Source organism: Corvus kubaryi, unplaced genomic scaffold, assembly GCF_017639235.1.
Source record: "Corvus kubaryi isolate FWS band 111438036 unplaced genomic scaffold, C.kubaryi_AGA036_p1.0 37398, whole genome shotgun sequence".
NCBI lineage: Eukaryota > Metazoa > Chordata > Aves > Passeriformes > Corvidae > Corvus > Corvus kubaryi.
Genome location: NW_024581137.1, coordinates 32,734,643 through 32,806,731, shown reverse-complemented (window position 1 = coordinate 32,806,731; position 72,089 = coordinate 32,734,643).

Here is a 72,089-nt window from a genome sequence, read left to right as displayed (position 1 = left end):
ACTCATATTAGTTTCCTAAATGCACGTACTATTTTGTCATTCCATTGTTGTATAACAGTGTTGCTGACCTGACATAATTTTATACCCTTTTTATGGAATCTTTGATTTCACGTTGCAGTTATTTCAGAAATCTAGTACTGTCAAAACTTTGTGTCCATGCTTGAGTATAGCAAGCATCTTGAATTTTCTTTCACCTGATTATGAAATTGTTTCTTTAAACTTATTCCTATCAGCCATCTCATGACATCCTTATGAAAAACACTCCAAAAACCAAAAAAAACACCCAAACTAAATTATATTTAATATCAATGCAATATTCTCCTTTTACGCCTCACTTCCTCTGCTCATTCCTCATAATTCATATGCCTAAATTTCTTTCTGGTTTAATATACTTTATAAGCTATATTTCAGATTTTTTTTTAGTAATTCTACACCCCATGGGCTTCATGAAACAGCTTTCTTTGCTAATGGTATATTTTCTGTTCATAAGGGACATGAAAATTCTCAAGGAATTTAAGTATATACAAGCTCTTTGGGGTTTAAAATAAGTATCAAGAGTTATAATGCAATAACTTTGATTAGAATAAATTTGGGAACCATAATCTGATTAGCATATAACCTTTCAAAACAGAGAAAAGAGCTTTATATATTTGCTACTAAAATTAAGAGCCAGTGTTCAAGATTTATATAACTGGAGTTTTATCCTATTTGTACATACTACTAGGGGATTTCCTAACATTATGTAGTTTTCTTAGCTCAAAACATATTGTAATGAGTATTGAAATGAATATGACAATTCTATTCCAAAGCAAAACTAAAGGCACCAAAATATGTTTTATTTTTCATGAGAACAAAGCCAGATATTTGAAGGAGAGAGAAAACAGAATTATCTTAAAGCAAAACCACGCTGAAAACGTATTGGAAGAGGTCCTGAGCAAGAATATGCAACACGCAGAACAAGTTTGTGCACTGTCTCCCGTTACAATTTTTCATGCCAGGTTTCTCCATATAAGACAAGAGAAGCTTGAATCTAAGTTTTCTTTAGTCCAGGCAAAGGTATGTACACAACAGTTTTAGCAGACTTGTTATGAGGTATGCGAATGCCCCTTTTTCTTTTAACTGGGTATATCCCAGTTTACTCTGGGACATATAAAACTTCAATGTGAGGAGTCTACACTTTGCAGAGCCTATTACTTTTAGAGAAATGTAGTTGGGACCCTTTAGGTCATTACAGCAATGAAAAATATTAAAATTATAGGTTGGATATACTGAAAATTTAATTCTTAATTCCATTTTCAGATGTAAATTAACTTTTTCCTCAAAACAAAGCTTTATAGAAAGTTTAAATTTTGAGAAAATTACATTTTCTCTAAGAAAATTATTGTGTGGTGTTTTCCTCATGAGCCTTAAAATAGCTACTAAAGTATTTTTTTCATTGAGATCAATAAGAAAATTATTGACAACAGAATTGTTATAATTTCTCAAGTTATTTTTTTCCATTGCTTCATCTGCTGAACTTTGAACACATATGTATTTTTTGTCACCTAATATTATTAGTTTGTAATATAGTGGTGTCTACGTGTTTCAAAGTAAAACGGTTTGCATTGTGTTGGACATTTTACTGCTGTACAAAAACATACTGGGTTTTGAAAGTTACTATTTATATGGCAACAGCAAAAGATGGCCAGGAAAGTAGACAGAGAAGACTTGCTAATCACCTGCAGAATCTCTGGCACCAAAGGGTAGAGAAACCAGGTCAGGAAATGCGTAGTATTCAATAGACTACACTTAAAGCTATTTCTTGGCCCAGAGAATGTGAACTACCACTCCTCCTAGCTGCTCATTCTTTACTTTTCTAGTGCTGAATTGCCCAGTTTTTGTTGAATTCATTCTTTCCAACCTCGTTTCTCTCACAGGAAGTTTTTGCCTTTTTTTTTTTTTTTTAAAGAACTTCAATTAGAAGGAAAGGCAAACAATAAATATAAAAAAAATCCATTCCACCAGAGTCAGAGGTAAGGGTCATATTGGCATGAATAGACACAGTTAGATCAACACTCAGTGCTTTTTAAAAATCTCACTTTTCCAATGGTGTGTGAACAAAGGAGAATTTTGTTTCCAAACCTTTAAGTAGTGAATCACAAAAAAAAAATGAAGGAAAAGAAGACAAAAGAAATCTAATAAAAATAAAAGGCATTTCATAAACAAAACTGAGTGGATCTGTTTAAAACAAAGTTTATAATTTCAGTAATTGTGCTCTGGAACATGCTTTTGTTTCTGTTGATATGTGCGTTCAGCTATATGTAGCTGAGTGTCACTGTGCTGACTTATGCTGAGAGGATGGTAAGGCAGCACCTGATACAAAGCACGTTAGGTTTTTGTTATCCATCCTTCCTATAAAACTCCCAACAGGAGAACCCCTGAAGTTTTCAAATGCAGTAACTAAATTGGAAACAGAGCCCTGTAAAAATGTGTTCTAGTGGCCTGTCTGTTCTTGGTAGTCTGTAAAAAATTTAATATAAATAGAGTTTACCAAGACCCCTGAGCAGGAAAAATCTCCGGAACTTGCATCCTGTACCCTCTAGCCTCTTCTTCTCTCTTTGCACTTGCTAGAGTAGTTCTTCTTGGTAAATGTGGTTAGCTTCCACATATTTACTTTTTTGCATTCTCCTCTTATCACTCTGTAAGCAAAGGATATAGAGTCATAGATTCATCGAATGGTTCAGGTTGGAAGGGGCCTTGTCACTAGACCAGGTTGCTCAAAGGTTGCATCCAACCTGGCCTTGAACACTTCCAAGGAGGGGGTGTCCACAGCTTCTCTGGGCAACCTGTTCCAGTGTCTCATCACCCTCAGAGCAAAGAATTTCTGCCCTAATATTTAATCTAAATGCACCCTCTTTCAGTTTAAAGCCATCAGATACATGTCCTTGCAAAAAGTCCCTCTCCTGCTTTCTACAGGCCCCTTTCAGGCACTGGAAGACTGCCATGAGGTCTCCCCAGAGCCTTTATTATTCCAGTCTGACCCACCCCAGCTCTCTCAGCCTTTTCTCTCAGGAGAGGTGCTCCAGCCCTCCAGTTATCTTTGTGGCCTGCTCTGGACTTGCTTGCAACTTGCACTTGAGTGATGCCCTTATGTTGCAGGCCCCAGAGCTGGGCACATTATGCCAGGTGCAGTCTCACCAGAGCAGGGTATGGGGGTAGAATCACCTTCCTTGACCTTTTGATACAGCTGGCTTTCTGGGCTGCAGGTGTGCAGTGCCAGATCACATCCAGCTTGTCATCTACCAACCCCTCTAGATCTTCTCCACATGGCTGCTTTCAATCTATTCTCTGACAAGCCTGTATTTATGTTTGGGATTATTCCAGTGCAGGACCTTGCATTCGACCTTGTTGAACTTCATGAGTTTTACACAGGTCCACCTCTCAGGCCTGCCAAGGTCACTGGATGGCACCCCTTCTCTCCATATAGAGGTCTACTGTCTGTGTGTTTGGTTGTGACCTACTGTGCTACACACATTGATATGTAAGAAAAGCAAGTCTTGCAACGCTATTTTTTATGAGTGGTTTGCGTCTCCATATACGACGGTGCAGTCTGCAACATGGCTTTTTCAAAACCTAGAATTTATATGGTTAGGTCAACTACTATAGCCTGAGCATGATGAGCTTTGCTGAGCTCTTTGTAAGTCTAACCTGCATCCTTGAAACAGGTTCTTTGATTGAGAACTGTCTCAGTGTTGACTTACTACTTACTCTTGCTCCCACTTTGTATAAGACCAGGTACTGAGGGTGGTACCTGAACCTCCATAACAGTATTGTGTTACAGGGCATGATTAACTGGGAACTGCACTATCTTCTACCATCTTTTCACCTGATATAGCAGAAAAGATATGCACACAAATGTCTCCAATCTATTATCATGAAAAGAGAAAGATAAAAGAGAACAAGATAAGTAATTGAACATTTATGGTTTGATTTTTTTTAAAACTAATTTATGGAACTTGACAATCTTAACTTTAGAAACATATTTTTTTATGTGTAAACAAAGGTTTGCAAAGAGAAATGAAGTGATGGAATTATACTGGGTCATTCAGTTAATCAAGCCATGAACACTGCTAGTTCAGGTAGAAATAAGTGTTCTCTGATCTTTAGATTTTTTGATTCTCACAAATGTATTTTTGTCTTTTTTTTCTGCAGATGAGACAATAATTTTTAATTAAATATAACTATGGTTATTTCCATAATTATTCATAAGCATTTCACAAAACATTAACATATATGATCAGATATATGGCCTGTATGTAGAAATTCTTTAAAAATTTATTTTGTATCTTTTCAAATTAAGGACAAATATATAAAATAGCCAGTTCACAATGAGTCCAAACAAATGGAATTTTGTTTGTAAATTCCTGGCATAAAATAAGCAGGTGGAATTGTAGCATGAAATCATCAACTTACGTTTCAGTTCAAAGAGGCCGAGTTATTCGTTCAAACATTTAATATAATTTGCATAAATAAAATAGAACTGCACAGTCAAATTTCCATAAGATCCTATACAGTTCCTGAAATATTCAAGATCTCTGCCAAATTTGGCTAAATTCTATAGTATGTTTGAAAAACATTAGCTAGGGATAAACCCTCTTGTTCCCAAAGAAAAGCAACTTAATAGGTGCTATCTGATCTTAAGCCTGTTCAGGATTTTATGTTTCTGTTTAGAGTCCCTACTTCAGTGAAGCAAGAAGACAATTAAAAGCAAGTCCAGTAGCAGGAACTGAAAAATTTAAAAGTTAGGATTTTTAAGTATGCAGCCTACAGTTTTTGGTGTAAAGTTCTGATCTATTAAGGGTAAATTCTTCTGTTCACAGTTGAAACTAGGGACTTACATTTATGACATCAAACTGTTCAAATCTTTGTTCTCATTATAGTAGGCTTTTAAAAATATACAATTTTACATGCCCTCTGTATTAAATTAAAGAAATAATGCAACACTAGGATTTTTTATTTTTCTTTTTAATTCTTAAAAGTGGTGTGTTTGCATTTATGTTTCCTACATAATAGGCAAAATGTGTGTCTTTTTCTTTTGCAAACAGAGTCAAGTATGGCACAGTAGGGAACAGCAGATGTTTTTAATGCTAAAAGATTTTTCAAGTAATTTGACTTGATATTTAGACTTGGTATATAAATACAGACTTCTTGCACATGGGTGGAATTTCATTCATTTAACAATAATGAGAATTTCTTCTGACCTTGTAATTTAAAACAACATATCCGTGGAAGAGAAAGACGCAAATTTCATTTAAGGGCTCAAATGAATTTCTTTAGTGGCAGACACAAAGCACCTTTGCATGGGACTACAAGAATCCTTTATGAATAACAGAATGTTGGTTGTTTCAGTTTTTTTTATTGTGCTGGTAGTGCATGAGATGTGTCAACTGATTAAAGAGGTTATTCTTTTCTTCTTATTTTCTTATAATTTTTTCTTTCTTGTTCTTTTATAGGAAGCATAGAAAACTGTATTCTGAAAGTTAAAACGATCAGCTAATATCAAAATTAGGTATAGAAAGATTAGCAAGTGCTGGAACTGTAGCTCCTTGTGCAATCTAAATATATTAGCCGTGTGCACGTGTGCTAAGACAGTCATTACTTTTTCATGAGACTTTCATAGATAAATTTTGGAAAGAGATATTTTGGAGTCAAAACTTGTCTTTTGAAAATGTCAAAACAAAAACTTTTAGCTACATACATTGAGAAATATTTTTCAAACAAAAAGCAAAAAAAAAAAAGTTGAGTTGTTCAAAGCAGAATACACAATATCTCTCCCAGCTCTTAGAAAGATCTCTGCACCATGACTCAGATAATGAAAGCCTGCTTTGTCTCCAAGACAGTGAGTTTTCAGTCCTTCCTCAAATATCAGGTTTTGTAATGGTTTATACCTTAACTCTGAAAACAAGTGTTTGACTTAAATCAAAAGGGTTTTTTCTGTTGTTTTTTTTTTTTTAATGAAACAATATATATATATATGTGTAATAAATATGGAAAGTAAGTTGAATGCTGAACACTACCATAATTTGGCTGTATTATGAGACTGTATGCATTAGAACTTAATTTAATATGTTCTATACTTCTATTTGTCAAGGATTGTCTCTTTAGGAGAGATTGCAGTCTTTGTATATTTCACATGGTGATTGAAGTAAAAAAAAAGTACTTATCCAATCAGGTTCAGATTGTTCCTGGTACACTTTCCAAATAAATTTGTTTGCTATTTTATGAGCTGATAAATTATTTTGGCAAATTCTGTTCCCCTCGCAGAGTAACTATTTTACATTTTTCACACAGTACTTTTTACTGACTTAAGGGAGGTAGCCTAAATACCTTTAATGGTTGTTGCCAGATGTTGTGAACCATCTTAAAAAAAATACCAAGGTTTCTTTGTTAGAGGTTATTAACAGGAATACAGGGAAATGTACAGAGGCTTGACCACAGGGGGATTCAAAGATACTAAATTCATTCTTTATTTGTATTCAGAAACACAATGAATTGGGAATAAATTTTGAATTCTGGGAAAGGTTTCAGATCTTTCAGGTGAAATGACTTCTGTTCTATATTTCACTTTCTGCTACTTCTGGTTTGCAGAAACTAGTGGCACCTTGTGAGCTGTGAGTCACTGAGGGAGAATAACATATATGGAGTAAAGGGAAAAATTACCCTTCAAAGCTACTGGAAAGGGTATTGCTGAGACACTTCAAAAGGAGGCCCAAAGGGTTAAGCTTTTCACTTCATTAATTTTAAGCTGTTCCCTGCCTGAAACCTTGCAAATTTCTGATAAGAGTTGTAAAAACCAGGTGTTTGTTCTAAAACTACCCTACCATAGCAGTGAATATTTCCCAGATAAAAATTAATGAAGGGAAAACTCATAAATGTGTCAGAAGAAGATAATTATTATTTCAGATACAAGCCAGATGCTCTCCACTGCAAATCAAGTAGGAGTAGAAGTCTCAGTTTACAAAAGGCTTCTCCAATCATGAAAAGGAAGAATCTTCACTGGTGGACTCTAGGTAGCATAACTCTAACCAAGAAAGATCGCACTCAGTTCTAGGATGTTACACTGGGAAATGAAGGAACCTATTGGTATTGTATTGATGGTCTTGGTATTGATGTTGTCATCTTGGCATATGGATTCTTGAGTGGCTCTGCACTTAGAGATATATTAGCTAGTTTAGAGCACTCCAACAGCTCATAAATCTAGTCATTCTGGATAAATTTTATCTCCACCAGAAAAACCTGCAAAGTTAAGTTCTGTTCAGACAGTTTCGATCTAATTGCAATGTATATTTGATTATTTACACAGATTTGTACTTGCATAGCCAGAATTTTTGGAAACAAAAGATTATGCAGCGGACTGTAACCACCAAGTGCACAATTTACTTAGTTGTAGGGCACTGAAGGCCAGCTTAACTTTAAATCTCTTCGCTGTCCCATCCAGTCCACCTACACGATACTTTTAAGCCTGAAGTACATGTCAGTGCAAACACCGAAAGAAAGCAAAAGAAAACAGTCTTTTGGCAGAATCCCTTTGTGCCTTTGTCTTATTGTCTGTACATACAAGTTTTTCTGAAGTTAGCATTTGTTCTGGGTTTTCCATCTTCAGACAGCTTTGCATGTGCCTTGCAGCACCATGCAAAGGACCAAGTCTGCCCCATGAAAACTGCATGTTCATCCTGTTGGGCTGCAGCAGGATGCAGAGATCTCTAACTCCAGCTCACTGGATTGGGCTCTTTCCAAGTTTGCAAAAGAGGGATCTGGTTGGCCTCATAAAAGAGGTCTGCAGTCCTGTTCCAGCTTGTCTGTGCCCTGTCCCCTATCCCATTCATCACCCATCCACTCTTTTGAAGTTCCCACACTTCAGATATGCCATGTCTTATTCTGCAACCTGGTAAAGTGGGGGCAACTTTCCCTCTACTTTTGTTTAATGACTTGCTATTTGTATTTAAACTTTAATTATCCATTCCTTTTGCTTTTATTAAACCTGCTTTAGCCATTTTGTGCCTAAGATTTTATGGTTATATCTAGTTAATTTCTATAGTTCCATAAATTTATATATATAGCACATATATTTATATATGTATATATTATGTAAATAGTGTATCTATGTGTAATTAAATACAATATGATTTATACATATACTTTTTAAAAATTTATTATTTTACACAGAAGTACACATATTTATATTTGAACACTTCCTGGTCCAAAGGAAGTGGGAAGTCAATCTCAGAGAACATGTGGGTATGATGATGCCAAGAAATGGTAATTAGCCAAGAAATGGTAATCAGCCAGTCATAGAGCAGGATGACATTTAACAAAGGAACAGCTACCTATCCTAAAATGGAGACAAGACACCTTGACCTAAAATGGTGGCTGAAACATATGACAGTCTGCTGTGTAGAGAAGGGAAGGGACTTTGGTGCTGGTGTTCTTCCTGGTAAACTGGTAGAGAGTGTCTCATCCTGGGAATGACTTCCAGGGAAAATGGCCCCTGAGGCTGCTGGGAAGGGGACAGGTCTGTGAAAACTAGAGATGGGGCATCTGACACTTATATATTTGTGGTACCTACACTAATCACAGCCCTCCGACTGTGCGCCAAACAGGCAGAGCAGAAGTGGGTCCTTATCACATTCATTGGCAGTGAGTGATGTCTCCTTTGCCTGTAAATGAAATTACAGTACTCATCTGCTTCCTAGTGCTGTTCACATTGTCAGAGTTACCTTCTGCCTTCTAAGGAGATGTGGTCTACCCAGATTTCACATCAAACTGACAAAGAAAGTAGCACTGGCACTGACAGTGTTGATGTTCTTTCTGCCTTGGAGACGTGAATTTCAACATAGCAGAGTTTCTGCCACTTTCCCTATGAACATTAGAGCCTATTAAGCATGGTAAAAAGGTATGTCAGGCAATAGAAACATAGCAGGAGTGGTATAACTACGGATTCTGGACTTTTGATTGGCTCTCAGGAAGATTTTCCAGAGTATATTAGCTCAAAATAATATTTTTAAATTGTTCATGATAGGATTTATTCTTTATTCATTATAATTCACTCTATTCATTATACTTTATTCGCTGTATGCCCATTGATGCTAAAGGGAATTTGTATAGGTATAAGGGAATAAAAGAAGGTCTTGTATTCTGCTCTCCTTTTCAGTACAAAGTTTCCACTCGAAGGAACAAAGATACTGGTTTTCATATTTAAGAAGAAATATTTATTTTCAGGATAAAGCAATGTGTTTCACTTTAAATTTCCATTTTTTATATTCTTTAGCAGTGTACTGTATGTATTAATGTGACAAAAGTGCTTCTAGAAGATTTTTGCCCTTAAAATAATTCCTTTTTAAGTATAAGCTTGCTGATGTTATGGTGCTATGAATTAAGTTAAAGCATGACCACACCTGACAAAAAATCACATTTAGATCCCAGTGGAAAACATTATTCTACAACTTTTGAAGGATGATACAGCTTGTACAGAACCAAAGCACTCAGGCCATTGTTTAAAAAGCCACAAAAATAAAGCTTGGACATAAATTTATCTTCTTAAATAATAAATATTGCTTTTAGAGAGATTTTTAACATGCCTGTCTTTGACTTAGAGGTAATTAATACATTATGTTCCTGTCTGACCTCCCCTCTTTCTGCTGACAACAACTACTTTATCAACACAGTTGTACTTTGTCACTGTGTGCAAAATTAAGTACTTCCAGAGCATTGTCAATGTCCATTATAGGTCTCGTTGTCACAGCCATTAATCAATACTTTTTCTATGCACTTCCATCCATTACATAATCCTACAAACACATTAAATTAAAGATTTATGGCATATTGTCTAGATGAAGTTAGCCCAAGTTCTGACTCAGGTTTTATCCAAACTCAGTAAGCAAAAGAGGACAGAAGGACTACACTTACTTACCAAGTTAATCAATGCTTTCCTTGATGCTTGATTAGTTTATTCTTATTTAACTTGATTTACAACCTGGCCACAAGCTGTCAGAGCACAGTAGACTAAACACGCAAGGATATCAGACTTCCTACTCACGTACTACCTCGCTGATCTGAAATGAGCAATAAGTCTAACATACTGGAGCTAGGTAAGTCCTCTGTGCAAGTTCTTCAAGTCTGATGAGTCAGAAATCCTCCTTGACAGCAAAATAATTATCACTTTCCAAACTTTTAAAAATCAGCCAAACCTAACTTCATGTAGGCAACAACATATGTGGGATTTTTTTCATTAAGAAATGGATGTGCCTTGGGGCAACGAGATTAATTTTACTTTCCTCTGACTGTCTTTTTCACCTCTTTGTTGTAAGGGTTGTTTTAATTTGTATTTAGTCTCCTCTTTAATATTATTTTAAATGTCCCAAAGAAAGTAATCTTGTGTTGAGTCCAGATCTCACAGATAGAATAATAAGGAATTTTCTTCCCATATTGGTGCATCAGGTAGAGGTGGCAAGGGATTTGGGGCAGGGGTGTCTGGCTTAAGGGGTGGCCTTGTGGTTAAGAGGCCAGGGGCTGTCCTGTGTGGGACACCAGCTGATTCCAACAGAAAACTATTGTGCTCACAACTTACAGTCCATCAGCCAAACTAGTGGCCACTCTGGGAAAACATGTGCCAGTATTTTAAAGAAGTATTGAAAAATGTGGGTAAAAGAGGAGCCCCGATATTCTGGATCTATTCAGTCAGCAATATTATGCAGAAAATATAACAGCCTAAAAATGTGATTAGTCTGGAACTTAGATTAACAGCTAAAGGCAAAATCTGCACCAAAATTTACTGTACTGATATTGAGAGCTTAAGAGAGATTTTGCTGATTCATCTTCTAAGGCAGAAAGGAAAATGGGTACATGAAAACTCCCAAAAGTTGTGTGAAAGCTACATTAAGTAATACTGTATAAAGTTGTGGTTGGCATACTGTATTAGCTGGGCAATATTACCAGCTTGGTTTTACTGTCTTTTTATTCATCTGCTCTCAAATATACTGACACAAGTTATTGCTGCTTTCTATTTCTCTCAAGGTCTGTCACTAATTTCTTTTCCCCTTTTTCTTGGATGAGTATAGCAATAAAAAATGCCTTTCCTTGAAGCGGTCAATTGATAGGTGTAGAAAATGAGAACAGAAAAGGACCATTTTGAAAAATGCCACAAGTAATTCACAAGGACAATATTTTAAGCAGCTCACAGAATTTCCTGCCAAATGGCTGTATGAGACATTGATAGTCTTGCTTTGTTTTATGACCTCTTCATACATGTTTAAGAACAAATAAAGGATTTTAGCCTTCTCCATTCTGCTAATATTTTACTTATTTTGGCTTGATTAACTGCCTTTAACAAACTTTGTACAGAAAAGAATGATATTGCAATGTAAACTATCTGTTTGATGGTGGGTTTTCGTGACATGATGGAGCTGTAATTTAAACTATGTTAATGAAATCCCTTTCTTTTCTGTCAGCTGAAAGAAGCAATCATAAATACATACCCAGAGAATAATCAGAAGGGATTAATGTGAATACTTACTGCTGCTTTGCCACAGAGAGTTGTACCACATAGTGAAGTATTACAGAAAATTAGTACATGAAATAAGTCTAAGAGACCTGGATTTCTTGGAGGGTGGCAGACATGCTCAGAATATTACCAATGAACAGAGAGACTGATGGATGTATAAAGATTGTCCTATAAGACACTGTCAGACTTTTTATTGTCACATAAGGTCTGTCTTACTGAGGCTAAAATAGTCAGTGATAGAAAACTAGGAGGTGGTCTGATAAAAGAAGGTAAGAATTTTAAAGGAACTTGATTTTTTTTCTGGTCTGTGAGTGTTTGGCTGTAATACAGTGAACTCAGATTTATGTCAGGATTAGAGCTTAATGGTAGTCTGTGTCATGCTACTGTCTCAGCATCGACCATACAGGACTGTCAGATATGAGATGTGTGAGAGGGTTTTCCATGTCAGATGAAGTATCTATAGGCTGTTCCTTTCCAAAAGAAAGCCACAACACTCTTTACATACAGCAGCTCAGACTTTGGTTTTGCGTGAATTGTTGTGGCCAAAGAACTCAGCTTTACTGACTACATCAAAAGCCTCTGTTTTCAGCTTTTGTTATTAAAAGTAAATTTAGGAGTTAAAAAGGACAAATTAAAATGGATAAATAATTGTGCACATGGTTCTTATTTCAGTGATTTGGTTACTCTACTGAATTAGATCATATTAACAGCTACTTTTTATGCTAAAAATGAGGTTTTGTGACCCTGGTACATACCTGCACTGCTCAAGGATCAGGCATGACAGAAAATTTCCACCCTGTTTTACTGCCTTCTAATTTGCCATCCTAATAAGAAAAGAGTATATTTTTCTGTTCTTCTGTTTTTACATAAATACAGCTGGAATATGTCCTGAAAATTTCCTTTCTTCTCTTCTGGAGAGAGCTGGAATTACTCCCCGACAAGTAGACAAGAGGAAGCAGTGAGATGAATTAATTTTGCAGGTTTAAATACAGGCTATGACAGGGCAACATTTTATGTGGTGTCCCTGTTTTCTTCAATGAGGAAGCCATGGAGCACAAACTTACAATGAACATACTTCTCAGAACACATCTTTGAATATGAACACGAATTTTAAGCCCTTGATCTTTACTGTAGGATATTTTTTCTTCCTGTACTGGTGCCATTCCTAAAATGGCTTTGGGAGAAAATTTTCTTTTCAGGAAAAAACAGGTGTGCTGACTATTGATAAGGTAAAAAAAAAAAATTGATGCCATATCACAATTTACTAAGAAGGACAAATTGAAAGCAAAACACCTTACTCTGCTAATTAATTGTGCATCAAGTCTTCCTTTGTGTTTATATTCCCATTTTATATGAGCATTAGAGGAATATGAAGTATTACACAGCACTGACTGAACTGCATGCAGGGAATCAAACTGAGTGCTACATGTGTTTTGCAGAAATGGTTCAAAATTAACAACCAATAATTTATTTATTTATTAATGTCTGAACTATCTGGAATTTATATAACTCACAAAAAATGTAGTGGCCCTATGAGATGGATTTTACATCCCTATAACTGTTCAGTTTTAAATGTCATGAGGTAAATCCGAAAGTAGAAAACAAAAATAAATGATGAAGAAAGTGCCTACAAATACAACCAGCTATTTTGTTGGCTCAGTGAGGGAAAAGAAGTACTAAAGTAGCAATAAGGGGGCCAAAACTCAGAACACAGTCTACCAGTCTTGCTACATGGGATTCTATGACTGATTTCAGTGCAATAATCCTTGGGCTTAATTTTCTTTTTATTTTACACAAGCAAATATTTCACCCTCTTTTAACTGTACATCTTGTTTTGTATGTGGAAAGTTGGAGCCTTCAGGAAAGTAAAAAACTGGTTTAGTTTCATACATTTCTGACTTATGGTTAGGCTCTTTTTGTGAAAGCTCTTGTGATCTGATCAATTAAAAAAAAACGGACAAAACAGTGAATTTTTAGCAAGTTGCATGAAATGTCTTATTGTAAAGCTCAAACCAGAAACACAATTCTAATAATTATCCACAACAAATTCAAAGTACCTGTCATTGAAAATACTGGTCCCAAGAGAATAAACTACATTTCTACCACAGGAATACGTGCTGTGAATTCATGGAGCTACATTCCAAATTTTCTGGAAGATGCTGTATTCATCTTCCACTGAAATTCAATAATAGCCAAACTATTTACTTGAGGCGTATTTTTTCTGGATAAAGTATATCTTGTCTGGCCAAAATTCAGTATTTTTGATAATTCTTTTAAGATGTGAGTCTTCTGGCATGTCTTGCATGATGCTTCTTCAATATTTCTTCTAGAGTATGAAACAATAAAATTCTTGATTAAAATAAAACTTTCATCCTGCTATGTAGAAAACTGATATACACATGTATAAAACAGGGTTAATCTAATGATGCCAGTGTGGTCTTTGTCACCCTCACCAGTGTCTAAACATAGTGATTTTAATTTATTTCCTTCATAGCATGTCAAGAGAGAAAGTATTCCTCTTGAAAAGAAATTACATAAAGTTTCTAAGGAAATAATGAAAAGGAAACCAACGTATTTCTTTAAACTTCTGGAAAAAATATTTTAAAAGATAGAGTATCAGGTTGAGCAAAACTTTTTATCTAATACAAAATACAATGAAATACAATGTTCACTTAAACATAATTTGCATTTTAAACCATCAAAATAATGTAACATATTCTTTACCAGGAAGCAGAATGCAATTTTTACAAGCAATATATATTAAGAAGCAAAATAGAAAATCAAAAGATGTGGCTTGAATATATCAAAGGTATTTTTAATTCCTTAGAAATGCTATATGTCACTGAAAAACTTTACAAAATCTACATAATTTTTTTGAATGTTGCTCTAAGCCTTGGTTTATTTGGTTGTGGTGGAACTTGGTAAGTTTTTTGTGTATTTGGTTGGTTTTTCTTAAGAAAAAAAAGGCCAATGTTTTCCTGAGCTGTAATGTTCCTTGTAATTTATTTCTTATCAGCTTAGCAAAAGAATTTATTTTGTATTCTCTAAAGATGAAATGACATGTCATGTCTAGGCATTGCTATCTGACTCATGAATATCACATAAGGGATTGGATTTGGTATTTCAAAATAGCAGCAGGTAGAAAAGGAGGTTTACAGACCTATGGGTTTGAAAATGCTTGTCCTCATCATGGAGGATACATAGAATTATAGAAACACCTGTTAGAAGGGATGTTTGTAAATCCTCTAGTCTTATTTTCCACTGTAAGATGGACTGACACTATACCAGTTCAGGTATGCTCATGGCTGTGTCTAGCTCAGTTTGAAAACTTCCAGAAACTTCCACTTTCACACAGCTATGCAACCTGCTTCACTGCTCTACTACTCACCTACAGAAGAAGCTTTTCCTCTTGCTCTCTTTGAATCCCCCATGCCATAGTATTTCCCTGTTGCCCACTTGATGTACTGTCTGCCATGATAGAATATTCATCAGAAATGGATTCCTTGCTGATAGCCTTTTACTGATACTTCCAAAAATCTTTCTTTCAGAAATGTTTCTTTCCGTCTGTGTTATCCTTCCAGAACATGGGCCTAGACCTGTGAATGTGAGATTGCTTGCTTTCCTGGAGATGGCTGTTCACCTGCCTGCTAATGGGAAGTGGTGAATTAATTCCTTGTTTTGCTTTGCTTGTGCATGTGGCAGTTGCTTTACCTATTAAACTGTCCTTATAGGAACACACAAGTGTTCAGTTTTGTCCTTCCAGTTCTCTTCCCCATTCCACGAGGGAAGAGTGAGGGAGTGGCTCTATGGGGCTGACCAGCCCACCAGCATTAAACTAGAACACCCAGGCAGAGCTCCACACATTCCAGCTGCCCTCTAACAACACCCTCTCCTTGCCTTCTCACTCTATCTTTCCCAAAGAGCACATATCCATCCACTGCACCACTTCAGTCCTGTGACATATTCCAACACTAACTTTTCATCCTCATGAGGTCATATTCCTCTGTCTTCACAGAGTCCCAAGTCCTCCTGTCTGTTCCTCACGTTACATATATCAGTGTATGGCATTTGTATTACTCTCCTTTCAATCCTTCTTCTCCTACTTTCTCTAATCTTTTTCTAGTCCTTTTTTTTGTATTTCATAGTTTCCCTTTTCATCATCTTTTTTTTTAAAATTTCATTTGTTGCTATTGTTATTTAATCCTTCCGCTTCAGAGTCACTGAAACCTGTGCTCATTTAAAGTCTATGTTCTTATTTCTCATAAGACAAAAAATCTGAGGATTAAATTTTACATGTTAAAAGGTGTATTATGTTAATATATTCATGCATGTTTCATTGTTATTAAAAAAAACCTCTGCATGTATTAGAAATGATATGCTTATGGCCAGAACTTTTTACCACTTTTAAAATTCCCTGTTGATGCTGACTGTTGTACAATAGAGCATGACCAAAATATGATACACTACTTTTACCACTGATATTTTGTGTGTTTAGTTCTTATGGAAATTGAATGCCTTTTATCACTTTTCAAATTTTACTCCACAATTAATGAAGTTTTATTTAACTCTTAGTTTGACAAAGTTGTCACAGTAAAACTGGCTAACTACACTAATTTGTTTACATGAAGGCAGTTTATTTTTTATAAATTTCTTAACAGAATAAATCTGAAACTCATTACTAACATTGCTGCATAACTTTCATAAAAACTTATGTTACAGATATTGCAATTATGTCAAGACCGTACAAATATTGTGGTTATTATTCTGACATTTACTGATAGAATGAAAAATAAAATCTGGTTTCACACAGAACCAGATTAATGCTGTGTAGAACAACAACATTTGTTCAGAAATGCATTACTTTAAACGTTAAGTGTTTTTTAATTGTTTTTACCTAAAGATTGATGAGATGTCAGTTGTACTAAAATTTAGCTCCTAGTAGAGTCACCAGATGAGTTCAGACTGTCACTGCTCTTAAAGAGAACATGGATACAAAGGTTTCTGCTCATGTCAGCTTTGTCAGCCAAAGGACTGAAAGGTTTATTTGCAGTTTCATATCTGCTGTCTTTTATTTAAGTTCTTATTGTATTTTTCAGTCAGAACTTCCTCTTGTACATTTCTTGCTCATTAAAAGATTTTAAGGATCAGAGAATGAAGGTGTTTTGGGAAGTTGTCAATCTTTTCTCTGAAAGTGCATCAATGACCTTTTATTTTGGTATAAATGAACAGCTATGGTTTTGATTAAGAGCCACACATTGCTGGAGATGTAAGTTCCTTATCGATCCACAGGTCAAAGCTTCATAGCTTTGTTCTTTTTAACCCTTAGAAATAATTCAATTTGTATGATGTATGAGTCCTGAGTGTTAACAGAGACTGTTTTTATCACCGGGTAATGATCCACTATGTGCATGAATGCTTCGACATGCATTCTTTCTAATGGAGAGATGATAGCGAATCCTTCAAGCTTATTACAGTTAGAGTTAAGAAATGAATGATTTTCAAAGGGAAGACCTCTATGGTGCAATCACAATGATGTGCCTAGGGGATGTTACACCCCAGAAAGACATCTGTGGTAGTTGTAGGTCTGCCGTAACTTTTCTGTGAAGAAGACACTGGTTGTGATAAGGGTTAGGTTGAAACATTAAGAGGCCATTACGAAAACAGTGGCTGGAGCTGTTATCCTGTGCTGGTTTTGCATGAGAGAGAGTTAATTTTCTTCAGAGTAGCTAATATGGAGCTATGTTTTGTATTTGTGCTGGAAACAGTGCTGAAAATTCAGGGATATTTTAGCTATTGTTGGGCAGAGTAAAAGGTCTTTTCTGCTTTTCATACTGTTCCACCAGTGAGCAGGAATGGGGGGGGGGGGGGTAGGACACAAGAAGCTGAGAGGAGGCACATCATTCTGGACAGGTGATCCCAAATGACCGTAGGGATATCCCACAGCATATGACATCATGTTCAGTGTATAAAGCTGGGGGAAGAAGGAAACTGGAACATTCAGAGTCATGGCATTTGTCTGCCCAAATAAAGGTTACATGTGATGGACTCCTACTCTCCTGGGGATGGCTGAACATCCGGGGATGGCTGAACATCTGCCTGCCCATGGGAAGTGGTGAATGAATTTAAATGAGGAAAAGAAAAAAAAGCAGTAGAGAATAATAGAAAGTTTCAGTTTCTACATTATTTTTTCAGTGTTGCTATTAAGTGCATCACGTGGCTAGGATGGCTAGTTGCTTTCTATTCTACTCACAGTTCAGGACTGTCAGGTCTTCCTGTGGTGTGACTTGCTTCCTCTCTAATAGCTTCTCATTCTTCTGACTGCTCCTTGCTCTGCTCTGGAGCTGTCACTCACTTCTCTCTATGGATCCTTATTCTTCAAGCTACTCTTTGTTATATACCTCATTTCATTAGATGCTCCTGCTAGTCATTACCATCAGATACCTTTTCCACTGCTTGAGCCACAGCCTCTCTCAGGAGGCACTCTGGCCAACCACTGCATTAACTGGCATTTTCCCTTATTTTGGCTCCAAGGCCTGGATATCACTGAAGATCAATAAATTGTGGCAGTGCACCACATTCTTACACAGGTTACTTTCTGGTTTCACTTTACAGCTAACAGGAGACTTTTAAACTCTTATTTTCTACTCTTATTTTTACTTTCTAGGCTGGAATTTTTTCATGTCAATACTATGAGTTATGTGCTATGCTTTTAAGCATAATTACCTGCCCTAGACTTCTATGCACTAATAAAATCAGAAAGCTTTCTCCATTTGATGATGTCTTATCTTTGTTTAAATCAAAAAAGGCCCACTGACACAGTAAATCATCTATGAATATACGTAAAATCATGAAAATATTCATAATCTAGTCTTGCACACCCATCCTTCTAGTTTTTCTCCCCTTCTCTACCTTATGTCAACAAATTATTTCTCTGTCTTTGTTCCCTTACTCTCCCGGAAATCTGTGAGGACAGACACTTTTTGCTTTAGACTTCAGCCTGCAATGTAGTGGGTACAATGTACTTCTGTACTGTGTCTGCACCAGAAGATGGGGTTTTGGTATGCTACTTAATAAAACTAAACTACAGCTTCTAAATCCTGTGATTTCATTAGTGTTTCTTTCAAAGTCACAGTGACTTGTCTTTGGCTGGAGGTCTAAAGAAGAATCCCTGGTCACCTTTGGATAGTTAACAAAGGCTTTGTCCACAGAATACTGTGGAAGCACAAGTTGAAAAGACTCTGAAAGCATTTATGAGAGAAAAATCTATTGGAGACTGCTTAGTACCAGACATGGTCCTTGATTCAGGAAGACCCTAATTCAAAAAACTTTGGAAACTAGGAGATCTTAGAACCAAGAGATATTTATGGTGTTCACATAATCTTGCCTCACCTTCTGTTGCTGGAAACAAGGTAAGAATGGACCTTGACTTGATCCCAAAATTCAGTTCTTTATTTCTCATGTTTTGTCATGAATAATGAAGAAAAGCTGTGCATGCATAGGTTTATATAAATTTTAATTAACTTACAGTTCTTATTATATTTACATTTTCTACCTGGAATGCAAAATCATATGAGCTGATTCCTGCTATTGAGCCGATACCTATGAGCTGACTATATAAGAAACAGATGCCATGCACAGAAGAAAGGACCAAGGTTTGATTTGTTGTGATGACTTACAGTTCAGAACTATACTCAGGATATCTTTACCAGCAAAGAATTTGCCTGGCTAAAGTTGCCTGTCCGAGGCACACACACCATGCATGTGTGCACAGAGCACTGGTTGTGTGAGGATCTTGTGTCCTCCCTGCAGGAAGGGTGCTCATAGGATGCCCTGGTTTATACCATATCTATTCCATCATGAAAGAAAAACAAACTTCAGGCATGTCAGCATTACACTCAAATCTGTGCTGTATCACTTCAAGTATAGAGACTCTGTAAACACTAGAAGTACCTCTGTAGCACAGAGTTGCCCCTGTGGAAGTATTCTACGTCACTTGTGACAGGTTCATGGCAAGGAAAAAGGAAAGTCAAATAGGACAGGAAATTCAAATCAGTATTAATCACCATAATACCATCAAATGGTATTATAGACAATAAGGAAGCAATGTGTGAAGTGATGAATGCATTTTGACAACAAAGTGTCTTCCAAGCTCCACTCAGGGGAAGTGGTTATTCACAGCAGTGAACAGGGTAAAGTAGAGTAGCTGGGAAGAGAATTTCTCAATGTGTGACGCAATATAAAAAGAAGGAAAGTTAGATTTATGTAAGGAGAGATTTATGTGTCTAATGAGGAAAAAGTAAGTAAGTAAGTACTGGGCGACAACTACACAGAAGAATTGGTAGGTTTGATAGGATGAACTATATGGGTAGGACCTATATAGGCAGTTTTCAGAATGAATAGCAGTGAGAAGAGATGTGAGACTATATATGCCTATAAATTAAATGTGTCTAGGATTAAGCTTTTGCAATGAGACCAACAAACCGTGTCATACGAATAAGTGTTGATTTTTGTTTTGTGGATTAGGATCTTCCTGAGTCAAATACTTTCTACAAGAGGGTAGTCTTATCCAAATTAACCAGTGGATTTAATATTATGTTCATGGATCATTTTAACTTAATTTCAGTGCCCTGAAATTTCCTAATACAGTCCTATTTGGGCTGGATGGAATCTGGGCAAGAATTATTATAAAAATGTAAGTATAAACAAAAGAGAGTCTCAGTGCTCAAGAATGTCCCTATGCCTAGGTCTGTCTCCCAGTACCCTTTAATCTACTAGCAAAGATAAAGCTGGAGGGTAGGAAGACAGACTAATGGGTAATGGTTGTGATGTGACCAACAAAAAGACTACAGTTCTAGTGAAAGAAATTATTAAAAGTGGAAATGCAGAACATATCTTTAGAACATAAATACCTGAGGAAAAAGAAATAAGAAGGCTAAATATTAGCCTTAATAATATATTATTATTATTAATTATTACTATAAAAGGTATATGAGTCTGAAATATTTTATTTCTATTTTTAATAACTCTGATGATGAAAAAGTGAAATGGATGTACCTTAAACATTTGAGACTTAGGTATACGGACAGACATCTAGCAGGATATGGAAGAAGAGGCTGATAGAAATATGGAAGAAAATATTTAAATTAAAAACTGTTTAGGACACAGAAATGTGATGCAAGTGAATTACATATTATAGAAAATCAGAAAAATCAGGGATGTGGAACTCTGGTTTTTCCAAAACATGGCTGGATGATCTGTCAAATTAGAGTTGGAATAAAAGAGTGACTTGCCTGGCATGTGTAAGGCCATGAAGTGTACAGGAGACAACAGACATGTGAGAAGTAAAAAAGGAGGAGACTTGAGATGACTGGATGGTAGGAAGTATCTTGCTTGAAATGTAGCCTTTATACAGAGGGCATCAGGGTCACTGCATTTTTCACTTCTCAGCCTCTCACACTGAAAGGACTTTTCCTCAAATAGGCAACTATGTGTACTTGAAATCAAGGGTTACTTGTACATCTGGGGATATGGTCAAATGCTGAACTGTGCTTTATCTTTTAATAAGCATGGAGGTGAAATTATCACTTGAAAATTCATATATTTGCACTATTCTTCCTGTAACTCCTCACTGTTTCTTCCACAGTTGAGAAAACAAAATACAAAACAATATCCTTGCCATATCTAGACACATTGTTGGCCATACACAGACAAATGCAAACACAGTAACAGGAGAGTGCTCGCTCAAAACCTGGTACAGCTGTAATTCATGTCTGCAACAGAGTCACATCAAACTCTTCAATCTTCCTTTGAAATAATAATTCAAATAATTTTGAAAAGCAGTACACTGAAGGATTGTGCTTTTAGAATGCTTTTGGAAAACAAATGTAATGACCTTTTGCTAATTTTTTATCTTTTTATTTCAATTAGAAACTTTTTTTGTATATTTTTTTAAATTGATGAATTCATAATATTTATGGTTATCAGTTCAAACTCAGGAGGAGGCTATAGTGCTCCAAGTGTTGTGGTGATTCAAGGAGACTGTGTCTCTGAATATTGGCTCTGAACTCTTCTCAGCCAGACTGTAGCTTTCATCCAAGACATTTAGAAAGTACAAATCTGCACAGTCATTCATTTCAATAGCTTTCTTTTACAGTTTTATTGTACTGCTGCTATGCCTATATCAATAAATATTTTGAAATGACTTGACAATTTGCAGCTTTTTAAAGAGGTTAGTCAAAAGAAGCTGAATTCCAAGTTCAGTTAACATGCTATGAACCTGGAAAAGAGCACACAAAGGAATAAGGGTAAGAATTTTAAAATTATTTGCTTTACAGTTATCCCCTCTGGATAGTCTAAATTAAGCACAGCAGCCACCAGGCAAAGTACCCCAGGATTTTCTGTAATGACTTGATTCACCTGCTGTTTCACCAAAAGTTGGAGCTTTCCCAACCACCCTGTACAGGCAGCTCATTACTCTGTGGACAGCCTTAGGATCTTAGGATTCACATGCACAGATATAATTTGACCCTAAAGAAAAAAAAAAAAAAAAAAAAAAAAAAAAAAAAAAAAAAAAAAAAAAAAAAAAAAAAAAAAAAAAAAAAAAAAAAAAAAAAAAAAAAAAAAAAAAAAAGTAGATGCTTAGAAATTAAATATTGGAATTTAAATGCCACCATTCTCATTTAGTGGCCAAAGAACAATTTGCAGGATTAGAGAAAAAGAGCTTTTAATCTTCCTTCAGGTTGCTTTATATATTTCACAAATGTAGTGTTTATTCTGAGAAACAAACTACTATATTACTGGTGAAATAATACAATAATTAATATCATCCAGTGACGACCCAGAGAGTTGGAAAGAAATCCTAGGAGGATATATAGATTCAAAAAAAGGGTATATCCCTGACTTTCTGGATTGCTTATAAAGCCTGTTTTTCAACAGCCTTTTTTCTCGTTCTCTGACTATATAATTGTAGTGAGGGACTGTTGACAACATAGAAGTACTATACCCCATTTCCATTCAAACACTGACATTTAAAATGCTAACGGAAAAGATGCATGAAATAAAAAGAATTACTTTCTATGTTTCCTCCTAAAGCTCATACTTTTGAGTCTATAAAAACACTCACTACTGTGGGGATCTGTTAATCCATTGGTTTTTGTTATTTCACATGTTCCCCTGGTTCCCTCTCTAGCCTTGGCCACTCCCTTGGTTTCTCCCTATTGGTTCCTGTACCCCAACCCCGCCCAGGGACCGCCCCTGGGCCCCTGACAAAACCAGCCCGCACTCAGACCACGCGGTCTCTCCACCTCTGAACATCGCAGGGACAAACTGTGATTAAAGCCATCTCAAACCCTCATGAGAGACCCTTCTCTACCTTCTTTACCATCCACTGTGTTGTAACGCTCTGGCTGCTGGAGCCAGATCGTGGGGCTGTCCGAAATGGACTCCGGGATGCGATTAATCGCATGGCCCTAGGAAACCCTCACTGAGCTTTCAGGCCGCAGCAGCCTGCTAGGCAGAGTCCAGCGGTTACAATACACTACTACTTTTAAATTATTTTACAGAGTTGATTCCCAACAGTTTCTCACTTTCAGAGCATATAGAAACAGGATATTCAAGAGATGTTTGCAAGACCAACTGAAAGGTGAAGTCAGTGATACAAAGCTGTAACAAGTATCTGAATCAAACCATTGGAGTTTAAAGTAACTTCCAGACTAGAGGCTGATATCATTACCTGGAAGTCATTTTTAAAAGTAGTTGCTGGCATCAACAAGAAGTATGTGAAATATACTGATTAGCCCAAAGAAGGAACAACAGTATTAAAGCATGTGACAAATTTCAAGATCTATATACCACGTCACACATATTTACTGACATAAACTGATGATTGATAGAACAAATTATATTCTTCTTGCAATTTCAGCTGCCCTTTGGCACTTTGTCCACATTAATCTTCATTAGGGTGTGGTATAGCATCAAATCTTTAAGCAAGTGCCAAAATCTTGCTATATTTTCTTAAAAAAATCACCTTGCTACCTGGAATGCTAAGAATTAAAAAACCAAAGATATAAAGGCTTCAGGGAAAAAACAAATATCTCCCTTGACAGAAGAATTTTTAGGATTTTTCAGTGTTTTGTTGGGGGGTTTCTGATTTTCTCTTATTAATTCTCATAATCTCTTGAACCCAGTCATGAAATTTACTTTTCCTTTAACTCTGTGCACCCTTATTTCTTCTGAATTTTGATGGAAAGATATGAACCTCCACTCAAATACCTCAAAATTCCCCAGAAGAACGTGTGACATGGAAACAAAAGATGGGAAATTGTTTCATGTTTATTTATAGCAGATACAGCTGAACAAGTACCAGTGTCTGCCTTACCAGTGTTTTTGATCTCTCCGAAGAGTTATATGGATTAAGAGTCTGCTCTTAATTAATTTTGCTCACAGCTCTTTCCTCATTTTTTACATACAAATAATAAAAGCAAAGATGAGGGAAATATAAACTCCCCAAATCATAAAAAAAGCCAGGCACTGATCTAAAAATTAAATTATTAATTTCATTATTTCGGAAATACATAATGGAAAACTGGATAAGGATAACAATTAACACTAGTCAGAAAAGTGAGGACTAGAGTGAGGCTTAGGGTTCAGGGAGCCACAAAGCCTACAGCTCCAGGGACCCTGGGGATGCAAAAGGTGTGCCAAGGGGAGCGCGGCACTGCAACAACACTGCAACTCCACATCTTTCCCATCTGGGCTATCCCTGATGCTATGCCAGTCAGCCTCACCCCTGCCTTAATGATTATTATTTTGAGGCTACTAAGAGAATTGTTGAATAGATACATATTATATTTATATCAAGTAGAGTATGTGATTCTTTTTTACATTGCTGATTTTTTGCTTGCTCTGAACAAAAATCATTGTATCTTTCGTTCAGAGGAAATCCTCTCTTTTTTTTCCCAGTAATTGTTATCATTCAGTGTGGGCTGGCACCTACAACTAAGCCTTGTCCTACTTTTATGTTCTTTATTTCTTTCCTGTGTTTTGACAGACACCTTTTTTAATTTTTTGCAGTACCTACCTGCCTTAACAGAATTAATTTTTAGTATTACTGTAACTCTTGTTCAGTTAAGGAATATTTGTATTTTACCTAGGCTACATTATATTCTATTTACTGTGTTTTGGAGATGTGATTCCTGGCTTACCAGTTGAACAACACAGTCATATCACATTTAAACAGCCCCATAGTGGTTTTTTTTTCATAACACCAACAAATTTTGACTTCTTCATCTAGTTTTACTTTCTCAATATGGATGTACACAGCAGTGCCTTTTGTTCTTCCCTGTAAATGTTAGGTTTTCCTTATGATAGCCAATGGCTTTTGCTTACTACAGGTGAGTACATAAGAATAATAGCACGTGTGTTGGTACTACTCTTACCCTAAATCTTTACATATCCGCAACTCTGTATTCAGCAATACACTTACAGAGACATATAAGACGTATTGTACAATACTTTTGCTGGCAGAAATACAATGCAGTGGGAATGCCTATTAAGTCATTGGGAAATAAATCCTGGAATAAACTGAGGAAAATATTTTAAGCAAGGATGCAGTAAATTTCAGCTGTAAAATCAATTATTGTTACTGCATTCCAAGTTTGGCTTTTATTTGACTCTATTTCTGCACAGCTGTTTCTTTGTACTACTTGCTCCTCCCTAATGTTCCTATTTTCTCTAGCCCAATTTTTGATTTCTTAGCTCTAGAATTTATGATAAAAACCATTTTAAAGATGGTGAAACCAGATCATAATTTAACCATTCTGGTGCTTAACAAAATAAAAGCTCAGGCACAATCATGCCTTTTTTTACATCAAATCCTAAATGACACTTACAGTTTGATGCACCTGTGAAATCACTGGGGAAAGCTTAAAATAGTGGAAAGAGTAAGGTTAGGAATATGTACTTGGACAGTGCCAAACATATAGAAAATGTCTCTGAATCCCAGGTTACTTTAGAAATCAAATGCTGCTATTTGCTAAATGATTACTGCTGTCCAGATAATAAAATTTCAGTTTGTTCTCCAGACTCCCTATTGACTAGGGAATACTCTGGCTTTGGTGAGATACCTGTCATTTGAGAAAGCTCTTAGCTTTTAGCTATTGTTCATGTTTTCAGATTCATGTGTAGGGCTAGAGGTTATCTTGCAGTATTTGGTATTTTCCAGAGGAGTATTTTGCATATGTTTGCATTTTTTTATCATTCCTTCTAATCCATTTTGTAGGTATAAAATCAGCAATAGATGTGAAGAAGCTAAAGCAGAAAGGCTAAGATGAAAAGAAAACCACTTGAAATACATTTAAAATAACCTTAGTGTCTGAATGTAGCAAGATGGATTTATTTTTACACCATACATTGTACAGCTCATAATGATGTTTTACAGCCTAAAGATCAGATATTTTATCTTTGTATCCATCTCTCTCTGTATAGCCTAAGAAGAAATAAGTTAAATTTGATAATTTTAAAGGGAACTTTTAGAAATGTGTATCTTTAAAGTCAAGATACAGATGAACAAAATTAATCTCATAATTGAGGGAGAGTGAGAGTAAAGAGTCATAGGAATATTCAGACTGTGGCATTATTCACATCATTCATTCTGAGTAAAATAAAATTCTTTACAGTATGGTTGGCAATCACCAAACATAATAAATGTAACAAGGGCAAGTGCTGGATTCTGAACTTGGGACAGGGAAACTCTGATTGTGTCTATAGACTGGGGGATGAGATGCTGGAGAGAAGTGCTGCAGAAAGGGACCTGGGGGTCCTGGTCAATATCAGGTTAAGCATGACAGCAGTGTCCTGGCAGCCAGGAGAGCCAACCGTGTCCTGGGGGGCATCAGGCACAGCATCACTAGCCAGGTAAGGGAGGGGATTGTCCCGCTCTGCTCTGCACTGGGGTGGCCTCACCTCAAGGGCTGGGGGCAGTTTTAGGAGCCACAATATAAAAAAGACATTAAACTATGAGAGAGTGTCCAAGGGAGGGCCACAAGGATCTGGAGGGGAAGCCGTATGAGGAGCGGCTGAGGTCACTTGGTCTGTTCAGCCTGGAGGAGACTGAGGGGAGACCTCATTGCAGTTACAACTTCCTTTGGAGGGGAAGCAGAGGGACAGACACTGAACTCTTCACTCTCATGACCAGTGACAAGACTTGAGGAAATGTCATGAAGCTGAGTTGGGGGAGACTTAGCTTGGATATCAGGAAAAGGTTTTTCACCCAGAGGGTGGTTGGGCACTGGAACAGGCTCCCCAGGGAAATGGTCACAGCACCAAGCCTAAGAGAGTTCAAGAAGTGTTTGGACAATGCTCTCAGGCACATGGTGTGACTCTTGAGGTATCCTGCACAGGTCCAGGAGCTAGCCTTAATGATCCTGTTGGATCCCTTCCAACTCAGCATATTCTATGATTCTATGACTACAGTTTTAAAGAATTTAAAAGCTAGGGGTAAAAAATAGAAAGTAAATTATATTACCTTTTACAAAATAAGAAAAGTAACTGTCAGTTCACTGTCAAAGGCTGAGCTATCTTATCCTTTTCACTGTGGTGCTACTTGTGCACAGATCTGTGGAATCCCTAGGTACTCATTTTCCTTCCATATTAATTTTCCCCTCTATCTTTCTGTTTTATTTTATTAGACTTAGCACCTTCTACATCAGCATACACACAGGGCTTGGGTTATGTCATTACTGTCAGTAAATGATTTCACAGAGTTTGGCATACACATTGGCATACACTTCCTGCTCTTTTGACTCCTTTATTACTGAAAGACTATTGGTATATGGATGTTAAGTATGGACAAGAATGTGGGAGCCAGTATTACTGACAGTCATGCCTGAAAAATAAATGGGATATGCCAAATTTAAATGGGCAATACAGTCAGAAATCTGTCTGAAAATTATTTTCATTGTTGCAACAGCCTAAAAAACTAGGCTAGATTATAGATTTATATTTCTTAATATTTATTTTTAGTGAAAAGTTAATCCCACCCTTCATATCATACACAAAACCCCCAGTGACTTTCTAAAATTACTGCAGCTACCTTCATGAACAAAAGATCTTCCTGTTCCATAAGCAGATTTTCAAATAGTATAGGAAGTGGGAAGCATGCAGCAGAAGCATAGTAGGTTACGTCCAACTGCTTTTCTAGTTGTGTTAGTGCTGTTCTCTTCCTGGCTTGTGACACACTATTAAGAAGCATTACAGTGTTTGGCAGATATTCTTATCCAGTTTAGTAATGGTTATATTACTGGGATCAAGAGGAGGTTAAAAGAGAGGTGTGGTGTCCTTTGGTTTCCTTAACAAACGTAAAAATTAAATTTATATTTCAGGTCTTGCCATAACATTCTCTCTGGACAAATATTTCAAAACCATCACACTCTGAATGTAAATCTAATTAATAGCCAGACAGCTAAATTAATAATAACTACAGTACAAATATATTCAGTTATTTGTAGAAGCCACTGTAAAGTGGCAGGAAAAATATACATGGATAAAGACAGATTGTGAACTTTTGGAAGGAGCTTCAATTGCTGCATTTTTAGTGTTCACAAGTTTAAAAATGTAAAACTTTATGAACTAAAATATGAATTTTGTCTTGGGAAAAATCTTCATTTTCCATGTATTGCTCCTGGCAAAACTCTTTACAGTTATGAGGGAAGTGACATAACTATGATGCAAAACAATCAAAGTGTTCAAATTCCTTTTCCTCTGGCCACAAGATTTGCATTCTTAGCTGCATATCAGTCCACTTATCAAAAGAGGAAAGATTTTCCTCTTGCCCCTTTCCAGCAGTTTTTCAGAGAAATTGGAGATGTGGTTTTAATTCCCACTGCCTGAGAAGGCCACTGAAAAAAGAGAAGTGCTTCAGCTGCAATGTTACTTTGTGGACACACAATAAGTATCACTGGTGATTTTAATTCTGAGTTGCATTTCATGCTAGGCTCAGATACCATCCGAATGCTTTGGTACACACCTTCTGGAGCATAGTCAAAGGTCAGGCAATGCTTTGCATATTGGGTGATTTTTTTGTCACTGTATTTCTAACACTTCCCATCATACATCTTTTACCAGAACTTGTACATGGTTTTATTCCACATGTTAAAATATTTGTTATTTTTCTACCTAATTTCCAAAAGTAAGAATGTTAAATTCCTACAATCACTGAACAACAGCAACAAAAGCACCCTAAAAATCTTCTTTCTCTAAACAATCTTCTAACTCTCGGAATACAGCAAATATAAATCATTTGGTACTTTATGGTATTTCACAGCAGGAAAACATTGCTACTGTCACATAACTAGAGAAAGTTAGAGTATGAAACATGAGCCCTAACAATAACGGAGATACATGCTTGTATTGCAAGTTGTATGCTGGAGGGTTTCCAGGGGCTACTATATTCACTATAAATCTTACTAGTGACAGATTTTCTGTTTTGCTGACATTTCCTTCCTCTCTGTGTTTCTGTGAGTATTAACTGAACCATACAAATGGGGATCTAAGTGACTATCAAGTTACGTGATCAAGGACATTGCAAATTTTAATACTACATTTACTTGAAATGTAGAGGTTGACACTGAGGCTGAAACACTCCTCCATAAGATGGACTCTCATTAACTTTAGTGGTTATTAATTTTTTATAAAGCTTTCAACAATTTCAGTTGCTAAAATCTGTAGCAATATTATACAGGAAAAGTTACTGTCCCAATGTGACACCTTTTTGGCTTGTATAAAATTTAGGACCATAAAATTCCAATCCCTGTCTAGACCTTCTACACGGCAGTTCCAGTAGATACAGTAACTGCAAATTATATACAAGAATGGATTTTAGAAATCCAAACTATTATAAATACTAGATCAGACCCTAGATCTAGAGTTCATTCAAATGTTATATGAAATGTGGATCCAAATATTACATCTTGTGTACATTTAAAGTCAGAAATTATAAATATAGAAAATTCTGAGTGTTATTCATCCACTGTGGTTCACTAAGGTAAGCTCTCACCTCATTCCCACCTACAACCTGCCACTTAGTAGTTTTTTGATGCTACTCACACATGAAAGAAATTCTAAATCAGAACTTTCAACTAAATGTTATTCCAATTTTAAAAAGCTGCACAAGGCTTTGTAAGCACTAAATGGTAACAGTTCATGCAAGATGCAATGTTGTTCCCTTCCTTTAAGTGTTCCGCTTCAGAATGTCTCCTCCCATAAAAAGAAAAAAGAAGACATTTTAAGCCTAATCTTCCCTCCTAATAGTCTTCCTGCAAAAGAAATTATGGAGAAATCAGGATTTCACTTTTTTCAGACTCAGTTTGAAAAATATTGTCATAAACCAAGGGAAGACACAACTCCCAGCCAGGAGTATCTGTTGCCAACATGCCATCCAGGAAGAAATATATTCACAATTTTGAAGGTCACAGAGTAAATTAAGAAACAAGAACAAATGTAAGCAATGATTGAACAAGGCTAGCAACAAATTAACAAGGTTAACAAAATTAAGAAAATGAACAACTAAGAGGAATGGCATTTCCCCCCTAGATTCATATGGATTTAAAATTTTTTAAAAAAATGTTTCTTGAGACTGTTACCAATTCTGATTTACTTTGTAGTTAGCTGTTTTTGCAGTCATAAAAGTTGGTATAATAAAATATTTCTTACAGGATACAATGAGCAAACAGGAACTGCCAGGAAACAAGCACCTCTATCCAAAATTAAAATGCAAAAAAAAATTTAAAATACAGAGAATATAATGTAAAATAGATATTCCAGCCTAATTTATTTAGATCACAAAGAAAATGAAAACTTTTCTAACACTGCAGCTAACAGATGACAAGATTAATATCCATTCTAGAGAGGTGTGCACCACAAAAGTATGTGTAAATATATTTGTACTATTCGAAACTTATCTTAACCTTCTTCCAAACTCTTATGACTTTGAATTAAAAAAAAAAAAAAATGAAAAGGAAATTAATCTCTTGGCTTGATGGCACTGAAAGGTAAAATTTTGTCTTTGCTAATTTATCTTGCAACTGAGTAACATAAAATGTCATAGCAAATTTCTTGAACAAATATTCTGAAATGAAAAGTCACAGTGTTTCATCAAAGATCAGTTAAAACATTTTGACTTTATTGAAATTATTTCAGCATTCTTTAAAGAAGTGCTACTGAGACCTAGCTGCTTTAATTTTAATGAGGTGATGTTCTTCAATGAAAACAGTATTATCTCAGAACTTTTTATAAGATTTCAATTTTTCTTTTCACATCTGATGCAAATGTGCATTTGAAATTAACAACTTAAAATGGGAGACACAAAAGCATTTCATATTGGCATAAAGCTTTGATTCCATGAAAGGTGTCATGATTTAAGCTCAGCTGGAAACTGAGCACCACACAGCCTCTCACTCAACCCCCTTCTCCCTCCTCTCCAACCCAGTGGAATGGGGAGGAGGACTGAAGTAAAACTTGTAGGTTGAGATAAGAAGAGTTTAATAGGGAAAGCAAAAGCTACACACAAAAGCAAATCAAAACAAGGAATTAATTCATTGCTTCCTGTGGGCAGGCAGGTGTTCAGCCATCGCCAGGAGAGCAGGGCCCCATCACATGTAACAGTCACTTGGGAAGACAAATGGCATCACTTAAAATATTCCCCAGCTGCTCTTTCTTCCCCACAGCTCTATATACAGTGCAGTTCTGGAATATTCCTTTGGTCTGTTGGGATCACCTGTCCCAGCTCTGTCTCCTCTCAACCTCCCATAAACCCCCAACATCCTTGCCAGCATGGCAGTATGAAAAGAAGAAAAGGCTTTGGCTCTGTGTAAGCCCTGCTCAGCAACAACAAAAACATTTTTATATTACTCAGCACAAATCCAAAACACAGCCCATACTAGACACTGTGAAGAAAATTAACTCTACCCCAGCTGAAACCAGCGCAGAAGGAAAGGAGGTGGGGAGACTAAGCTACCAGACTTTTCACAAGCTACACACATGACAACTGCATCAAGAGATTTGTTTCGAGCAGAGTCACCGAAGAGTGATGGTGATTTCAACCCTACTTCAGACCATATCCTATTATAGTCAATTTCATATTATTTTTCCCAGCTCCAAAATGTAAAACAAATGTAAAATGAGAAGAATAAGGGCATCTACTATGAGACCCTGCTTATCACTCTATTGTCTGTGTAAATTACACTCAGAAGAGCTTTTCAAATTTATCTTGCCTTTTAATACCATCCCACTACTAAAATATTTTGCAACTAGCACTGAATTAAATCCATTGTACTTTCCTGTGACACTGATGAAGGAATTGTGTGCTATGTTTTCATGACAAACACATCATCAGTGTACATACATTTAAGCTGATTATTTCATTCAGCAAGAAGGGACATTAGGGTTAGAATGATACAAAAGCACAAATCATACTTGATGTTTCCCAAATACCAAGCTTTGTGTGATCCAATCAAGATTTCATCAAATGTTTTATTAAACTCGGTCACGCGAGCCTTGCTGAAGCCAGATGATCTCTTATTACCAACTAGGAGTAAATTACATTCATTTTTGAGCTGAATTTCAATGAAACCCTTCTTAAAATACTTGGAAGCCAGAAGTGGGTTAACTTATAAAACCACGGAATTGCTACTGTGCTTTTCCCTAGAAATTAAATGCTAAGCAGAGAAAATCAGCATTGTAAATATTACTGATCACAAAAAAATAGAAGAGTATGGTACTAGCAATATGGGGTGTGATCACTAATGACTAAAAGGAATTCACTTTGACTTATCTATATTACAAAAAGTATCCTTTTAATTACAAGACAATAAGAAAAAGATTCCTGACTAGGCAGATAAGATCTCATGCTAGTAAACAGCATAAAAAATACTGCATGGTTCCTCCATATTTAAGTTATGTTTTCAATCTTTTATATGTAAGATGAACAGAGGAAAGACCTAAATATATGTATTCAAAAGCATGAATGAGCCTCCCATTCAGAGGTTGAGAAAGAAAATGCTGAAAAGAGGAGTTTCTGCAGCAGGCCTTCCTGAAACAGACCCTATGTTAACAGTAACGTGTGCTAGATGAGAGGTCTCAAAAGCAGAAAGAGACTTGCCTGTCCACGGAACCCCTAATTCTACACCTGAGGTATGCTGAGTGGAGGAATGGCTCCCATAACCTGAAGATAAAATAATTTCTAATCAAGGGAGAAAGGGTATTTCTAAGCTATGTAACGTGCATTCCAGAACTGGAAATCATGGCATTAATTTAACTGAAAGTACAATTGTAAGAATCCTACTTTAAAGAATTACCTCAGAAATTACAGAACAATTCTTGTGGTAGGGATCCAGTTCTCTGAGGTATGTGTGAGGGCAAACCTGGTTCTTACCCATCATTCTCTGCTTATGTCTGTATGAGTAGACAGCCTGGTTCTCATCACTACATTCACATGTATTAAACCTTTTAGCAGGCACTGGTAATGCACAACTGCACCCTCAAGCCACATGTCAGTCAGGTAAAATAATGTGTTTACAATTGTTTCCAAACCCAGTTGATTATGTTTAGCTTGGCATACTACACTGGGAACACCTGGCAGGGTGGGGATAGCAGGGGGCTGCAGGGTGGCTTGTTTGGGAGGAGGCCACGAACTACACTGCACTGGTATCAGGAGGAAAAGGAGGCCCAGAGATGTGAGGAGACACCAAGGAGCCACTCTTGGGGAAGACCCATGGGGGACAAGCATTTGGAGGCCCATAACAGGAGATGTGATCTTGGGAGGAGGCACTTCATGCAGAAGAGGAATACCCCGATGGACAGTGGCGTGCACAAGACCCATAGGGAAACAGGGACACTCCCGAGGCATTGCAGCCCGTGAAGGTCACGTGCTGGAGGCTGTACACTGAGAAGCACAGACGAGGGGGGATGCCCGGTACAGAGCTAGTAGCAGCAGTAAGAAACTCTTACACAGGACTCCAACTTCCTGCATGGCACATTCAAAGGAGTTGGGATGGTCTGAGTTTAACTTACAGTGAAAACAAAGAAGTTGATATAAGAAAGGGGTCAGGAGAGGTGCTCAGCTTAAGCTGAGCCTAGGGATTGGGGGAAAAAAGGTGTTTAACTGTTTATGGTTTTTTTTCCTCAATTACAGATCAGCGATTAGAAACTTACATTAACTGGGAATTAATTAAACTAAATGTAAGTTCCCTGAGGCAAGTCTGTTTCTTCTGCAACACGTCCATAAGTTCTTATATTTTTATGAGAGTTTCACTGTCATTCAATTGAGGAGATTCATCAGGGGGAGGATATAAAACTGCATTATCAGCTTAATTATTGCCATTATTCTTCCCCTGGAAGAGGTCTGATGTACAACTGATTTTAAATATATACTCAAGTGAAATTTATGGCCCTGATAACCACAGCAGATGTTCAGGACTGTTTGTTCTTCATTCTTTTTGTTTATTATGTTGCAACAGTTCTACATTTTTACAGTGGATACAAACCTGGAAGCATGCCTTGCTTCTTAAGTACCAGAATGTCCACAACATCACATACTTCCAGCACTGCGTTCAAACCTTTAACCGCAAATTGGAAATTTAAACTGGGCACTTATTTGGAAATTGAGTGTAAGGAATGAAAAAGAAGGAGATATCTGACTTGGAATAGTGTTATTAATGAGCAGCTGATAGGCCAAAAAGCTTTTCCTATCCAAGTACACTGAATCATTCAAGTAGTGAAAAAAAAGCAGTCATTCTGACCCTTACCATGGTATAACCCCTCTTAGATATGACTTCCTAAAGCACAGATCATTCCAAGACTGAAACCTCAGTAGGTTGAGACCTCAGCTTCTGTAATAATCTAATATAGAAGTTACAGCAAGTTGACAGGAAAATGACAAGGAAATAATCATTGATTAAAAAGGAGGCCAGGACAGTGCAGTTTCTCTCAATACTGATTAAAACAAACAAACCAAATATTTTGGGGCATTTAGGAACCAAAATTCTTTCCCTTTCAAAATGCAAAGAGTCTAATTAGACAACCATATGAAGAAACAGATGCATAATTCACTGTTGGATGGAAATTACATAACAGTAAAATCACACTGTGAATTTCTAGTGTCAAAATGTTGCCAACATACCTTATTATTTACTACTTCCCCAGGGAAGATTGAGGACTCCTAAAACGTCATTGACCAAACTGTCCAAATATCTCCTTTTATGACCAGGTGACCCACCTGGTGGTTGAGGGGAAGGCTGTGGATGTTGTCTGCTGGGCTTCAGCAAAGCCTTTGACACTGTCTCTCACAGCATACTCTTAGGAAAACTGGCTGCCCATGGCTTGGACATGTTCATTCTTCACTGGGTGAAGAACTGGCTGGACAGCTGGGCCCAGAGAGTGTTGATGAGTGGTGCTGCATCCAGCTGGGGGCCAGTCACTGATGGTGTCCCCCAGTGATCAGTGTTGGCCCCTGTCCTGGTTAATATCTTTATTGATGATCTGGATGAGGAGATTGAGTCCTCCATCAGTAAATTTGCAGATGACACCAAGTCCTGGAGTGTCAAGCTCTACAGAGGGACCTGGACAGGCTGGATAGATGGGCGGTTTATGAGGTTTACTGAAACCATGTGCCGGCTCTTGCACTTTGGTCACAACAACGCCCTTCAGCACTACAGGCTGGGGACAGAGTGGCTGGACAATGTCCAGGCAGAAAGGGACCTGGGGGTATTGGTTGACAACAGACTGAACATGAGCCAGCAGTGTGCCCAGGTGGCCAAGAAGGCCAATGGCACCCTGGCCTGTATCAGGAATAGTGTGGCCAGCAGAACCAGATTAGACATTCTTCCCCTGTACTCAGCACTGGTGAGGCCATACCTTGAGTACTGTGTCCACTTCTGGGCCCCTCAGTTTAGGAAGGACGTTGAGATTCTTGAATGTGTCCAGAGAAATGCAAAAAGGCTGGTGAAGGGTCTGGGAGAGAAGCCCTATAAAGAGTGGTTGGGGGCTGGGCTTGTTTAGCCTGGAAAAAAGGAGACTCAGGGGAGACCTTATCACTCTCTACAACTCCCCCAAAGGAGGGTGCAGCCAGGTGGGGGTTGGTCTTTTCTCCCAGGCAACCAGTGACAGGACAAGAGGACATGGTCTTAAGCTGCAGCAGAGGAAGTTTAGGCTGGACATTAGGAAAACATTGATCACAGAAAGAGTGATTGGGCATTGGAATGGGCTGCCCAGGAAGGTGGTGGAGTCACCGTCCCTGGAGGTGTTTAAAAAAAGACTGGACATGGGACTTAGTGCCATGTTCTAGTTGACAATGTGATTTTACGTCATAGGTTGGACTTGATGATCTCAATGTTCTTTTCCAACCTAGTCAATTCTGTGATTCTGTGATTCTGTGAAATAAATGGGAGGACCTGGAAGTCCTGATCAGGCATGTGATTTTTTTACTGTTTGGAAATGCTCAAAACGTTAGCTGAGAATCTCTTCATAGATAGCCAGTATCAGTCTATTACTTTTCTTAACATGGGATATGAGTAGAAGATGCTCTCATTTGTCTTTTTAAGGTTTTCTCACTATTTTGTACTAAAATATTAGAAGACTAAACATTGCATAACCTCAAATTGGGATACTGTTATGAAAATAGTCTATCTCTTCATGACAAAAAAAATCCAATTCTGTATACACCCAATAATAAGAATGATTTGAGTTGGAAAGGACTTTCTAAAGATCATGATGTCCAACCCCCTTGTTGCAGGCAGAGACATCTCTCACTAGACCAGGTTGATCAAAGACCCATCCAACCCTACCTTGAATGCTTCCAGGGATGGGACATGGGACATCCATAAGTGCTCTGGACAGCCTCTTCCAAGGTCTTCTCACCTTTATTGCACAGAATTTCTTCCTTATACCCAATCTAAATCTATCCTCTTTCAGTTTAAAACTATTACCCCTTGGCCTGTCACTGCAAGCCCTGGTATAAAGTCTTTTTCCATCTTTCTTATAAGCCCTTTTTAAGTATTGAAAGACTGCAAGGCTTCTCTTTTCCGGGCTGGATCTAGAAAAAACCTAGAAAAAGTCTGCTGTGTGCAATTCGGTGGTCTGAGTGATAGGGCTTTTTTGTTTGTTTGTTTGTTTTTGTTAATTTATTGCTAACATTTTGACAAAATACTGTGAACATCCCCACTCTTTTACTCTCCAGGGAATAAATGCAGTAGTCAACAAGTAACAGCTTAAATCATGCCTTAGGTTACAATGTAAGATGTAACCAAAAGTATGTATTCTATCACCATCTGTTAAAACCAGGTGGGGCAGTGTTCTTTGTCTCTTCCATGACACATCCCTGATAACTCCCTCCAGAGGGATATCTTTGTTAATGAGCCATCCAGCCTCACTGCATAACTCATAAAATTGCATCATCCCATTGTGAGATGCTCCGCCCAGGGGGAGGAACCAAGCGTTCCTATCTGGGTATAATCTGAGGTTTGGAACACCACACTCAACTCTTACCTACTGGATTCCCAGAGGACAAGAGCTACATAACCACCACTGGACCTTCAGAGGAAGACCAGACCCTTCTACAGGATCACTGCTTCAACAGAACCACATCTATCACTTCAGGAGGACTGCAGCCACCACTTAATCAGACTGCTACCAGCACCCTGCCTGACAGGGTGTCAGGTTGTATCCTGACTCTGTCAGTGTTTCTGTGCTATTAGTTTTATTTTAATTCTCCTATTAAATTGTAATTCTGACTTGGAGTCTCTCACTGGTTTGCTTTCAAACTAGTACAAATCAGTAAATATAAGTGAGTTTATGATTCTTCCCTGATGGTTAGGATACCTCTAGATATTATGATAAAGGTACAAATATTGACTGCAAACTTGTAGTGAGTCCTTTGATGGGTGAGTCCTTTGATGACCATTGAACTGATGTGAAAAAGATAATTCTTTGGGGATAGATGATTCCCAGAAAGCCAAATCTGGGCCGTAGTAGCTCTTCCATAGAGATAAGGTGAGGAGTAGGCAGCAGGGTGGAAAGGAAAGAAAGCAGGCCATTCAGTGGACCTGACGCTGGAGCAGATGGTGCAGGGTCTCATACTCTGTGCAGGCGCTCAAAATACTGGGTACAAATCTTCTGAAAGTAGGTGAATATACCCACTCTCTATAAAGAATTGGAAAATCTTAGATTTCCTATGCTCAGTTGTAGCCAAGTTCAGTTTATCATTAGAGGCAAAGGTTTACAGAGTAAGTCTCTCAACCTCATGGCTGAGATTTGTGATACTAAGTGCTAATTCTGTACTATGGTACTTCCTTTCATTTGTTTTTAGCAGCAAATCTGAGCAAAAAATAAAGATAACACATCACTTCTGGCAAAGAAAGGTTTCTGCATGTCTCAGATGTAACCTGCTATTTTTGACTAAGTACATGAAACAATTAGTTCTGTTTGCCTGACAATGCGAAAGGGTCCATGTCTTACTTATTTCTGAATTCCACACTTTGAATTTGTAAAACATACAAAATACAAGTAGATGTGTTTTCCCATGGCACAGCTATATAGGTATATATACATAATGTTCAAATTATCTAATCTAGGAAACTATTTCTGTTCAGCCTAACACAAATGTGATGACAAAATATGGTTGAAAATTATGTGGAGAAATGATTACTCTTTTGAAGAATTAAACACTATTCTTTTTCTCTTCTTTCAACTGCATACATAAGTATTCAAAAGGGGAAAACCTTACATTTAGTAGTTTAAATATGTTTTCTCTTCTTATTAACTTTAACAGAAAGAAAATCAGATTCAGGACAGAATTTAACAAGAAATGTTTCTGTAAAATTTACCTAAAACCAAGACACTATCAAAAATGTTGGTTCTAGAGCTGTCATTTTTTAAGAGAAGCTTCATTTTTGTGAAGTTTGGAACCTATATGAAGTGATTTTGAGATGATCTGAAGTGCTGCAGATGCTGTATGTGCTTCAGTAAATAAGATGCAAAACACTGATTAAGATCGTTTCAGTCATTTCAATTCTTTTTCTATGTTGATTTTCAATGTGTTATAATCCCTTTTGTAATTTATGATGAGTTTCAATCATCCCTTTTTTGAGGTCACAGAAAGTTTGACAAGGAAATGTCTAGATTTTTAGTTTCTATTAACAGAAAAATCTACTTTGAAGGGGTCACTTTGATATATAAATCCATGAGGTGTAGGAGATCACTGATTTATTTTATTTTATGCAATGAAAACACATCTGTGGAAACAGCAAATTAAGTCGTGATGAGGCCAAGCACCCTGACGAGTAAGAGAGAAGGATGGTTATTAAGCAAGGGGCAGTTAGGAAGTAATCATGCTGCCCTCTCTTTCTGTCCATATGAGGCATTTCAGCCTGGCTCTGAGCAACCATCTCATCCCAGTGGCTGACGGAACCACCAACACACTGATGCCACTTCTGGTTAAACACCAAGATCAGGTTCACAGGTGAATCTTTTCAGTGCATGCTGGCACACTTAAATGGAGTCTTAAATTTACATCTTTTCTTCTTGTACTGCTCTTGGACATCCATTGAAAAAATAGCTTTTCACTTCTAAACCAAACAAAGCCTTTTAATAATGACAAAACTACTGATTGTACTATATGTAGGTCTAATCTGATCCTGATACCGTTGATATCAGCAACAGTTTGATAATTTAATTCAGTGGGAAGATCAGATTGATTAAGCAATGGACATTAATAAAAATAGACTGCTGTTAGTGGGGTTTAAAATAAGGCAAGTAACCTGTTTCAGTGATAAATTCTGAGGAAACCTAAGTACTTGGGTGAGCATTCCATAATTTAAAATCCTATATTTTTTAAGGTACAAGGAGATGTTTTTTGCTTTGTTCATCAGAACAGAAGATTACAGAAATAATTCTGCTGTCGAAAAAGAAACAACTAGGTAGAGAGATACCTTACTCCCACATTAAATTCAATAGGAATTCGGACTGGGAGTAGGTGTACATGTAGAGAAAGTAAAAGACAAAGTGAAAATGCAGTATTTTATTAGGAAGAAAGATCCAGAAAGAAAACAGCATCCTTTCATTTATACATTAATACATATCTTTCTAATACATGAAGGAAGTTCTGACTGAGAAGACCATCCCTTTTATAGACAGGCATTCTTTGAATTACCTTAATTGTAGTCAAGCTCTTGATCCCAACATATGATCCTACCCACATCAGGCAGCCAAGCTTACAATTTTTTTCCAAAGAAAAAAGATCATAAACTAATTCTGAGATATGTTGATGTTCCCTGGCATACATGTCTGTCTAATTATCTGTCTGCCAATAGAGGCAAACAGTTCATAACTCTGGTTTACCTGGATACTTAAGTACAGAAAGGACTATCTTGCCAAAGCTTCACAGTGTAGATGGGCTATGCCAGGAAGTCTGGCTAAGGTATTCTTAGAAAAAGACCCAGTTAGTTCACAGAAGACAGGTAAATGCTGCCTTTACAGGAGAAATTTGTATCTCCAAAATAAGTAGAAATTATATTATTTAAAGTTCTTCAGGTGTTTCAATCATATTTACTGGAAACCAGCACTAGCACTAGCCTTGATATTTTGGAGCATTTATTTGCTCCAAAGTTCATCTTACAATATGTATTTTGCTGCATCTCCCTTTTTAAATTTAAAATACAACAGTAAGCTGCACAGTGGACCTTATTTTTTCTCTCAGCCCAAGACATCAAATTCCTAAAGCACATAAACACTGTTTTCTTTTTAAAATGGCACTTGAATCTTTTACTCATCTCACACATACATGCTGATACATAGGAGTTTAAAGCCAAAAGATGATATTTGTCTGAGCTGGATCTTCATTAGTTTCAAAGAAATTTGGTTTAGGCCAGTAAATTTGCACTGAATTCACCAGCTGATCATCTGATCTATAATTGGTGAGCATTAGACTTATAAATAATAAAAGCCATTCAAAAGTGACCACACAGACTTGATTTTTCTGTAACATTTTAAAGTAGGATAAGTAAGGCTGAAGTTAATGGGGTGAGCACTGCTGTTCAACTGATGGCAGAAGATTACAGGAACATGAACTCTTATTTCCCTTCATTTGACCCATCTTCTTCCATTTCATCAGGCACTACAGGAAAGAGGCACAGGAGCTGGTAACGCTGATGTGTCATGCCAACAATCTGGAGCACTGCTTAAGCTGGCTAAGGTTTAATGTCATCTGCAGCACTTAAGGATGCACTTCCACAGCAGGAAGACAGGCACTGCTATTTGAGAGTGAAGAAATTTACAACAAAATTGCTAAGATTGGAGTTATTATGACTGGAAATGTGCATGTAGGCGCTAAAACCAAAATATAAAACAAGGGTTGAAAGGGTGACAAGGTTAAAACCCCTGCATTGAAAACATAGGACATTGTTTCTAAAACACTATTCCCAGCAGTAAAATTAAGAAATGTATTATGTTAAGACTAAAAGTCTTGAAGTTGGAAAAATCAAAGCCCAGCTGACTTTCAGCAAAGATCCTGTGTTGTAGTACAAGGAAGATGGCAGCAAGACTGCATTTTATCATGTATACCAGCTCTTTTCCTGTTAGCTGTTCAGGAGAACAAACTTCAAACATGTATTTCAAGCACTCTGGGTTCCTACAGATATATGCAATAACAAAGAAAAAAACAAAAGGAAAAAAACCTAACCAAAAAAACCTGAACAGCAGGCAAGAAATGTGGCCTAAGATCTAAGGAGGCTGAAGTAAGCAGGATTTTGATCCAAATTACAATCCTAACATCTGATAACTACTAAAGGTTATAGAGTTTGTCGTTACCAGTCAAGAGGACCCAGAGCTGCTGTGAGGACTGCATTGCCAAATCTCTTTTCCTGTGTAGCACAGAAGTGATCCTGGCCAGGCCAGCTGGATACATATCTTGTTGGCAAAAATCTTAACATATTCAATGCTATTTAATATGTGTTTACCATGGTCCTAATGGTAGAACACTGAAGTCAATAGAAAGTTAATATTTATTTTCTTTAGTTAAATAATTTTTTTTTAAAAAGAGACTGATTTTATACTTCAATTTTGGCCTAGAAAGAGAAGACCCACATTAACGTTTCAGGGCAGATCAGGGACATGCTTTTGAAGCTAATCCTCTGAAGTATTCGTATGCTTCTTTCATATTGCAAAGTAGTGTCAGAGTACACAAACCTGATAGAGAAGTTGAACCAGAAGAAGCTCTCAGAGCTTATTGTTACTATTCTCCACCTGCTAATGGGCACTTCTCATGGGAACAAACTACAGCTAGTTCAAAGTAAAAATCATTTTTACTGCAGTCATTGGTACCCCAGCACGAGCTGTAACTACCCCTATAGTTAACATTGCTACTTAACAAAGGTGGTGACAAATAGCCTTTCCTTTATCTGATGGGGCAGAGAACATCAAGATGTGTTCTGGTTTCTCCACTTTGACTCCTTTGTCTTCAGCTTCTTGCTTGTACACGATTCAGAATTTACCCTTCTGTTTTCTCCATACTGAATTCTGTAATTATCCTTGTCGGTCAGGTTTTTTTGGCATTTTTATTTTTGTTTTGGGGTGGGTTTTTTTGCATCCCTCTCAATCTTTCCTGCAGTAAAAACCCTGCTGCATTAATGGCCTGGTTCTAGAATTCCTTACTCTGCCAAAATCTTCCCAGCTTTCTGACGGGGGTGAGAGGTGACCGAGGACCCCCCTAGCGAGGGAGCCCCCTGCAAAACCTATTTGCAAAGTCTCAGCCAAGCTTCCCTGCTCAAAATTGGCCCTGGGCCAAGGCTCAAGCACAGCTCTTACTCACCTTAACAGGCTTTTAAACTGATGTCATAATACCCAGGCTTAAAACCTCACGGTGTTTTCCTGAATTAAGACCAGGTACCATGATTACAAACTGAAAGGTTTGCCTTTCTTTTTGGAGGGGGCTTGAGCGGGGAAAGTGCAATTATGTTTGACCTAGAATTCATTTTCATCCATCACTGCCCACATCTCTGCCTGGCGGCACTTTATTCCCCCAAGAAGCAGAACTAACCAATGCAGCTGAAAGAAGATACCTCTGACGGAAGCCCAGCCCCGGGCTCGCCAGGGCTGCACCGGCTCCCTGTCAGCGGGCTGGACCGAGGACAGCCGGTGTCCGGTGTCCGGTGACAAGAGAGGTTCTGAGCCGCCCGGCGCCGGTTCCAGCCCCGCGGGGAGCTCCCTATCCCCGTCACGGGCTGCCTCCATCAGGCAGGGGAGTGGGTGCACAGCGGGGAGCACGCCAGGAGCTGGGAGAAGGGTGCCTTAGGCACGGGCAGGGACGGCTGGAGCCGAGCCAGGGCAGAGGAGCGGGGAGATGCGGGACTGCAGAGGCGGGGACAGACCGAGGGGCACAGGCGCACCGCGCACCGACCCTTCTGCGGCACCTCCCGCCCTCGCCCCGCCGAGGGGCTGGGAGACAGGGAGGGAGGGTGGGCAGACGATTGAAGTGGAGCCTCAGGAAAGGGGAGGAAGGGTGTTTCCCACTGTTTATTTTTCTCAGTAGCAGAGTCGGGAATGAAAAGTTTATGTTAACTCGGCACTAAAAGTGGTGAAAGCTCTGGACCCGAGGAAGTTTGCCCGCGGCAGCATCAGTGGGCCGTGCCCGTCATGGGAAGCACCCATTGCGAAGCTGGGAAGCACCAGCCCGGGGGCTGCGAGACCCCGCGGGGCCGGGGGCGGAGGCGCTGCCGTGGGGGCCCGGGGCGCACCGTGTGCTCCCGCCGCCATCCGCCCCGGACCCCGCCCGCAGCCGCAGGGCAGCCGGCCCCTCGCGGGCAGGGGCTGAGGGCTGATCGCCACCAGTGTCCGACAAGCCTTGCAAACTTCTGGGCTTGGCGTTTTGCAGAGGCTGAAGGGGAATGTTGTGAGGCATGCTTACCCAAACTGCGGTAATCTTAACCCAAACAGTGTCATCTCCAGGGATGAGGGGTGGAGGTGTGCTCTGTGTGTGTGCACACAATAAAATCTATCCCTGTCGTCTGAGAGGAAAGCTTGAGTTTACAATTAAAGTATACTAAAGTTGTGATTCTGCTTAGGTCATAAAAGGGTGTGTATTCAAACAGGAATATTTCAAGAGAAAGTGGAGGAGAAAGCTGAGGAGATGTGGAAAGAGCCGTGGTTGAAGATGCAGCTGGAGAAGTGCTCCCTGCCAGAGGAGATTTGTCTCTCAGGACTGTGGCCTGTGAATGGGTTGCCCAGACTGGGGCAGACACAGGCAACCCCACAAGTCTGTCACACACAAACAGCTCCTGCTGGAACAGAGGAGCAGTAGGAAACAAGGAGCCCTGGGGGTAAAGAGTCATAGGGAAGGTGTGTGCTAATGTCTTTACAAACAATTCCATGGGTGAAGGTATGGGTGTTAACGTCTTTGGAATGGGTCTTAATGTCTCTACCAACTTTGGGCAGCAGGTTTGTTACAGAGCCCAGTTTGGCTCCTGAAAAAGACAAGCGGGTCTGCACAAGCCTGAACTTCTGAACTTTGGGGTAAAATGACAGGCTCAAGCCGGGGAATATGTGGTAGGCGGTTCGGGAAGGCTGTACCTTTCTAGAACCTCAGCCAATGGGGAAAAGATGAGGGGCTGGGAGTTTAGGATAAAAGGTGGCTGCGCTCTTCGAAACATCGAGGGAGAAAACCACGTGGGTATGTGCCCCGATGGGCTTTCTCCCTTTATTCGAATAAAGCTGCAGGATTCCTCTGTCTCCTTTTTGGACACACACGTTCATAGTGTGATTTTCCGTACAAGAGGAAGCAACAAGGACTAGCAAAAGGAGACCATTAGACAACACCCTAGATATCCTTCACTGTGCAGTGCCAAAGTGGGGAAAGCTGAGGCCGGGAGGAGACAGAGATTTTGGACTGAGTCTGGAGAAGGGGCAGTGGGGAAGATGTTCCCTAGGAGTTTGTTTAACTATTGAAGGAGGAATTTGAAGACAATCAGGAATTAAAAGTTTATATTAATTGGCAGTAGATCAAGTTAAGTGAACCTCTCAGAGTTAAAATCGTGTTGACTGGAATGCTGAAACAGGCAAAGAGTATCTTGCCTCCTCTTCCGTGTTCTCCTAGAGGTGTGTAAATGCTCTTGTCAGGTTTCTGTCTTCCTGTAGGTAAAAATACAAATTCACAAGTTTTCCAAGCAGGTAGTCAGTAGTCATCACTATAATATTTCCAATAAAAAAGGAAGTCTTTTCAACACATCTGAAAATTTACTTTACTTACTGAAAATATACCTTTCTATCAGGAAATACTTACTGTATGAAATAATAAGCTAGATCTTTTGTGTTTGAGAGAGGGACTTAATTCTTACAATTTTAATATTTATTTTTAATCTGATTTTGCTCACTTTTTATCACCGATATTTTGGCAGCTTTTAAAAAAATTTTTCTTTGGCTGAAAATAAATCTAGTTTGTGCTGAAGACTTTCTTGTATTTAGCAAAATTCTGTTTTCACTGTTGTGAAACCAATTCTATCGGTGAACCAATTCTATTGGTGAACCAATAGAATAGTTACCAAAGTGTGAATACAAAATACACACCGACCTACTTTAGGAAAAGCATATACTCACCTGCTAATCATAACTCTTGAGGAGGAAACCTTTCCTGTGAATGTAGACAGAAAATCAACTTTATATACTTGTATTTATGTCCTGAAGAGGTCTGCTTCTTATGTGTCTTCTGAACACCCTGTCTAGCTTAGTGACAGAAACACATTTATCTTGTCAGTACTGCCGATCAATGTAGCTGCAGATGGACGAGCTGTGTTCTGCTTTATCTTGTCTATCATCAGCAGAATTTCCAGATTAATTCCCACACAAGAGTCTTTTCTCTCAGAGTTGATATCTTAAACACAAGTGGAAAAAAAAGTGCTTGATTTTGAGATCTTGGCTCTTGATCTGGAAACTTTGAAAAATAATTCCTGTGCTAGGAAAATGACTGAATGAGCTGTGTTTGTAGCTAACGAATTAAAAGACGATGCAGAAGGAAGAACAGAGTCTGGATCTCATTCAGTTTTGTGTACAATGAAATTACATTAAGCTGTACACTTAAGATAATTTTTCAGTGTCTTGGTTCAACTGAGGAAAATAGGTGATAGCAGAGGTTGTATGTGGTGAAGTTTGTTTTCATAGGAATATATTAAAAAAGTCCATACAGAAGAATTCATTCTGGAAGAAAGTAAGAGTGCATCAGTAGAAGTTCAAGAAGACATGGCTTTAGGTCAAACTGAACTACAGTGAAATAATTTTTTCTTTTCCCTTCCCTGCAATGCAAATTCAGTATAAAATTTGATGTTCTTAAAAAATTGTTCTAGTGAGAAGTTTAGTAAAAAAGATCAGGCTTTTTACAAGGAAAAGATTTAATTTAAAGAGGATCCATTTTGCCTGACAGTTTCCATCCAGAGGTGTGATACCTAGTGTTGGGTAGTTATTGGCATTGCCTCCAGAGTCCACGAAAAGAGATGACATTCCTCAGATGATTAATCTCTATCCTTGGGTCTCCTTTTTGCACAATTTATCAAAAATTCATGTATTTTGATGTATGAGAAAAATCATAGGAACTGTTCAAAAGTAATTGTGGATTTTAAATTTGTAAACTCTTTGTAAATTGATTTGAATCCAAATCAATATCCTTATCCTAAAGTATATTAAAAAATCAAGCAACAGAGCTAAATAGCAATGATTATCAAGGTGTAGGATTAGCTTGCAATTTACTCTTGCATGATCTGTAGCTATCTATTGTAGTGACTTGGTTTTGAACATCAATATGGAGAATTGAAATTTTTCCACTATATATAGTAGTACAGGGAGAATTGGGTCTGTATTGTACTCAAAATTAGCACTGGCTTTCTAATTGCTATACACACAAGGACTCAATTACTGTGCTTCAGTGCACATATGTAAAAGAATATCTATAACCAGTATTTCAGGGTGAAACTCTAAAAAGTCTTCAGGGATATCAATATCGCGGAGCTCCCTCACCTGTTTGGGTGGTTTCGGACTTTCTCTAATCAGTTTTAAACACACAAACAGATACTGCTGAGTTATTTCTCCAAATAACCGTAAGTGCCTCAGTCTGAAAACAGCATTTCTTACCAAATCTGTATTTCTAAATTGGCGTTTATCAATCCTCTCTCTCCTATTTGTTCAGTTCAACGGTCATTAAAAAAAAAAAAAGGATAAAATATCATGCTGACTTTTAAGAAAGGAGATTATACACCCAAACATTTTTATTCTCTCAGTTGTCTCTTTTTCCCATTGGCCCACAGTGAATTCTAGAACTTCAAGTTCATCTAAAATGTACTATGCATTTTTTCATGTCAGTATTTACACACAGGAACTCTGAAACAGTGCCAGTGATTATGTAGCCAAGCACTTAAATTTTTCCTCAAGTTATTTGTTTTGGAAGACCCTATGTTATGGTGACATATACTCAGATACTATAACTTTGGATATGTACTGTTGGAGCAGAGTATTATTCCATTCTCTGGCAATTTTGTATCCAAAGCAATACTACAAGGAAATTGAACACAGTTACTCAGCTAATTCTATCAAATTGTGAATTTTTTATTATACCCAACAGTGATCATCGATTGCAATGCTTTCTATTCAACAAATAATATTCTAAGTCAAAAATGCTAATAAGTCTGGTTAACAGCAAAAAACAGAGCTAAATTATGAGCATTAGAATTACAGATGCTCTCATTTGCACATAATCTTTGCAATACTAACAACACTAAATTTCATAGTAATGAACCACACTAAACAAATCTTTCAGAAATGACTTTGCAGACTGACAACAAGACAGTATTTACCCCCGTGGAGAAGAAGGTAAAGGGACGGTGGTCTAAAAAATAGGGAGCCAAAGTGTTCTTGCTCATCATTGTAGGGGGAATGTTGTCTACCAAATAAAACAGTTTGTGAGGCATATGGAACATTACAAAGAATTTGCAATAAGTAAATTCTTAGTTCAAAAATATCTTTTTTTAAACTTGAAAACAGGATGTTATTTAAATAATGTAGTGGATCATAATGGATCAAAATGAAACTCAACAGCCTATATAGTAGAAATATATTCTGCTTGAACAATTGATAAAATTTGGATAATTTAATTTTTCATCTTGATTTGAAATAAAAGAAAATGAAATCTTAGGCAGTGGGAAAGGATTTCCCATCCACCTGTACTGAAAAATGACTAATGATCTAATAGAAAAAGTGCTGCTTGAAACCTACAGCTTCAGCAAGGACAGTGCTAGTTCAATGTAAAATTGGGCAACTCTACCTTGCCATTACAGCTATTGATAGTACTCAGAATGGGAATCTTGGTCAATAGCTGCTGCAAGAAAGATGTGAGAAGGGAAGAGAGTGGGAAAATTATTTCTTGACTGCTACCTCCTGTGACACATATATTCCTGCTTCATAAAGAGGTTGTTCTCTACCTATGAACACCCAGTATTGTTTTTGTCTCTTTTTTCCAAAGGTAATTTTGAACTACCTATTCATGATGAGACGGAAGTGAGCCCTAATATGTATTTCCTAATTCTGCTGATCCTACAGCTAAAGTATCTGCAACAAGTTTCTGCAGCTTGCAGTAATGCTGATAAAGTTAGTGGTCACTTAGGCAAAATAGAACATTGATTGCAGAAATGTAAGAGAGAAATATGTGTCTCCAAGAAATCAAGCCACATGTTAAGAAATTTGAAGTCAGATCACTTTGTTAACAAGTGTAATAAAAATGAAAAGAGAGCCAAGCATTTTGGTTTATCTTCAGCTATTGACAAGCAGGTATTGCTAATGTGTGGGGTATTTTTGAGTCTTCCAATAGTTATTTAAATTTCCTGGCTCTTTGAGAAAAATATATTAGAGTAATAAAATACTGCTATGTTGCCTGATTAATGCATGTTGATCTTTTCTTAAAAAGTGTTAAAAATTCAGAGATGGTACATTCAACCCAGGAATTCATTAGCACTAATTTTTCTGTGGCACATGTCCAGTTTGATTTGAAACCAACCAAATTGAAATCCACTAGGTTTATGAAAAGGAGGAAAAGCATTATTTCAACAGAGTTCTCCAATTATAAGATATAGTGGCATTAAGTACTGGAAAAAAATCTTGTATTTCAGGAAAAACAAAATTAATGCGGGTTTCCTTTTATTCTACCTTCTGGGAACTTTTATTATGGTTGCCTTCCATTTTATCTCTCAAATTCCTACTTTTTTTTTTCTTTCAGCAAAATATCTACTTATCATGCTGTATATGTGATAAATAACTTCTAGCTTTTCTCAGGGCAAAGAGTAGAGATAAAGAAGACATTTATCAATCAGTTCTCAATAATTTTGCTCAAGCTTCAAATTGACAGTTTTGTATACCATCTTTTCAAAACTCTTTTCCTTTATACAGTGCAGGCTCAGATGATGCAGCAACATTGCAGCTGCATTCTGTCTGGCCAGTGATCTCTGCCTTTTCATTATTCATTGACATTATTCTCTTGACATTATCTTGTACTATCTCTGCTAAATACAGTTTTTAAATTATATTCTACTTGGCCTGTTTAACATCCTCCTTCTGAATTTGTTTGTTGATATTTATCTATCTTCCTTATATTAATATATTTTTTTTTAATTTTGTGAATGTTTCTGTTGTAACTTATTTAAAGATCATTTGAAACCTTAGGTATTTGCTTCCACTTTCCCCCCATTTTTAAATTCCAAGAAATGTTAGGTAAATTTACTTTCCACTATTCTTAACATTTATTCTGTTTTCTCTACTTTCTTCTTAATATGTTTACCAAAGTACACAGTGGCTCCTGCTGTTACTAGTCAGTGCTGTAAATTTATAAAGTGCTGCCTTCACTATAAATTCCAAAAAGCAAAAAAATGATTGCTTTTTAAATACTTGTATTTGTCAGGGACAACAGAACAGAACTTTGCTCCTTATGAGCTTTGTTTAAAGCAAAAAAAGAAGTTTAGTTTTTTGGTAGTGACTTAATGAAAAAATATTTTATAAACAAGGGAAACTTCTTCATCATTCTTCTTTATTACTATGTTGCATATGTATTTTATATTGTCCTTAATATTACCCTTCTGATAAATAAGAAAAAGGAATACTGACACATAAAATACATGTTATTTTCCTTTTGCCAATCATAAAGTGCTTTGAAGCACATTTCTTTTAGTTTTTTTTTTTCTCCTGGTCTAGTTCAAGTTGTCTATTGTGTGGGCTTCTGTCTCTTTTCTGGACATAAACAAATACATATCATGTTCAGAAGTCAAATATCGACATTCATCTTCCTGACCCATCTATAAAGCCATTCCTCCTGGTAGTCTCTGGTCTTGTCTGATGGTTATACTCTTTCATTATTTAAAAGCTATTGCTTTTATATACAAGCATTTTGGCTCTTTAGTAAGATGAGAATTACTGCAGCAACATGACTTTTGGTGCTCCTTTCTGAATTCCTTTCAACTTTCTGTACTCTCCTAAGAAATCTGCCTACAGTATTTTAGGTGCAATTTGGTATTCAGACCTCAAAGAGTGACTTTTTTTGTCTCTGTCATGATATAGAATCATAGAACCATAGAGCCGTAAAATTATTAAGGTTGGAAAAGATCATCAAGTTGCACCTTTGAAACCACCACCTTGTTAAGTAAGCTACAGCACTCAGTGTCATGACCACTCATTTCTTGAACAGGGATGATGACCTCACCACTACCCTGCTCAGTCCATTTCAATGTTTGAGAACTTTTTCCATGAAGAAATTCTTCCTGTTGCCCAAAGTGAACCTCCCTTGGCCCAGCTTGAGGTCTTTTCCTATTTTCCTGTTGCTGGTTTCCTGGGACAAGAGACCAGCCCCCACATGGCTACAATCTTATTTCAGGTAGTTGTAGAAAACAATAAGGTCTCCCTCAAGTCTCTGTTCCTCCAGGCTGAACACCTGCAGCTCCCTCAGCCCACTCCTCACAGGACTTATTCTCTAGACCCTTCACAAGCTCCACTGTCCTTCTTCGTGCTCCCTCCAACACCTCAATGTCTTTCTTGTAGTGAGGGGCTCAGAACTGGACACAGGATTCGAGGTGTGTTTGTTTCTAGATTTTTCCCTCATAAAATGTTATTTCACATTGTTTTTTAGTTGATGCTACCTAAAACTAACGTGTATGTAGGCAATATGTTGCATTTCTTTCATCCACTCATTTTATGACCCTCCTGTTACACAAGTGCCATGACTGCAATCTTCTAAATGTTCGCTTAGGGGTAAATTGTCATAGATGTGTTAGTTCCACAGGGGAGCAAGAATATGAAAGGCTTGTAAAATGATATTTACCTTATTACTCTACCCAGCCTGGGGAAAGATGGGATATTTACTGGTGCTCCATTGTGACTACACACTGCTAAGTGGAAAGTTTTGGGAAGACAGATCCCCACATCTCTCCTTTGTTATTCTATAGGCAGAGAACATAGGTGAATGAACAGAGGGCAGTGTGCAGATCTGCAAGAAAAGGGGAGGGATACTGAATGCTCATCTCAAGAGATAAACTGTGACTGTCCGTGGTAATTTGTTACCAGATCTGCTGCCTGAGTGAGGAGGCTGAAGAGGGTATGTAATTATCTGTGTCTCTCTTCAAACAACACTATAAAATTCTAGGTTTCTACATATGATTTTCCATATTCCTTACGTTATATATGTTTCCCTAAGCAATGGAGTTAAATACATGGCTCCTAAAAATTAAACTTCTCTCTATTCCTTTTTTTATGATCGCTGTTAGGTTTGCTTTTTCTAGTACTTTCTAAGTTTCTATGGCTTTAACAATTGTTAGTGGTTCAGTAGGTTTGTTAGCAGAGTCCCTGAATACCCTAGAATCTGTGGTCAAAGTCATTATTACCTACTAATTGTCCAAAGCTGTTTTGTTAATTTTGTACAGCACTAACACTTCTTTCTTGTAAATTGAGCCTTAGGAGGACTTAAATTAAAATTTATTTAATCCCACTCCTTATTTATTGATGAACTAAATTTCACTTATTTTTCTTTGTTCAGTTATCAGACCTGCAGATATCTTCCTTAATCTCTTAACCCTTACATTATAATATTTTTTTCATTGCCTTACCTCTTACATAACTTGTTTCCAAATATATTTATTTCAGCAAATAGTTTTGGGATTTAAGCTTCTGAAAGAGTGTCCTGATCAATCTACTACTGCTACGACCTTTGAACATTGGAAAGAGTTACTACTAACCATCTCAATTGTGTCACTTTATGACTAGAAAATACAGTATTTTTATATTGGTTTGTTCAGGGAGAACACTGCTTAGTTTGTTAAATTGAAGTAGCTTGTGGTCAAAAAGTATCGAATGTCACTATTTCTCAAAATTTCTCCTAGTTCCTTCTTGAGCAAGCTAGTTAAATCCTCTCCTTTCTGGATCATAAAATTGCCCTCTGTGATGATGCATGCTTGATTACTTTTGTTTTTATCCAACAGCTGTATTGGTATTTAATGTCCCCCATGACAGGTACGGTTTTGGGAATCATTTTGGTATCATTTTGGGAAATGATCCAGGAATCTTTTTCTCTTTCAGTCGGTCTTCATGCTGCCTTGCGGATTCTCAGTGTAGTTTCCCTTCATACTCCTTTTCAGATAGTCTTGATCAAAGTACTTGGCTAACTTTTTATATATTTAATTACTTTTTTTTGTGCATCAATTAATTTGCATACATGTTAGTGTTGCAATTAATTTGAATTAGTTTAAGACAGTTTGTCAGTGGAAGTGGGGTAATCTGCCTAACTTGCTATGTAAGAAAAACATCCAGGATACCGGATACTTTCCTATCTAAAAGGATCCAGGACTTCACAGGTCCATATACTCAATAAAATATGGTACTTTCATGTAAGTTATTTCAAGTAATTATGTTGTTAGCCTATAGTTTCAGCAAAATATTTAGCCACAATTTTATCCACTACTTACCCCTTCCCCCAACACTTCTTTTTGTTCCAATGCAGATATTAGACACAGAGGTTTTATCATGAAAGCTTTTCAGTATTACATTTTGAGGTTTCAGATATGATTCTATTCCCAAAAAAACATTCAGTGATTTTTTTTTAATTGCTTGTATTAGAAGAACCTCTGTCACCTCAGCTGGGATTAAAATGTAGATATGTAAGGACCAGAAAATATACTCAAGTGAAATCAGTTGCTATTCTGAAGATCCGACACTTCAGAGGACTAAGTCAGACAAAGAATGGGAGAACAGAAGTATTACTGTCTTATTTTACAGATAAGGAACTGCATAATAGAGAGATTAAGGTCAGAACAGAGGCTGTGGCAGGTCTGGGAACTAGTCCCAGCATACTTTCTTCATTACAAAACCATTCTTCATTCTGAAAGATTTTATTGTTTATTTTTCAGACACCTTCTATGGAGCTGAAAGAGAAGCAGAGCTTGGATGGAGCTTGAGATTCAGAATCACAGTAACTTTCCTGTCTTAGAGACTAACTCTAGGATAGGGTCTCTGCTGAAGTCTCTGGGTTCTCAGAAGTGCAGTTCTTATCAGCTGGTGATCTATAGACATAGGGATTTTTGGTTCTATGTAGTTTAATTCAGGTCACAGCAGTTTTTACTGATCTAATTCCAATTAATTTTAGTAAGTGTTAAATAAAAAACAGCTACTTTTGATTTAAATTTTGTTTTGTGTTAATTTGCATTATTTGATAATTCAGTTTTCTCCATCTTGTCTAATTTGTAGAAGTAAACATCTTTAGAGCGTTAATGTGCTATTTCTCTGGTATAAGTGGAAAGCTGATGATCCAAAAAGGTCCTTCTTGTCATTGCCTATATTTTATCAGTCTGTGGATTCCAAGATCTGCTCATTTACACCGAAGAATTTTCAGATTTGTCCTGGTCTCCTGTCACAGGGGACTTCCACTGTACCAGAAGCTATGTTTTGCAGTTTCCTAATGGCTCTAAAAAGGAACAGTAAATGTCAACCGGCAAAAAGGCCAAAAATCAGGGACAACTGATGCTCACTAAGATATCTTTAGGGAATTAGTCATAGCAGTTCTTGGTTCTTTCTTTCCACAGGCATTTTTTGCAATAAATTATATAAGACCTAAAAGCAAGGTAAATGTAAAAGGTTCTTCTGCCTAGTCAACAAACGAGTGAAAATTGAAGAAAATAGCCCTTGAATTCAAATCCTCAGTACTTTTAAGAAGCAAGTCTTACTATTTATAGTTTTAATTATATTGAATTCTATGTCCCCCACAGCTTATACAAAGAAGCACAAAACATATATTTAAAAAGAGACCTGCAAATGCATTTTATCAAAATTAGTTGTGTTCTAATTATGTATACTTTTTATAGAAATAGATACTGCTAGTTCAGTCATTTATACTTTTTTCCCCGTATTAAAACAAAACAAAACAGAACAAAGCACAAAGAGAAAACACTGCAACCTATTCACAACTGAATTATTTCATTAATAATAGCTTCATAGTTCATATACTATTTATTTATCTTATCACTTATTTTAGTAGTTACATAGCTACCCTCCTTCCATGGCATAATATTTATAACTGATTTAGGAAAATGGAAGTATCTGCTTGACCTTATGTTGTTTTTTTCAGTTCTGCCTACAGATTATTATTATTCCTTATTATTATTATTTTTATTATTATTATTGCTCTTTGTGCAATAATTTCAGCTGATAGAGATAAGCACTAAAAGAATTTTGAGTGTTTCAGATTCTTAAATGGGCATTATATCTGCTTAATGCAAAATCATTTTATGACCTGCACCACAACCTGTGTCGTCAGGTGACAATTTTTCCTGTCATTGCCCCTTGCATTCTTAAGAATAAAGCTTTTCTCTACCTGTGTTCATACTCATGTGAAGCCTCTCCATGAGATACTTTTGCAGCAGTCTGCTCTGGTTGTTTTTGAATGATATTGAAAATGAGAGACCCTACTTTTCAAAGTGTTCCTTTGAGCTATAATTTCCTGTTCCTTATTGTTATAAACTAGTGTTACATAAAACCAGAGATTGCCCTCTGAATTTGGTCACACTGAGCATGCCAACCTGCCATCTACCCTCTGACAACACCCTCTAAATCTGAGTAAAAAGAAGATGCTGAGTAATTTTTGAAGGAATCCATCCACTGAGTCATTGAATTGCAGAATATTTTAAGTTAGAGGAGACATCTGGAGCTTGTCTATGCTGACCTCAAAGCAGAACTGACCTTAAAAACAGACCCCTTCAGCTCCTTATGTGGTAAGGCCCTCTGGTCCAAGAGTTCAATCTTTCTGTCTTTCCCTGTGCTCCTTCCCCAACAAGAAATCAGGTTTCTCACCACTGCTTATGTGAAGTATCACAATCAAAGAATTACAGAAAGGCTTTGCATTGCAGAATTAAAGACAGTAGCTGAGCTTGTTAAGAATAATTTGTGCCCCTATATCTGATTTTTTTCTGGAGATCTGAACCGTGAAAGACAGGCTCTGTCTTTGCATGTTTTATAGGGGGCACCAGGCACCTTTTGGGAGCAGGAGATTTCAAACTAACTGCTGCTTTATTGATATCACAAATACTGTCATGGCAACTAATAGCACTTGCACAGACAAGCAACCTTTTGTAGAGACTCAAGCAACAAAACAAGAAAAACTAAAAACAGTATTACCCAAGTGTCTGTCAATGATCTGTGCTTGGCAACAGTGAAGATTGAAAAAAGCACTAATCAGTTTGATGTTCAAAAAGTTTACAGCATTGGTTGATAAGAGCAACTGATGTCATCTGCCTGGACTTGTGCAAAGCATTTGGCACTATCCCACACGACATCCTTGTCTCTAAAATGGAGAGACATAGATCTGATGTGAACCACTTGGTGGAAAAGGAATTTGATGGCTGCACTCAGAGAGTTCTGGTCAGTGGCTTGATGTCTGAGCAAAGACCAGTGAGAAGTGGCATTCCTTTGGGATCGGTATTGGGGGTGTTGCTGTTTAACATCTTCATGGGTCATATAGATGGTGGGATTGAGTGCACTCTCAGCAGCTTTGCTGAAGACACGAAGCTGTGTGGTGCCACTGATATGCTGGAGGCAAGGAATACCATCCAGAAGGACCTTCATAGGCTTGAGAGGTGGGTCTGTTCAAACCTCAAAGAATTCAGCAAAATCAAGTGCAAGGTCCTGCACCTGGTTCGAGGAAATCCCAAGCACAAATCAGGACTGAGTAGAGAGTGGATTGAGAGCAGCCTTGAGGAGAAGGACTTGTGAGTGCTGGTTAACAGGAAGCTCAACATGACCCACCAATGTGCACCTGCAGCTCAGAAAGCCAAATGCGTCCTGGGCTGCATCAGAAGACGTGTCGGCAGGATGTCAAGGGAGAAGACTCTTACCCTCTACGCCACTCCCCTGAGACCCCACCTGGAGAACTGCATCCAGCTCTGGGTCCCCAACATAAAAAGTATGTGGACCTGGTGGAGTGAATCCAGAGGAGAGCCATGAAGATGGTCAGAGGGCTGGAACACCTCTATAAAGGTAGCATGAGGGTTTGCCTTGTTCAGCCTGGAGAGAAGGCTCTGAGGAGACCTCAGAGTAGCTTTCCAGTACCTAAAAGAGGCTTACAAGAAAGCCAGCAAGGGTCTTTTTACAAGTGCACATAATGTAAGGACAAGGAATAAAGGCTTCTAACACAATGAGGGTATTTTTAGATTAGATATTAAGAAGAAATGCTTTATTATGGGTGTGCTGATACAATAGAACATGTTGCCCAGAGAAGCAGTGGATGCCCCATCCCTGGAAGTGTTCAAGGCCAGGTTGGATGGCTCTTTGAGCAACCTGGTCTAGTGAAAGTTGTCTCTGCCTGTCTATCTATCTGCTTTTCTATCTGTCTATCTATCTATCTATCTATCTATCTATCTATCTATCTATCCATCTGTCTTCTTACCTACCTACAGATCTATTTGGTGCACTGATGCACTACATGTGTTACTGGCAAAATATAGAAAATTACTTCAGTTAATTGGATATAAATAATTCTTATTTTGCCCTAAAATTTAGTATTCTGCCTTTAAATAGAGAATACGTTGCATAGTATGAGCACGCATTTAATTATATTCTGAGAAAGGGACTATTTTCTCAGTATTGCATATCTTTTAAAAAAGCCTTTTGGTTTGCTTATTCCTTAGAATACAGGAGGCTGTGCACATGGTTCCTCTCACTTTACATGCTTCATGTTTGTACTCTGGAGCTCAAAAATAACAGGATTGCTCATGGAGAGATAAGGATCAGATGTGATCAGTGATCAGTACAGGGCTTAGAGTATGTGGCCTTCTACATGGCATCACTTCAAGTTACAGCTCTGTAACTTAAGGGCCAGCCATGGGTGTGTGCCAGAGGTGAATGAGAGGTTTTGAGTAGAACAGTGCTTCTAACTCACATGTATACCCATCAACACACTTGTTTAGCACAGGTTACAGTCTGTGAGCAGAATCCTTGCTCATAAACCATAGGAAGAAGTAAAATGCTTCTTTTAGGAAGGGTGATTCAGATATGCCAAACAGTACATTAGTTTTGCTTCACCTAAATTCAATTAGAAACTCTGTATGAAGCTTTTAAACCTCACTGACTTTTTTACACTGAATTAAGTATAGCTAAGTGCAATAGTCCTGGGCAGGATTTTCTGTCCTGAAGAGGTGATCACACAATGCTTCGGATATCTTTTACCTGCTAGCACTCTGGATTTCTTATAGTATGATGATTTCTTTAATATCATCCCTTTCCTGTAGATGTACAATGGGAATAAATGTATAGATTTCTTGGAACTGATGTTATTCTGTCTGACAAGTCTTTTGAAGAGGAATGATGGAAAACTGAATATTGTCTTTTACTAAAGGAGGGCTTCGGTGAACCAATGCTGTGTTTTTTCCATAGGGTCCTTCGTGGAGATGCTCAGGCGGTGCTCTGCCAGCGCCTACGCGGGCACACAATCTCACCTTTGCAGGTGGTCACAAACACCCACTCACACACAGTCTAAGCATGAACCCGAGACAAAGAGGTAAGAGGGGTTCCCTGCATGCAATTCCGAGGCGTTTAATGAAACCAACACACTTGAAGGAAGCAGGGACAAAGAACCAAGAATGAAGCGTGTGCGTGGTTTTATCCCGAAGGCTCCCAGGGGTGAGCAAAGCATCAGAAGCCAATGGTCTGAGGGCTAGGGGGCAGAGGCAAGGGTGAATGACATAACAGGAGCCAATAGGAGAAGGGATGGGAGGGGGAGAGAGTCAGCGACCAGCAGAATCTTGGTAAACGGAGAACTTTCTAGTACAGAGGTTTACGGAGAGACCCTTTTCAAAGCAATGTGGGGGTGTAAAGTGGACTTTGCCACTGCAACAGTCTTTTTTTCTTTTTTTTTTTTTTAAATCAGACGATAAAAATTAAGCAACTGAGGATTTTACAGTTTGTAAGTTGTAGCTCTTGTATAAAACTAGAATATTGCTGGCTAAAAGCAGATTTTCTTTTGACAATTATATTTTCACTCATACCAAGTTTTTTCTCAGCTCCTGCTCTGTGTATGAAAAGCTTTCACTGAGGTAATTTACTGTTTCTTCTGGGAGAGGACAGGATTTCTTCATGTGTGTTCAAATGTTAAAATCTCGCCAGGGAAGAGAACATACACCAAAATAAAATCTCCCAATTTTAAAATCAAACTCATGGTTTTGAGGGAAAAGCTATGACTTTTGATTGTGTAAAATTGGCAGCATCAGAGAACTGGCTTTTGATATATTAAAAGTGGTAACTTGTAGAAAAGAAGATAATTTCATCTGTAGTATCTGCTATCTCTACCCATAATATCCAGTGGTTTGATACCTGTCGTTTGCATTAAGATATATAATTACAATTTTTTTCCCTTTAAATTCGTTACAATGCCCAATTATAAACTTAAACACAAATTATAAGCCTCCCAGATTTACTGACTATAACATATCCTCTCTTCTCCCAGTGTCTTGTGATGTTCAATCACTCTTATAGATTCCTTTTTCAGTGTGCTCTATAGTTTTTAGTTTCCTATTCATAACTTCCTGTTATTTACACTGGTTTGAGAAATTGAAATTTGAACATCATGACATAATACTGGATTACATTTTCAGTGAATGAAGCATAGATCAGCAAGAAAGGACAGTGTGGCTCTGAGTGACCTTGCTAGTTTTCACATTCTGGAATCAGCCAAGGAACTGGCTTTTTCTCAAAACAGAGAAGAGTCACATAATTCTTGTACCCATATCTTCAAAAGGAAACTATGCTGTAACAATCATATAACAAGTTCTAAACACTTGCTTTGTTTTTACAGTACAGAATAAACTGTGCAGAATACATCCTGTCTTCTTTGTTTTAAGCAATATAAAAAAGACAAATTGTGAAACAGGACATTGTCTTCCCTCTCATGGTTTAATAGCAACATTGTATTTAGTCTCTAGTGTCACACCTTCTAAAATCAAATAAGGCTGTGCACCAGTTCTTCACTTCCGTAGACTAAGTCACAGAACTTGAAACAAGACTGTTTGAATCATGTAATTTACCTTGGAATGACATATCTTCATTTTAAAGTAATCTCATTAACTAGTAATATAATGTTTGATTCTTACTTGTGCTCATTACTTAGCTTCTTTTCTGTGACATGTGGCCTTTACATATAGATTCTTCTTGATATTTTAAACAGAAATTTACTGTCTTGCCTATAAAAATTACTGTTCTTCTTTATTCAGTTAGACTGTTGTGAATTAGAAACAACCAACAAACAAGCCTACTGACTTAATCTAAATCAGTACAATTAATCCTAAAAAAGTGAGCTCAGAGGCATGCCCACTACTCTTTGTCAATTTAGCCCTTTTTCTCATCATAAATCTTTTAATGAATAAAGATTTCTAGTTCAATTTTAATACAATTATTAATTGCTGTTCGTGAGTTCTTGCAATGTCAGCCAACAGTTTGAAATTCATCTATTATTAGTAAATCATTCATTTTGAATATTTGTAGCTGATTATTCATTGTTTGCAATGAGGAGTGGTAACCTGCCTCTGAGAGATCCAACTGGTCCTTGTTTTGCTAAATTACTTCTATTTTTGGAACAGGGAAATGACAAAGCAACTTTAGCTCATGCATAAATACCTTTGCAAGTGTTTGAATTTACATGTTCAGTATGAAAAGCAGATCTATCCACTAATCATACAGAATCATAGAATCATAGAGAATAGAACATATATATATGCATGATAGAAACACCATATACAGATCGATAGATGCAGATAGTTCAGAAAAGAATGGTCATCTTTTTTTTTTTTTGCATTGAACTGTGTGATTCAATAGTAATTTTCTTTCATATTTGGTCACTACTAGGATTTGATGTATTCATAGTCCATTATGAAGGGAATTGTTGTTCATTCGTTTGTGGAAGTAACACAACTGGCCTAGGTCGAGTAGTGATTAGCACCAGAAGCTTTCCATATTTGTTAATGCAGGCTGGGTGTTTGGTACTGATTTTCCAAAACACAGTAACACTTCATTTATGGAAGCATGAAATTCTAACAATCTTGAATGCTTGACTAGAAGCTCTGATAATGTTTTTTAATGTACATTGTTGCTGTGTAGCTTCTTAGCCAATTTTCCCTTCAGTTAATAAAATAATTGTACTGCTACCATCCTGTCCACATCCATTTGTTCCATGTTCTTGGCTGGAATATTTTTAACCATCGTATACATGTTGGTATTACTATTTTTTTTACTTCTTATTGGTTATTTCTTACAAAGAGCAGTTTGTTTAAACTGTGCTTTACAATATGTAAAAAGCCCCAATATGTAAAAAGCCCAAAAACTTCAGTTCAGGTAAGATTTTTTAAAGTTCAAATGATCCCTAGCTATAAGAAGCATTTATCAATAAAACATTCATTTTCCTGTGAGAGGTTTTTTCACTTTGTAATCTCCTTATTGAGAGCCCCAAAATTTTGTGTTGTAGTTTTTGATATTTCACTTTGGAAAACCTTAATGAAGTAGTTTAAGAAAGAGATGAAATTATTAATGGACTTAAATGCAAAACATCATCACAATATGAATTAATCTTGTTAATAATATAGAGCCTTTCTAAAATGTAACTATAACTAATTAAATGGAATAACAGTCAAATAAAGTAGATTCAAAAGTCTAAAGAAATGATAGATATTTCAGGTATTTGTGGTCATCCATGTACAGCCATTTTCCTGACTCCATGTGTGTAAATATTAGAACATGAAAATATGAAGTAAATAGAAATGTTCCCTCAAGTATGACAATAAAGAGAATTTTTGGGATATAAATTTTACGTACAGGCTCCAGGTGGAAAGATAATGCTATTTAGTTGTAAAGTCTTTTGGTACTCTCGAAGCAATTGTACTGTTATGCAGTGACAATTAAAGAATTGAATTATATTTTATACAGCAACAGAAGTGGTTAGGAAAAACACAATTTAAAATGTTGAATCAAAATGAAATATATTTTATTTTAAAAATAAAATAAGTGTGAATGGTTTTTTCAATGTTCAGATTGTGCTTTTACTTGCAAAGACCCCTGTGGTTTAAATAACCCTGTACGTGTACCCTAATAAAAATCCCATTAAATTAAATGGCCACTAGGCAAATAGAGTGTCCTGTTGCAATTTCAAGAGACAGTTTGTTACAAGACACCCTGCTATGTACCTTTTATTTTATCAAAATAAAAGAGAAAAAGAAAAGGTTGCCAAATGTGTTTATTTCTATGAAAAATATGTTTCCAGTGTACTAGAAAAAATTGATGTGTTGCGTGTTGGTTTTGTTGAGGGTTTTGGGGTTTTTTTGTAGAATGAAAGAGTTGGCTTATTCCATGTCTGGTACATTTATAGCACAGCCTACAATAAATATATATAATCAGCAGAATCGATCAGTAATTTTCATCCTCTGAACTATTACTTGTTTCTTTTGGAAGGTGGCAATTCAAGAAGTAATTCACTTTATATTGTATTAGATTAAACTGTTTTAGAGCACATACTGTACTTGTTTGCCAGCAAACATTATTTCTGAAATAGGGTACTGTTTTTCTTGCAAATGTTTCTCTTTCTTTCCTTTCTTTTCCTTAAAAAAACCCAACCCAAACCAAAACAAAAAACATACCAAACAAAACCCCTAAACCTGTGGATGTATTGAATACGTGTGAACACAAATTACAAATATCACACTGAGATGAGTTTAGTACCTATGGTTCTCAGCAGATACTCCCCTCCATCCTGCCTACCCAAGCAAGGCCTTCAATATTTTTTTGAAGTACAAAGCAAGAAATAGACTATCAAACCCATTTTGCTTTGTGAGATTTTATCAGAAGTTAATATTTCCAGAAGTTGCTAAACCTCCTAGCTTGCTTTCCCGTATCTTCTTCATACTCATGGAAATCACAGTGATGAAATTTAAATTCTTTAAATTTGTCTCAAATATTCTGGTCCAGTCCTGTTTCACTGCTTGTTTCCTGATCCATCACTTCACACCTGGCCAATCCCATTAAAATTTGCTTCTGAAAGATATATAGGCTTTCCAGGACTCTGCTTTCCCAATGTCTAGTCTGTCAATTCCTTCTTATGGCTTCTCTTAAAATGAATTGCCAGCATCCTCATTAGTACCTTTATCACAGCAAAGGCCTATATTCAAATGATGCTTAATGACAATATAAGGATGTATATAAAAGACACATTTATTAAATATAAAATAAAATTGAGATTTTCTCATGTAAATACATAGAGGCCCAGTTCTAATTTTAGTCTTTGGTCTTTTTTATTGATTTAAAATATGGAGGGAGTAAAATGTCTACAATAACAAAATATCACCTAGCTCTGACATAGTAAGGTATATGGTAACTCTTCTCAGACCAATGTGTTTGTGTTATTCACAAATATATGGAAAGAATTTTGCACTTGTCTTCTGAAGTTAGAAAAAATCTAAAGAACTGACAAGTGTGAGAAGTGTCTAGCTATACCTTTTTGAAGAATACAGACATTGTTGTAGATAGCTTTTCCTTCGTACCTTCCAGTTTAGCATGTCAAGCTCTGCCATGCCTACCTGTGGTTGTGAAACCCCTCTGTTTACTATTTAACTTGGTTATGGTGAATTTTTTTCTGAAGTCATAATTATCTTGACACTGTCCTCATTCCTGTAACCATTTGCTTCAGTGAGCTCAAAAAACACTCAGTCCTCAAAAGTTTATGGCCTTCCTGTTTAAAGTATTCTCATGTAGTTTGTCTTTACTAATATCCCAATTTCTGTCCATTTTTAACAGCCAAATGCTAAACCAACCTAATGTACTCATGCAGAAAGCTTCCCCTAAAAGACATTGACAAAAAACCAGTGACAATAGGTACTTGCTGCAAGTACTTGTAGAATGTTTTCTTCTGCTTATGTCATTTGTATTCTTAGATTAAAACACTATCCTTACATTGCCAATGTTTATCTATTGCTAAATGTTCATGAAATGGTCTTTAAATATTAATAGAGTTTTTTTTTCTGCCATTTTCTTTCCAGTTTTGAATGGGTCCTTGAAGTTAAAAGGCCAATAGATGCAACCCATTTTTTTATTAAAAGATTTTCTCGAAGAACAAGACAGGTAGTAACAACATCATACTTTCAAATTAAGTTTTATGGGAGAGTGGGTAGATCTTGGCTGTCTTAACATACTTATAGACCCTTCATGGACAACTTCAGTCCACTAGTTAAAACACAAGGAATTTTCTTCTTAACCCAGAGTTGGCTGTGTGAAAAAGTTAATCTCTGAGTTGAGATCTTAGAGGACAATGAAACTATTTTGTCTGAACTGTGAAATTATATCAGCAGCAGTTGGCTTAAAAAGTAAAAGCAAATAGTGTTCTTTTGAAAATCATTTATGTATACATAATAATTTTTTTCTGAGTACATGTCATGATTCTCAGGAGCCACCATGTCAAGAAGCATTAAAGAAGCAGTGCAACAGAAGTGTATAACTGCTCAAATTTTCCATGAAAACCTTTTAGATGGGGTTTCTAGCAGTTCCTATGGCTTTGAGGAGCAGACAAAACATGTTGAAGAGTGAGAGGCAAAAATGTCTTTCATTCTTTTATTTAGCCATTTAACATAAATATTTAAATTATATGCAATCTTTATTTTATGTATTTAAATAATATTGTCTTCTTACAGGCAACATTCTTGCCTCCTCCCCCCTTGTAATTAATGTGTAAGAGAAGTAACTGAGAGAAGGCAAAATTCAACCATCTGCATTTCTCCACATTGTTGTTTTTCAGATAGAACTCACAGGTGTCTTCTAAACAATGATGAATTAGAAGGCACAATGTTTTTTTCCTACTAATTTTTTTGTTAACTACCTCTGTGATAATAATGTATTTGCATATTTCATTTCCTCCATTGTAAATGAGCACCTTTGAACCACTTTCTAATTTTTTTTATAGTATTCTTATATTCTTCATTTTCATGCAGTCTATTTGCCTTTTCCCCCAAAGGATATTTGAAAATATCATAATTCTATACATAGAACAGTTGTTTCCAAATACAGTATTAGAAGAGTCAGAAGGGAGTTCTGGATATGAAGCAGATGTTAAAAAACCACACTTTTTTATTTTGTCTCAAGTCATCATTCCTTTCCTTTCCTTTTTTTCTGTGTGCAAAATCTGAATAAACAGACTGTGTATGGACTAATTGAACTAATGCATAAGAATAAGAAAAACACCATTCACTCACAACAGTTGTGTAAGGAAGGCAAGGAACATAACACAGAAAACCTGGTAGTGTTGTCCAATCAGTGTTCACTACTGACCACTAATAATTTATTTGAAGATTTCATATGTTCTCCGATAAGTCTTTTTCTTGACCATACATAGACCTATTGCTGTTACCCAAGAGCATTTCATTCAGCTGCACTCTGTGGGAGACAGAATCCTGTTTTTGCTGAGGATGATACCCAGACTGCATTGTGATCATGTAAAAAACCTTATTTAGCTCATGACTGTTTAAAGATGTAACCACCTCTGCTGATTTACAGTCTTTACAGAGCGCATAAAGTTTCCTTTTAAATGTCTTTTCTTATGTTTTCCTACCCTCTTGTCAGGTATCTAGACAATATTTTCAAGATAAAATAAAGTCCACTTTGTTTTTCCGCTCCCTGTGCTTTTCACCTCTACCTTCTTTTATCCTTAGCTATTTCTTTCTAGCATTGTACATCACTCCTCCACCTCCATAATGCTATTTCCTCCTGATTTCTAATTTTTCATTATATACTCTTTAATCTCTCATACTACTTTCTGAATCCTCCACACATTGCAAGTAAACCCTAATTTCCATCATTCATTGCTGTTTCAAGGGATAGTATTGGACAGCCCTAAAGGATGCCAGCACAGCATTTCACAGACTGGGAGAAAAATGTATGGGTTGCACATTGGCAGTGTTGGCAGTTCTACCTCAGCATCACTTCAACATTTAATCAACTACAAAAGCCATTTAATGCTTGGGGTACTCCAGTGCTATAAATATGATCCCTTAAGTAATTACACAGCTTTACTTCCTGTAACATATTTGGTAACACTTTAAATAAAGTGTCTTCAGTGCATTTCAATGCATTTTTAATTTAGATTGGATACAGCTATGATTGTATGCTAGATAAATAACAGTTTGAATTTAAATGGATGCATCGACATTTCCCAACTAGCTAATAATTAAATAACTTGGAATACTGCAGATGAAAATAGAAGTATATTTCCATGATTAATTAATAACATATAACTTTTATGAAAAACATCTTTCCTAATAGCACACTATTAACCACACAAAGTAATGTGGCGAGGCCTATTACTTTGACTGCAAATGCAGGCTGTAGAAGAGATTGCTTCTGGAGTATAGAATAAAGTCTATGTCATCAGCTGGGTTTCATTGTCTGGATACCACCTTTGATCACCTGAAGATGAGTTACCTCAGCCTCTCATTTGCCCATGACATTCACTATGTAATACTCATGGCATATTTTTCTCTGGTTTGTGAAAATGTAGTATAAAAATAAATAAACTGGTCTTAAGTAAAGTCTCAAAGTGCTTTATTGGCACAATTTTTAAATTAAATATGTATCTTTGTATTAAAAAATCTTGTTCACTTAATACCTTTCTCTAACTTCCCTTTCAATTTAAAATCGTTAAACCCCTTACTTGACTATGAAGTAAAACTTTGTATTTAAAGATTAAAGTCCAAATTGAGCTTTTTTAAAAGTTTAAAACCTCTTAATTAAAAAAAAAATTAAGACTTATTAATATGGCCAAATATACTTTTGGAATTTCTAAAAAACAAATAAAATGTATGAGTCACATTACTTGTTTTATAGGGGAATTAATAGTTATCTGGCCTTCAGAGTTCATCGCTGTAAATGCAGACCATAACTGAAGAGATACAAACATTACTGCACCTGTGAGCTCACAGTAACATAGTTAACAATGTAATGTTTGAATATCAATTGTTTATTCCACAATTTGCACTGTAATTATAGTGCTAGTTGAGGATCCCTTCTAGCAGAACACTTCAATATTGCAAGTATTCACTAGGTATTCAAAAGGTAAAAGAAAAAAAATAAAGCCAAACCTCTTTTTACTGCCACTCATTATCCATATAGCTGAATTACTGATGAAATCTTTGGAAGAGGAAGATACTTCTGTCATGCAAGATTACATTTGTACAGCATTTCATCTTCTTTAATTTTGTTATACCTAACCCTGATGAATTGGGTCAAAGGTGTACATCTAGGAGGATTCAAACCTTTATTATACAACACCATTCAAAGTTTTACATAGCTACTGTATGGGAAAAATAAATATTTTTTTATTCTGTTTGGGTTTCTTCATTTAATCATTAAACTTAATTGCAAATGTTAATAAAATTTTGGCTTTTGTGAAGCTATGAAAGCAAAGATCTGCATAGAGACTGTTATTTTGGTTTATATAAGGATATGTATTTGATTTTAATATTTATTTCTTAAGCAAGTATGATTCTACTACAATCAAAACGATCAAAAGGGGCATAAGGATGTTAAGAAAACCATTGTGGAAAATGAAGGCTATGTACTTATATGCAAGGCCTGAGTAGCGTAAAGAAAATGCAAGACTGAAAAGCATTCTAGTTAATCTTACATTGGAAAAAAATAGATTATATTATCCATACATTTTTGTATCCACTGAAAGCTTATGCCTCAAGTTCACTGAGCAACTACTTGTTTGAAAGAAATAGATCCAGCATGCTGGGTCAAATAAACATTAGAATAAAACCATTATTTTCTTCTTTCTTCAATTCAAATGCAATAAATAGCAAAAATGAGGGAGATTTCACAACAGTGTAATTTAGGCTGCTCCAGTGTTTCATCATCCAAACAATTAAAAAACATTTTCTATTTTTTCCTAAATGAGTGTACATCAAGTTATCTCCAGTTTCATCAGGACTAATAGGAGACAATACTTATTTTCCATGTCCTACACAGGATACTGCTGTTGCTGAAACTCTGACCTGCATTGCCTATTTAATGTTTTCATAATGGAAACATGTAGCTGACTCATATTTAATTTCAAAGACATTATAACCCTTAGATTCTTTTCTGTACGCCTGTACAGGTCTCATTTTGTATGAGTGCATTTAAATACTCTCTTTGAACTGTGGATCTTTGCTCATGCTTTCATTTAATTTGCTCTTGTCAATTTCTTGCTTTCTCTCCAATTAGCCAAGATCATTTTGATTTATGATCATATTCTCCCAAGAGCTTGCAAGTCCTGTTCTTTGCAGTTTCCTGCGAAAATGTCACTCTGACATCCAAATTGCTGAAACTGTTAAGTGGAACTTGGCCTGCAATAAATCCTATCTGCAAGAGATCCTTTCCCATTTTGACAGAGACATATTGATAATTCTTTTTGGGACTTTCTGCTCCAATCTGTTGTACATGAACCAGTCCATTTGTTGTAAAAATGCCACTGATGTAAGTTACATCTATAGAAATATTTCTTTAGCTTTTTTAGGAGCCAAGCCATTTGAATAATACCAAAAACATTGCACATTGTAAATATCCAAATAAGAATTCTTCCCTTACTCACTATATTCTGTCAAAGAAAGAACTTGGAAAAATTTAAACGTTATTTGCTCTTGTTAAACCAGGTTTAACTATTTTCTTCTACTTTAGTATTTTCAGGTATTTATTTGATTATTTAATAATTTCACCCTGACTCTTTCCAGAGATGAAAAGGAAGAGAATTTCTGAGTTTTCCTTTTCTACTAAAGGTAGTTCCTAAAGTTGTTTTCCTTCAGTCATTGGGGATGACAATAAAGAGTTAGAGATTGCTTCAGAAAAGTATATGACCCTAACAATTCAGACTTTCTAGCTGCATGTTTTTCAGTCCATTCTGATTTGCATTGTGTTCCTATCTTCTAAAAAAAGTCAAGTAGCTAGTAAAAATTTAATGTTTTGGTAAAGATTAAATAAACTGAATATTTCAGCCTTTTATTCTGTGCCATCTATTATTTGGTCTCTCTCACACTTGGTAATGGAATTATTCTTCTCTTTGTTTTCCTCTTATTTACAGTGTATTTATAGAACCATTTCATGTTGCCTTTTGTGTTCCTTTCTAATTGAAACTCAGTTGGTGTCTCAGCCTCTCTGGATTTTTTTTTTACATACACATGCCTTTTGTTTGCAAGCATATGAGTTCAGATTCAATTATCATATTCTGCTTGAATATTTTATTATAATTATTATTGTCATAATTGTTATTATTATTTTAGATTGTAATTCAGACAGATCAATTTGAAAATTTGTATTTTAAATATTGTATTTTTCAGAGGAACCTCATTGTATGCATTTTGCATAGAAATGTTCTGAGGTGATAAGGAAGAGCCATCATTTAATTCTTAAGCCACATTTGTTTTTCTTTCCTCTTTAGTCTTTTTTTGATATTTCTAGCTCTTATCTACAGTATTCTGGAAGTTGCATGCATTACTAATATAGTAACTCCAAATATTTCACTATTATTTTTCATGGCTGTCTTTCTTTTATCAGATAGAGAGCAAGCAAACAGTGAGAGTCCCTGAGAGTAGCAAGTGCTAAAGATAAATGTACCTTCCTTTAGTCTGGCCAGTGGAAAACTGTCATTCATTAGAATTTCAGTAATTAACTTCTTTCTTAGTTTCAGTGGGAGTAGAAACCACCATGGGACCTTTTTTCCTCTTAGAATACCTTTGCAGTGGTTAAGAGTTCATTATTGCTGGAATGGTAATTTCAGTACTTTAAAATATTAATGTATTTTGAGATTTTCATTGCATTGCACTTCACTGGAATGGAATATCACTACTTTTGTCCCTCTAATGTTCCTCTTGCCCCAAGGGGATGCACAGCTACTGCAGACATTAAAGTGAAAGCAATCACCATTAGCTGAGACAGTGCGGTCAATGCATCTTGCAGGAGCAAATTTCATAGTAGGACAGGGAAGCAAGGAAAACAGTGTTTTACTGGAAATATTATCATTGAGGTCAAGATGATTCTGTGGTTGGGTGCAGATTAATTTAAAGTATTTTGCCAAATAAGATAGGCCATTGTTGCTTTGAGGTCATTCTTTAAAAGACAAAGTCAGTTCACGTATAAAAGTTTTGTGTTATTTCCTAACAATTGTCTTCTCCCTGTTTTTTTCATGTAGTGTATGTGACCTTTCCAAAATAAATATTGCCCATATCCTAATCAGTGTGATTAAGGAAAACTGTCAATGTATTTTCTGAAAGACTTTATATCAAGCTTAAAATTTGCAGTTCGTGACCATTTAGGATGTGCCTATGTTCACTGTAGAATTTGTTTTGTCCAGCTGTCTATCTATTGCAAAAAATAAACATATGAAATGAAACTACGTAATAATTCAAACTATGAGGAAAATGCTGTTCCTTTTTTGCTCTGTCAGATAAAGTAACAAATTAAACTAGGAATTGTCCTACTAGGTCAGGCCAATCCAGGTAATAATGTATCTTCAAAAATGTGAAAAAGCACTTTCCTTTCCTGTGAAGAAAATGATTTATGGCTGCTATTTGCCATCTTCCCACAACACGTTCTTTTATTCCAGTAATCTGGGGTTTAAAACTTTTTTATTCTTTTTATTACAGAAAAAAAACCTTTCCATCTTATGGAAGAATCCAGAAAAAAAAAAGTATGGAATGAAAGCCAGAGATTCAAAATACTAAGAGCATAAATAAGTGAATGAGCCATGTTTTTAGGTAAGATTAAGCATTTTAAATGCTTCTAAAAGTAAGCCTTTACTTCCCCTGTTTAGAAATGGAGGCACCCAAATCCAGTAATTTTTAGTGTTTCTCCCTTTTCTTTTGTGCTTCCTTCTGCCTTTCCATTTTCCTCCAGGTTTCTTTTTATTTTTTTCCCACTAGGAAAATATCATCATGATCCAGCTGACAATATTTCATAGAAGAAGTTACCAACCAGTTGAAAGAATCAATTCTGATTTTATTTAATAGGTATATTAATTTGCTTTGACATCTGAATGATAAGGTTAAATTAAGTAAAATATATATAGTCTATAGTGAGAAAGTTGAGAAGAGTTCTTAAGACCTGTTGTACCTGTTGCACCATCTGTGACATCAAAAAAAGTCAAGCCATAGCTTATGCATGACACATAGTGGTGGTAATTATACATTGAGTTTTGCATAGGCTCAAATGGATAAGAATTTAATAAATGTGAAATCCACCAAGGTGATAAATTGAGAAAGTTTCGTACGGGTAGATTTCCTTTTTGATCTGCAAACACAAAATCAAAATGAGAACATTAGGAAGCATGGCTTTCAAGTAAATTGCTTCTCTGATAGCAGGTCTGTACGTAGACTTAGTAGGGAAAAAAAGCTAAATTAAGTATTAAGGCAAATGGTCTCTTCCTGAATATTTATATGGCTTATTTCACTATTCTCATGTCACTGCTGGTGTCAGACAATCAGGCAACTCAGAATGTTGTAATATTTGTCCTATAAAATAGAGGTCATTTTATCTAAAATGCTGCCTGTTCTTGATGCCCAAGAATGCCAAAGCAATACGGTCAGACCCTTTTTCCCTGATCACTGAAAGAGAGGTTATTCAGCTATTGAGACCAAAACAGGTTTTCGAAAAGCAGTGGTTTGCATTTTTGCTCTAAAATTTACTTGCAGTGTAAGGGTTCAATAACTCTTTGGAAATTACAGTGTTTTTTCCGTTTGGCTTGGGAAGCAGCTATTGTGTTCTGTTGTTGAGCTTCTCAGAAATGCAAGTAAAGGAAGGGCATTTGTAGACTCTTACTCTGCTTTTATCTGCTCTTTGTTTTTGATGAATATACTGCACAAAAATGCCAGATAGTGCAAAGAGAAGTTTACATTCGTTTACCAACCCCAATATTAAAATTCCAGCAATATGTCACCTATTTCACTCTACCTTTTTTAGACAAAATCTGTGAAATGTGTGCACTTCTGCAGTATAAACTGATATATACAGACCATCTAATGCTCAAGAAACTCCTTGTTAAAATAACAATGACATTTTTTTGCCCATCTAGCACTAACATTTTAAGAAGGATCTCATTGTTGTAGATGAAATTTTAAATCAATTGCTGTTTACAGTTTTTGTGGTAATTTCTGCAGAAATTTTCCATTTTCAAATTAAAATCAAATTAGGTGAATTCTGTGTACTGTAGTTCTTTTCTCATGCCAGAAGCAGACAAACGAACTTTTACGCAGCAGGAAGGCCCGAACATTTATGCACCAGTTTTCAGAGGTTTCATGAGAAGGAGAATTTGAGGACTCTCAAGCCCTCTCTACTGCAGGTCCATCTCATCCACAGAGCACTGGAGAGTGAAAATGGAGAAAGAGGGATAACATTCAAGAAACCTGGCCAATGAAGGAAGAGGAGCTACTACTTCAATAAAATGGCGTTTGGAAAGAGATGGGTTGAGGTTGCTGCTTAATTTTGACTTGCCAAATGTTTACCAATCTGGAAAATGTGCTTGAAAAACATTGATTGGAAAAGATGAAAACTTAAGTACTGTCAGAGGTCTTCTAAAGAATTCTGTCTGCCTTCCTTATGCTGTCTCTTCCAGGAGGGGATAAACTCACTGCTTATTTGCCAGTAAATACTTTGTCAGGACTTTAATTTTTTGGTCATTAATATTCATAACTTTTTTTTTTTAATGTTAGTCCAAGCTCTGCACAATGACCTCCGAATCCTGGCAGAATCTTCAGTGTGAGATGTGGCTACATACCTAGTCCTTAGTCTCATAGTAACTTTTGCCACAGATTCCCCACTTCCTACGTCTCTGTCCTACTGCCACTTTTATCACAGGTCTCCATGACATTCTCCCAGGTGTGTGTGCTTACTAGCCCCAGGGAAGACACATTCCGTAAGAGCAACAGATTCTATCTGTCTGTCTGTACAAAAGCCAAAATGTTGA